A 72,089-nucleotide genomic window follows, 5' to 3' on the forward strand; every position below is an offset into this window, starting at 1 on the left:
AACTGTTGTGAATCGTTTATAATCGATATGGACTTCGTCCGGATGGATTAGGACGGGTCTTCACAGTTGGTATTAGAGCGGTGGTCGTAGCGAACTAGGTCTTACATTAGTGTGTCTAACTAGTAGTCGTTAGGATGCATTAGTAAGTCTGGACTTCGACCTGGTCTGCATGTCAAAAAGTTTTGCTTATCCTTTTGTGTCGAAAATTATCTGCTTATCATTCTTAGTCTAGACACGTCTTGCTGCATTGATTGCATGAATAGTGTATGGACAAGATTCATATCTTAGCATATCTGTTACTGTAAACCTTACCTGGCGTATCCTGTAAATTCCTCCGTAACTTATGGGATTTTAGTATTATATATGCATATGTAAATTATGTATTGCAGGGTACTAATCTACATCCTATAATCTATTTCTTATCGAAAATCCTTCATCTGATCGTACGAGATGAATCCCTCAACCAGTTCGAGTCCTTCAGATTCCGATAACTATTTAGATAGTTATTCCGACAGTTATTTCGATACGGAAACACACTTGAGCTCCGAAAGTAGTATAAACGGAATGGATCAACCAATCAGCCATCATCAATTCATCTGATGGGTTCGTAGTCTACTTAATCATTGGAGACAAGAAGAAGGTGATCCTTTTCATCAACCGAATTCACCTCTTAGTGAAGAACCTGAAGCACTTGCCGGCGAATCTATTCGAAATACCATATTCACCCCCATTGCCAGGATATCCCACAACGATTATATCCTATCTAAAATTCTAAACCTTATTCATTCGCTCATTTCAACAGACAACCATTCTGGAATAATAGAAGGAGTCAACAAACTTCGCGCTCGAAAAATAAATTTGGAGAATATGGTGCAAAATTTACCAGCTTCAGCAAATCACCGGCACCAACAGTACCACCAACACCAATACCAGTACCATCAACAATCCATGCCTCAACATCTCATTTTGTACCTCGAGTATAATCATCGTTCTACGTATCGTTCTACATCAATTATCTTCGTTCTTCATGGCAATTATGTAATCTCTAATGTTTTAGAGATTATGTATTCTAGTTCTAACCATAAACCAAATGAGTTTAATATCATATTAACTCATTGAATCCATGATTACATCTGAAGAAAATATATATGTATATATGTTTTCATAAAGGTTGTAATTAAAAATTCTTTTGTACAAACGGTTAATGGTGAAAATATTTTAACGGGTAGGTAATACCCGAGGAATATTTAGAATTCGCATTAATATGTTACACTGTACATTCTTCGAATCTGATTCAACAGTCATTTGCTATCCTATTTGCAACCACAGCTATACGAATCCGTTCATCACAGAATAACCATTTTTATTCAATTTCATAGTTGGATTTTGACCTATCAGAATCCGACAAGTGGCATAATGAAGAAAACATTGGACAAAATAAAATTTGTTAGAAACAAACAAATTAACTATGAGAAATTTTGTTAAGAATCCACGCTAACAAAATCCTAGCTAACTGTTCCTAGCTAACTGATTACATTTTATTTATCGCAATTTATTTTATCGCAATTTACATTCTCGCAATTTTATTTACCGTCATTAAATTTCTGTTATTTACTTTACGCACTTTATTTATCGTTATTTAATTTTCTGTTATTTATTTTGCGCACTTTAAATATCGGGACACGTATACAAGGTTTTGACATATCTTATCCACGCATCTATATATATTATTTGGAATAACCATAGACACTCTATATGCAGTAATGATCGAGTTCTCTATACAGGGTTGAGGTTGATTCTACAATAATATATATAGTTTGAGTTGTGATCGAGTCTGAGACGAATACGGGTCACGATACGTATTAATTAATTTGAATATTATATATTAAATTATATATGAATTGTTGAACTGCTAACTGTGGACTATCAATCGAGGACTACCAACATTGGACAATTAAAATGAATTAAAATATTGATTATAATATATGAAACTAAATAATTCTTCAAGTTTGCCACTTGATTTCATTCTAAACTTCATTAGTATCTTGACGATTACAATCTGCGTTCAAACCTTTCATGATTCTTGAAAACACCTCAATCGATAGGATGAATCAACCGCACTTCATCTACGGAAGAAAAGATTTATGCATATAGTTATGCACCTAAGAAACTCTCGGCAATTGAGTAAAAGTTTAACATGTAGCCGCGTCAGATCCTTTGGCATTTATTAGCAAAAATAACTTTGCGATCCCTTTTTAAAGTAGCCAATTTTGTCACAGCTCCAGCAGGTCAACTTCGACTTTTCATTCGAAGTAGCCTTACTATAAATCCTGATATATACGATTACCCTTATGATACCGGAGAATTCTTTTATATTCCACCATATTACCAGCAGACGTACCAGCAACCTCGTTGCTTCTTGGCGTAAATCTCTCTGACAAATCATTATATTTATTCATTGAAACCCTATCATATACTCATCCGCATCTTGTAACGAGAACTGCCATACCAATTACCGGGAATCAGCAATTAGTACTTTGAAAACTCACAGCATCAACAGTTATATGTATGACATTTATCTCTTAGAATTATGATCTCTCATTCTGAAATTCTGAAAAGCACTCAGTCACAAATCAATACTCTGAATGTTGAAAAAGCTGAATGAAGCAGCAGAAACCATAGACAACCGTAAACGACCTTAGTCGTCGAAAGTTTGATGATAAAGAATAATATGTTGGAAAAGCTCAGAGACGTTGGAACTGGAAAACGGATAAAGTTAACCATGAAGGAGACCAAGGACAAATACAAGGACCATACCCTATATTCAAAGAATCCAGATAATTCTGGATCCGTTGAAATCTTTAGAGAATATCTTGCTCCGAAGTCATGTTAAAATCTTGCGGAAAAATCTTTCTCCATCAACCATCAAACTTAGAAATTCCCAAACTATCATCATCAATATCTTCGATATTTCTGAGGATATTTTCATAAATATTCTCGTCCGAAATTATATACCTCTTCGTGCTTCCTGTGTATCATTATATTGGAAACATTCAATAGAAAATTTAGTACCGAAAAGAAGATTATGCGAAACTATGAAGAAAGCCGTGGACAAATCACAAAGAATGAGTTTGATTTCAAAGGATCCAAATGATTCAATGTCTGCTAAAGTCTTTAGTGAATATCTTGCTCCTTATCTAAACCCTTGCAGACAATAGTTTCTATCATCTATCGATATTAGAAATTCCAAGATATCATCGTATCTTTCATTATAAATATCCTCCATATTTCTGAAGATATTTTCATAACTATTCTTATCTGAAATCATTAATCTCTTCGTGCTATCAGTGTTACATCATATAGAAACTGTTAGTTTCTATATTCTGTAAACTTTCGAGCTTAAAATATGAATGTTATTGAAGTAATCTGGGAACTGATGCATGAATTAGTATAATATAATGACACTTGATCAACGTGATTATATTACAGTAAGTCATGCTGAGTTTCTAAATGGAACATGATGATTCACAGATTATAAAGTCATCATGTGCCATGTTACATAACTCTTTCATTCTGCTTAACTTCTGAACATATCAAGAAAATATATTCTGGATAGTTCTATTCTCAGTGATTCTGGTAATTTGACAAATCAAATCGTGCTAATACGTTCTTTCCTATTTAGAACATTAGGATCATTCGAAACCTCCATACTTACGAATTCTGGACCATTACTCGCTTTACTAGAAGTCGAGAGGAGAATAAAAAGGCAAAGAACTCCAAAATGTAAGAGAAGATATAAAACTCAATCACAAACCGGAGGTTACAAACTGTGGATATTAATACGAATAACAATATAAAGACACGGTATAATTAAGAATAGTATCACCCCAAGGTTATATTAAAGTAAACAGATTTTTCTGATGGAAGATTGAAAAGAAGGATGACAGAAATGATAATTAGAAAAATATCAAGGATTAGAACTGGATTAAGCATTTTCACAATCTATTGGATGTATGAACTAAGAAAGAAAGTATAGGAATGGTGAGAATAATGGAACGGAAGTGCTTAATTTGTAATGGAAATATCAGACAGAGTAATCAAGGCAGATTACCGTATTTAATTATAGAGATCTTAATTTCCTTACTCGCCGAAGAATCAAATCTCTTAGATTTCGAAGATTTTCTTTAAATCCCTTGAATTCCGGAATTCAACCAAGTCAACGTCAAAAGCTAAGACGCACTTTATTTTCTAAATTCAACCCTCCACGTCAAAAGTCAAGACGCACCTTATTTTCTAAATTCAATCAAGACGACATCAAAAGTTAAGACGAACCTTATTTTTCTAAAGATCAAACCAGGCTACGTCAAAAGTTAAAACAAATCTTTATTTCTCATTTCATTCTTTTATGATAGCTTCATTCGTACTTTTCGAATCGAATTGTTTTATCCATATTACTCAATGATGATAAAACTCTATTTATCAACGCATATTCGTCATGAAAACATTTTTATTGTTAGCCATGACCACCTCACTCAAATTTCGGGAAGAATTTTCTTTAACGGGTAGGTACAGTGATGACCCGATAATTTCCGACCAAATTTAAACGTGAATCTTATTTGATTTCGATACGATAAGCAAAGTCTATAATGTTGAATCTCGAAAACTTTGAACTGTGTTCATATAATCATTTGACCTTTGACTATGCCCGACGATTCACGAACAATTATTTGTAAATAAAAATGCATATATAAATATATACAAAAGCTATAGATATTATATGTCGAAACTTATATTTATAAAATGTAGTGACCCGAAAATTTCCGACTAAATTTAAACTTAATCTTCATATGATTTCGATACGATGAGCAAAGTATGTAGAATTGAGTCTAGAAAATTTTGAAACAATGTTCATATATTAAATTGACCTTCGACCATTACCGACGATTCACGAACAACTATTTGTAAATAGATGCATGTATATATATATATATATACATATATATATATATATATATATATATATATATATATATATATATATATATATATATATATATCTAATAATTTGAATTATAAATTAGAATAACATAAAGTATAATAGAAGTTATTAGGAATATATTACTTAATATGTAATTGTTACTGTTATTGTTTTGTATATGAAATGAGTGCTCAATTTGTTAAATAATACTCCATTAAGTTGTTATGAAAGATCACACCATTTGTCCGATTATCCTTTCATCCTAATATAATATCAAACCTTTATTCATTAATATAGAAGTAGATAGTTAAAAACAACCAGTGATTTATCTTCATGATATATAATCCAATCATTTTAGTTCAATAAAACATTCAAGTGATAAATTCATTATCACAGTTCACTCATGCATTTCATTTTCATAATCGATCAATTCATATGATTAAACTTTACTGTTCTTGATTTCAATCACTTAATACATACAAATATAGATATTAACCAAAAATCCAAAACACTTTTCTTCTTTCTGTTTCCTATCTCAATCATCACCATTATTTTCAACCAACCCCACGATTGAAATTGTGTTACGTATTCTTTACTATCAACTTTTTCTGATTGGTGTCTAATCCATCAATTCTTATATTTTTATATATCTTCTTATATGAAAATAGATATAAGAATATACATCATTGCATATGGAAACCAATGACCTATCTCTCTATCTCTTTCTCCTATTTTTTCAACCGTTTCCCATTTGATCTCTATGTTTCACTTAATCAAACCACCACTATCTTCGCGTTTTATGATTTCAATCCCCAACATAACCATAAACCATCAACTAGTTCATCCCTTGCTCCACTAATATTACTACCTTTGAACTCTTGTTATTAACATTATCGATCATCATACACCGTATAAAATCGAATGCTAAGAATCAAACACCATCATCATGCTATTTTTCTCTTCATCAAACAAACATTCTATACGCTTGCTACGTGGCTCCTTGTTTTGTTGGAAGACCACATTACATAAACCCACAAACCACTTCCATGATTGACCCATGTTATTTTTCTGTTACTAATTCGAACCAAAGCCAAAGAACCACCCACGACAGCATCACTTCTCTCTCTCTCTCTCTCTATTCACTCTTCCTTGCTTTTCTATTATTGTTGCACGTTGCTGCAACCTTCTTTTGTTTCTGTTTTTAGATGAGCAAAATGAATCACCAATTAAACCGCCTGCTACTGCAACAGCATCAATTTTTTTTCGGATTCAGCTCGTTGTTCACCTTAACCCGTCTTCCTGTTGTAACGCGTTTTTTTTTCTCCTGTTTCAGTTTCAACCGGATAGTGATAATAAACAAACTTAGATGTGAGCTGTAAAGTGAAAAAATATGTGCTGGTTGTTTCCATTATAAAGCTGAACCCCACACCCACTTGTTAAAGTGATAGGGTGTTACACTGCACGATATTTTTTTTTCTCCAACAAACTATGCAGAAAATTTAGGCCAACTGGATTTCTAGTTGGGCTTAAATAAACTCGTTGGGCCATGTTCCTATTGGTGTAATAGGGCCGCCATCAGTTGTGCTATTACTTCTACTTCTACTTCGTTTCATTTTTTTTTTGATACATTATGGGGGATTAAGTAAGGGGTGATGACGATATGGGATGATGATAATGTTAATGATGATGAGTGTGTTAGATAATAATGATAACGAACGATTATTATGTTGATGAAAATCGAGTAAACGAAGGTGATGATGGGAAGATAGACGATTAAGAAGATGTTGATGATTAAGAAAATTATGATGATGAATGACGAAAAAGGTAACAGTGATGATGTTGGTATTATGATGATGATGATAACGGTTATGATACGATTATGATAGTGGCCGTCGTATTGTGATGATAGTTATGAAAATTAAGAATTGATGATAATATAAATGATAATGATATTATGTACATGAAAATTGATATGATGATGAAGTTGAGGATGATTATGATGTACGCGTATGATATTGATGATGTTTTAGATGATGAAGATAACGGATTATTAAGAAGATGGAAGAGACAAATAGACATGTAGGATAAGTAGATTCGGTTTAGAAGTTATTCAGAAATGTTCAGCTAGAGGGATGGTTTATGGGTGTGGTCAGGGAACAAGAGGTTCTGAGTTCGAACCTCGGCTACTGCAAATCATTTAATCCTTTTTATTTTTTGGGCCGTGAGCATATTAGGTTGGGTTTGTAAATTGGGCCATTGTATTAGACCAAGCCCAATAGGTAACAAGCCTCGTGAACTGAATGATGGAAGAGTTAAATAAATTTCAATCCGAATGTTAATAGATAAAACAAAACAGAGTAATGGTTAGGCGAATTGTGGGTGAGCGGGAGGTCATGGGTTCAAGTCCGGGCAGCTGTGTTTATTTTCTTTTTAAGAGATCATTTCTTGGAGGTAGTTTTATTATCCTTATTATTATTATTAACATTATTATTATTAATACAAATAAAATGACAAACATTAAAAACAAAATTATTATTTTCAATATGATTACTAAATATAATTATTACTATTAATATTATTAAATTAGTACTATTATAGTTATTAATATTACAAACAAAAGATTTATATAAAAACATAGTTATTACATAACAACTCTATTAGTATTTTTATAATTATTTATGTAAAATATATAAAATAAATATATTTAAGTTATTAATGAAACCTATAATTTATCAAGATAATATTTATATCACTAATAATATATAAATGTGTTCGAATTCCATTATATGTGTTAATATATACATAAATGATATAGGTTCGTGAATCCAAGGCCAACCCTGCATTGTTCAATATAGTCATATTTATTTTTACTACAAAATACATTAGGTGAGTTTCATTTGATTCCCTTTTTATTTTTTACGTTTTTGGGCTGAGAATACATGCAAATGCTTTATTAACTGTTTTACAATATTTATATGCGTGAGTTTCATTTGCTCCCTTTTTAAATGCTTTTGCAATATACATATTCTTGGGACTGAGAATACATGCGCTGCTTTTATAATTGTTTTACGAAATAAACACAAATAATCGAAACTACATTCTATGGCTGGATTATTAAACCAAATATGCCCCTTTTTATTAAGTCTGGTAATCTAAGAATTAGGGAACAGACACCCTAATTGACGCGAATCCTAAAGATAGATCTATCGGGCCCAACAAGCCCCATCCAAAGTACCGGATGCTTTAGTACTTCGAAATTTATATCATGTCCGAAGGAGGATCCCGGAATGATGGGGATATTCTTATATGCATATTGTTAATGTCGGTTACCAGGTGTTCAATCCATATGAATGATATTTTTGTCTCTATGCATGGGACGTATGTTTATGAGAAATGGAAATATGAAATCTTGTGGTCTATTAAAATTATGAAATGATTACTTATGTTAAACTAATGAACTCACCAACCTTTTGGTTGACACTTTAAAGCATGTTTATTCTCAGGTATGAAAGAAATCTTTCGATGTGCATTAGCTCATTTTAAACACATTACTTGGAGTCATTCATGATATTCATTTCTAAAGACGTTACGTTCGAGTCATTGAGTTCATCAAGATTATTATTAAGTCAATTATAGTAAGATATATTATGAAATGGTATGCATGTTGTCAACTTAAGATGTAATGAAAGATTGTCTTTTCAAAAACGAATGCAATGTTTGTAAAATGTATCATATAGAGGTCAAGTACCTCGCGATGTAATCAACTGTTGTGAATCGTTTATAATCGATATGGACCTCGTCCGAATGGATTAGGACGGGTCCTTTCAGTTGGTATCAGAGCGATGGTCTTAGCGAACCAAGTCTTGCATTAGTGTGTCAAACTGATAGTTGTTTAGATGCATTAGTGGGTCTGGACTTCGACCGTGTATGCATGTCAAAAGTTTTGCTTATCATTTCGTGTCGAAAATTACCTGCTTATCATTCTTAGAGAATCACTTGCTTATCATCCTTAGTCTAGACACATCTTATTGCATTGATTGCATGATTAGTGTATAGACAAAATTCATATCTTAGCATATCTGCTAATTCATATCCTAGCGTATCTGTTATTGTAAACTTTGCCTGTCATTTTCCGTAGATTCCTCCGAAACTTATGGGATTTTATTATTATATATGCATATGTAAATTATGTATTGCAGGGTACTAATCTACATCCTATTCTATTCCTTATCAAAAATCCTTCATCTGATCGTACAAGATGAGTCCCTCAACCAATTCGAGTCCCTTAGATTCCGATAACTATTCCGATAGTTATTCCGACATCTATTCCGACATAGAGTTTCACTCAAGCTCCGAAAGCAGTGTCACCGAAATGAATCAACCAATTAGCCATCCCCAATTCATCTGATAGGTTCGTAGTCGACTTAATCGATGGAGACGCGAATAAGGCGATCCTTTCCACCACCAAATTACCCTCTTGACGATGAACCTGAAGCACTTACCAGTGAACTAGTCTGAAACACCATTTTCACCCTCATTTCCCAAATATCTTGCCATGATTATTTTCTATCTAAAATTTTAAACCTCATTCATCCGCTCGTCCAAACCGACAATCATCCCGGCGTAATATAAGAAGTCAATGAGCTTTGCGCTCGAGTAGTGACTCTGGAGAATATGGTGCAAAATGTACCAGCTTCATCAACCTCACCGGCACCAACAGTACCACCAGTAACAGCACCAGTACCATCAACAATCCATGCCTCAACATCTCATCCTATATCTCGAGCATAATCATCGTTCTACATGACGTTCTATAACATTTATCTTCGTTATATATGACGATTATGTAATCTCTAATATTTTAGAGATTATATATTCTTGTTCTAACGATAAATCAAATGAGTTTAATATCATATTGACTCATTAAATCCATGATTACATCTGAAGAAAATATATATGTATGTATATTTTAATAAAGATTGTAATTAAAAATTCTTTCGTACAAACTGTTAATGATGAAAATATTTTAACGGGTAGGTAATATCCGAGGAATATTTAGATTTCACATTAATAAGTTACACTATACATTCTTCGAATTTGCTTCAACAATCATTTACAATCCTATTTACAACCACCGATATACGTATCCGTTCACCGCAGAATAACCATTTTCATTCAATTTCATATTTAGATTTTGACCTATCAGAATCCAACAAGTGGCATAATGAAGAAAACATATGACAAAATAAAATTTGTTAGAAACAGACAAATTAACTATGATAAATTTTGTTAAGAATCCACGCTAACTGTTCCTAGCTAACTGTTAATCCCGTATTACCTTTTATTTATCGCAATTTATTTATCGCATTTATTTTATCGCAATTTACATTCTCGCAATTTTTTTTATCGTCATTTAATTTCTTTTATTTACTTTACACACTTTATTTATCGTCATTTAATTTCTGTTATTTATTTTACGCACTTTAAATATCGGGACACGTATACAAGGTTTTGACATATCATATCGACGCATCTATATATATTATTTGGAATAACCATAGACACTCTATATGCAGTAATGATCGAGTTCTCTATACAGGGTTGAGGTTAATTCTACAATAATATATATAGTTTGAGTTGTGATCGAGTCTGAGACGTATACGGGTCACGACACGTATTAATTAATTCAAATTTTATATATATTAAACTATATATGAATTAATGGAATGTCGACTGTGGACTATCAACTGAGGACTACCAACTTTGGACAATTAAAATGAATTAAAACATTGATTATAACATATGAAACTAAACAACTCTTCAAGTTTGCCACTTGATTTCATCTTAAACCTCATTTGTATCTTGACGATTACGATCCGCATTCAAACCTTTCGTAATTCTTGAAAACACCTCAATCGATAGGATGAACCAACAGTACTTCCTCTACGTAACAATAGACTAATGCATATAGTTATGCACTTGAAAACTCTCGAAACCTGAGTAAACGTTTAACAAGTATCTGTGCTAGCTCCGTTGACATTGTTATTATCGAAAATTACTTTACAATCCCTCTTCAAAGTAGCCAATTTTGTCACAGCTTCAGCAAATCAACTTCGACTTTCATTCGGATTAGCCTTATTATAATCTTGATTATATAAGTTACCTTTCGTCGTCGTTACCGGAGAATCGTTTATATTTCACCACCTTAGCAGTAAATTTACCAGCAATTTCATTGATCTCTGACCTTCCGAAGAATCATTATGTTCATTGAAACCCTATCATATACTCATCCATATCTTGTAACAAAAATTGCATTAACAATTACCAGGAATCAGCAATCAGTACTTTGAAAACTCACAGCATATCTACATCAACAGTTATATGTATGACATTGATCTCTTAGAATTATGATCTCTCATTTTGAAATTCTAAAAAGCACTCAGTCACAAATCAATACTCTAAATGTTGAAAAAGCTGAATGAAGCAGCAGAAACCATAGACAACCGTAAATGACCTTAATCATCGAAAGTTTGATGATAAAGAATAGTATGTTGGAAAAGCTCAGAAAAGTTAGAAATGGAAAACGGATTGAGCTAACCACGAAGGAGACCAAGGAAAAATACAAGTACCATACCATATATTCAAAGAATTCAGGTAATTCTGAATCCGATGAAACCTTCAACGAATATCTTGCTCTGTACTCATGTTAAAATCTTGCGGAAAATCTTCCTCATCAACCATCGAACTTAGAAATTCTAAAATATCATCATCAATATCTTAGATATTTCTGAGGATATTTTCATAAATATTCTCGTCCGAAAGTATATAACTCTTCGTGCTTCCTGTGTATCATTATGTTGGAAACATTCAAAAAAAAAAAAATTAGTACCGAAAAGCGGATTATGCGAAACTATGAAGGAAGCCGTGGGCAAATCACAAAGAATAAGTTTGACTTCAAAGAATCCAAAAGATTCAAGGCCTACTGAAGTCTTTAGCGAATATCTTGCTCCTTACTCTAAACCCTTGCGGACAATAGTTTCCATCATCCTCTGATCTTAGATATTCAAAGATATTATCATATCTTTCATTACAAATATCCTCCATATTTCTGAAGATATTTTCATAACTATTCTTATCTGAAATCAATAATCTCTTCGTGCTATCAGTGTTACATCATATAGAAACTATTAGTTTCTATATTCTGTAAATTTTCGAGCTTAAAATATGAATGTTATTGAAGTAATGTTGGCAACTGATGCATGAGATAGTATAATATAATGACACTTGATCAATGTGATTATATTACAGTAAGTCATGCTGAATTTCTAAATGGAACATGATGATTCACAGATTATAACGTCATCATGTGTCATGTTACATAACTCTTTCATTCTGATTAACTTCTGAACATATCAAGAAAATATATTCTTGATAGTTCTATTCTCAGTGATTCTGGTAATTTGACAAATCAAATCGTGCTAATACGTTCTTTCTTGTTTAGAACATTAAGCTCATTCGAAACTCCACACCTATGAATTCTGGACCGTTACTTGCAAAAAGAAAACCAAAGCAAGAAACTCCGAACTAGAAAGGGGGTATATATCGCAGCAAATAAGAGAGCGCATTAACTGTGGATGACAATAATTATAGGAGACAGAAGCAAGGACATTGAAATATAAGGGAAGATATAAAATCCAATAACAACACAGAAGTTACAAACCGTGGATATTAATACGAATAACAATATAAAGACACGGTATAATTAAGAATAGTATCCCCCCAAGGCAATAGTAGAAGTAAATATATTTTCTGGTGGAAGATTGAAAATAAGGATGACAGATACATAGATAGGAAAATATCAAGAATCAGAACTGGAAGGAGCGTTTCCCCAATATTTTAGAAGTAGGAATAGAGGAAGAAAGTATAGAAATGGTGAAAGTAATGGAACGTAAGAAGTTCATTTATAGTGAAAATACCAGACAAAGAAATCAAGGCAGATTTCCGCATTAATTATAGAAATCTTTATTTCCTTATTCGCCGAAGAATCAAATCTTTTTGATTTCGAAGATTTTCTATAAATCCCATGAATTCCGGAATTCAACCCTAACTCTGTCAACAGTTAAGATGAATCTTTACTTTCCTATTTCACTCTTTGGTGATAACTTCATTCGTACTCTTTGAATAATCGAATTATTTTTATCCATATTACTCAATGATGATAAAACTCTATTCATCAAGTCATATTCGTCAGGAAAACATTTTTTATTGTTAGCCATGACCACCTCACTCAAATTTCGGGACGAAATTTCTTTAACGGGTAGGTACTGTAGTGACCCGGAAATTTCCGACTAAATTTAAACTTAATCTTCATATGATTTCGATACGATGAGCAAAGTATGTAGAATTGAGTCTAGAAAATTTTGAAACAATGTTCATATATTCAATTGACCTTCGACCATTACCGACGATTCACGAACAACTATTTTTAAATAGATGCATGTATATATATATATATATATATATATATATATATATATATATATATATATATATATATATATATATATATATATATATATATATATATATATATATATATATATATATATATATATCTAATAATTTGAATTGTAAATTAGAATAATATAAAGTATAATAGAAGTTATTAGGAATATATTACTTAATATGTAATTGTTACTGTTATTGTTTTGTATATGAAATGAGTGCTCAATTTGTTAAATAATACTCCATTAAGTTGTTATGAAAGATCACACCATTTGTCCGATTACCCTTTCATCCTAATATAATATCAAACCTTTATTCATTAATATAGAAGTAGATAGTTAAAAACAACCAGTGATTTATCTTCATGATATATAATCCAATCATTTTAGTTCAATAAAACATTCAAGTGATAAATTCATTATCACAGTTCACTCATCCATTTCATTTTCATAATCGATCAATTCATATAATTAAACTTTACTGTTCTTGATTTCAATCACTTAATACATACAAATATAGATATTAACCAAAAATCCAAAACACTTTTCTTCTTTCTGTTTCCTATCTCAATCATCACCATTATTTTCAACCAACCCCACGATTGAAATTGTGTTACGTATTCTTTAATATCAACTTTTTCTGATTGGTGTCTAATCCATCAATTCTTATATTTTTATATATCTTCTTATATGAAAATAGATATAAGAATATACATCATTGCATATGGAAACCAATCACCTATCTCTCTATCTCTTTCTCCTATTTTTCAACCGTTTCCCATTTGATCTCTATGTTTCACTTAATCAAACCACCACTATCTTCGCGTTTTATGATTTCAATCCCCAACATAACCATAAACCATCAACTAGTTCATCCCTTACTCCACTAATATTACTACCTTTGAACTCTTGTTATTAACATTATCGATCATCATACACCGTATAAAATCGAATGCTAAAAATCAAACACCATCATCATGCTATTTTTCTCTTCATCAAACAAACATTCTGTACGCTTGCTACGTGGCTCCTTGTTTTGTTGGAAGACCACATTACATAAACCCACAAACCACTTCCATGATTGACCCATGTTATTTTTCTGTTCTAATTTGAACCAAAGCCAAAGAACCACCCACGACACCATCACTTCTCTCTCTCTCTCTCTCTCTCTCTCTCTCTATTCACTCTTCCTTGCTTTTCTATTATTGTTGCACGCTGCTGTAACCTTCTTTTGTTTCTGTTTTTAGACGAGCAAAATGAATCACCAATTAAACCGCCTGCTACTGCAACAGCATCAATTTTTTTTCTGATTCAGCTCGTTGTTCACCTTAACCCGTCTTCCTGTTGTAACGCGTTTTTTTTTCTCCTGTTTCAGTTTCAACTAGATAGTGATAATAAACAAACTTAGATGTGAGCTGTAAAGTGAAAAAATATGTGCTGGTTGTTTCCATTATAAAGCTGAACCCCACACCCACTTGTTAAAGTGATAGGGTGTTACACTGCACGATATTTTTTTTTCTCCAACAAACTATGCAGAAAATTTAGGCCAACTGGATTTCTAGTTGGGCTTAAATAAACTCGTTGGGCCATGTTCCTATTGGTGTAATCGGGCCGCCATCAGTTGTGCTATTACTTCTACTTCTACTTCGTTTCATTTTTTTTTTTTTTTTGTGATACATTATGGGGGATTAAGTAAGGGGTGATGACGATATGGGATGATGATAATGTTAATGATGATGAGTGTGTTAGATAATAATGATAACGAACGATTATTATGTTGATGAAAATCGAGTAAACGAAGGTGATGATGATGGGAAGATAGACGATTAAGAAGATGTTGATGATTAAGAAAATTATGATGATGAATGACGAAAAAGGTAACAGTGATGATGTTGGTATTATGATGATGATGATAACGGTTATGATACGATTATGATAGTGGCCGTCGTATTGTGATGATAGTTATGAAAATTAAGAATTGATGATAATATAGATGATAATGATATTATGTACATGAAAATTGATATGATGATGAAGTTGAGGATGATTATGATGTACGCGTATGATATTGATGATGTTTTAGATGATGAAGATAACGGATTATTAGAAGATGGAAGAGACAAATAGACATGTAGGATAAGTAGATTCGGTTTAGAAGTTATTCAGAAATGTTCAGCTAGAGGGATGGTTTATGGGTGTGGTCAGGGAACAAGAGGTTCTGAGTTCGAACCTCGGCTACTGCAAATCATTTAATCCTTTTTATGTTTTGGGCCGTGAGCATATTAGGTTGGGTTTGTAAATTGGGCCATTGTATTAGACCAAGCCCAATAGGTAACAAGCCTCGTGAACTGATTGATGGAAGAGTTAAATAAATTTCAATCCGAATGTTAAAAGATAAAACAAAATAGAGTAATGGTTAGGCGAATTGTGGGTGAGCGGGAGGTCATGGGTTCAAGTCCGGGAAGCTGTGTTTATTTTCTTTTTAAGAGATCATTTCTTGGAGGTAGTTTTATTATCCTTATTATTATTATTATTAACATTATTATTATTAATACAAATAAAATGACAAACATTAAAAACAAAATTATTATTTTCAATATGATTACTAAATATAATTATTACTATTAATATTATTAAATTAGTACTATTATAGTTATTAATATTACAAACAAAAGATTCATATAAAAACATAGTTATTACATAACAACTCTATTAGTATTTTTATAATTATTTATGTAAAATATATAAAACAAATATATTTAAGTTATTAATGAAACCTATAATTTATCAAGATAATATTTATATCACTAATAATATATAAATGTGTTCGAATTCCATTATATGTGTTAATATATACATAAATGATATAGGTTCGTGAATCCAAGGCCAACCCTGCATTGTTCAATATAGTCATATGTATTTTTACTACAAAATACATTAGGTGAGTTTCATTTGATTCCCTTTTTACTCTTTACGTTTTTGGGCTGAGAATACATGCAAATGCTTTATTAACTGTTTTACAATATTTATATGCGTGAGTTTCATTTGCTCCCTTTTTAAATGCTTTTGCAATATACATATTCTTGGGACTGAGAATACATGCGCTGCTTTTATAATTGTTTTACGAAATAGACACAAGTAATCGAAACTATATTCTATGGCTGGATTATTAAACCGAATATGCCCCTTTTTATTAAGTCTGGTAATCTAAGAATTAGGGAACAAACACCCTAATTGACGCGAATCCTAAAGATAGATCTATCGGGCCCAACAAGCCCCATCCAAAGTACCGGATGCTTTAGTACTTCGAAATTTATATCATGTCCGAAGGAGGATCCCGAAATGATGGGGATATTCTTATATGCATATTGTTAATGTCAGTTACCAGGTGTTCAATCCATATGAATGATATTTTTGTCTCTATGCATGGGACGTATGTTTATGAGAAATGAAAATATGAAATCTTGTGGTCTATTAAAATTATGAAATAATTACTTATGTTAAACTAATGAACTCACCAACCTTTTGGTTTGAAATGTCCCGTTCTTATTGATTAAAAACGTTCCATATTAATTGATTTCGTTGCGAGGTTTTGACCTCTATATGAGACGTTTTTCAAAGACTGCATTCATTTTAAAACAAACCATAACCTTTATTTCATCAATAAAGGTTTAAAAGGCTTTACGTAGATTATCAAATAATGATAATCTAAAATATCCTGTTTACACACGACCATTACATAATGGTTTACAATACAAATATGTTACAACAAAATAAGTTTCTTGAATGCAGTTTTTACACAATATCATACAAGCATGGACTCCAAATCTCGTCCTTATTTAAGTATGCGACAGCGGAAGCTCTTAATAATCACCTGAGAATAAACATGCTTAAAACGTCAACAAAAATGTTGGTGAGTTATAGGTTTAACCTATATATATCAAATCATAATAATAGACCACAAGATTTCATATTTCAATACACATCCCATACATAGAGATAAAAATCATTCATATGGTGAACACCTGGTAATCGACATTAACAAGATGCATATATAAGAATATCCCCATCATTCCGGGACACCCTTCGGATATGATATAAATTTCGAAGTACTAAAGCATCCAGTACTTTGGATGGGGCTTGTTGGGCCCGATAGATCTATCTTTAGGATTCGCGTCAATTAGGGTGTCTGTTCCCTAATTCTTAGATTACCAGACTTAATAAAAAGGGGCATATTCGATTTCGATAATTCAACCATAGAATGTAGTTTCACGTACTTGTGTCTATTTTGTAAATTATTTATAAAACCTGCATGTATTCTCATCCCAAAAATATTAGATTTTAAAAGTGGGACTATAACTCACTTTCACATATTTTTACTTCGCCGGGAAGTAAGACTTGGCCACTGGTTGATTCACGAACCTATAACAATATATACATATATATCAAAGTATGTTCAAAATACATTTATAACACTTTTAATATATTTTGATGTTTTAAGTTTATTAAGTCAGCTGTCCTCGTTAGTAACCTACAACTAGTTGTCCACAGTTAGATGTACAGAAATAAATCGATAAATATTATCTTGAATCAATCCACGACCCAGTGTATACGTATCTCAGTATTGATCACAACTCAAACTATATATATTTTGGAATCAACCTCAACCCTGTATAGCTAACTCCAACATTCACATATAGAGTGTCTATGGTTGTTCCGAAATATATATAGATGTGTCGACATGATAGGTCGAAACATTGTATACGTGTCTATGGTATCTCAAGATTACATAATATACAATACAAGTTGATTGAGTTATGGTTGGAATAGATTTGTTACCAATTTTCACGTAGCTAAAATGAGAAAAATTATCCAATCTTGTTTTACCCATAACTTCTTCATTTTAAATCCGTTTTGAGTGAATCAAATTGCTATGGTTTCATATTGAACTCTATTTTATGAATCTAAACAGAAAAAGTATAGGTTTATAGTCGGAAAAATAAGTTACAAGTCGTTTTTGTAAAGGTAGTCATTTCAGTCGAAAGAACGACGTCTAGATGACCATTTTAGAAAACATACTTCCACTTTGAGTTTAACCATAATTTTTGGATATAGTTTCATGTTCATAATAAAAATCATTTTCTCAGAATAACAACTTTTAAATCAAAGTTTATCATAGTTTTTAATTAACTAACCCAAAACAGCCCGCGGTGTTGCTACGACGGCGTAAATCCGGTTTTACGGTGTTTTTCGTGTTTTCAGGTTTTAAATCATTAAGTTAGCATATCATATAGATATAGAACATGTGTTTAGTTAATTTTAAAAGTCAAGTTAGAAGGATTAACTTTTGTTTACGAACAAGTTTAGAATTAACTAAACTATGTTCTAGTGATTACGAGTTTAAACCTTCGAATAAGATAGTTTTATATATATGAATCAAATGATGTTATGAACATCATTACTATCTCAAGTTTAGTAGGTAAACCTACTGGAAGTGATAAGAAATGATCTAGCTTCAAAGGATCTTGGATGGCTTGAAAGTTCTTGAAGTAGGATCATGACACAAAAACAAGTTCAAGTAAGATTTTTACTCGAATTAAGATAGTTTATAGTTATAGAAATTGAATCAAAGTTTGAATATGAATATTACCTTGAATAAGAAAGATAACCTACTGTATATAACAAAGGTTTCTTGATCTTATATGATTACTTGGAATGGATTAGAAAGCTTGGAAGTAAATTAGTAAACTTGAAGGGATTTTTGAAGTGTTCTTGAAGTGTTCTTCCTATGATGATTATAGCTTGATTCTTGAAGTGATTTTTGATGAAGATGATGATTAACTACTGGAAAAATACGTTCATAATAGTGTGGGTGTGTTGAGAGAGAATTAGAAAGAGAATTGGAAGTGAAATGGAGTGAATGATGAGTGGTAATTGGTGAGTGGTGAGTGGGGTTAAAAGGAGTTCTAGTTAGTTGACTAGCTCATGGTAGAAGTTAAAATTGATTAGTCATACATGACATAATCAAGAGTGGAATCCCATGCTAGTTCCTATTGGTATATACCCATAGTAAGTACGTTTTGAAGCTGTGTATAATACGGGTAAAAATACGACTAGAATTCTTGATGAAAGAAAAGAATGGGAAAGTAACTGTAACCATTTTCGTTAAGTATGAGTGTTTTGATATATGTCTTGAAGTCTTCCAAAAGTATTTTAATACATCTAAATACACTACATGTATATACATTTTAACTGAGTCGTTAAGTCATCGTTAGTCGTTACATGTAAGTGTTGTTTTGAAACCTTTAAGTTAACGATCTCAATTAATGTTGTTAACCCATTGTTTATTATATCTAATGAGATGTTAAATTATTATATTATCATGATATTATGATATATTAATATATCTTAATATGATATATATACATTTAAATGTCGTTACAACGATAATCGTTACATATATGTCTCGTTTCGAAATCCTTAAGTTAGTAGTCTTGTTTATATGTATATAACTCATTGTTAATATACTTATGGAGATACTTACTTATCATAATCTCATGTTAACCATATGTATATCCATATATATATCGTCATGTCGTTTTTACAAGTTTTAACGTTCGTGAATCGCCGGTCAACTTGGGTGGTCAATTGTCTATATGAAACATATTTCAATTAATCAAGTCTTAACAAGTTTGATTGCTTAACATGTTGGAAACATTTAATCATGTAAATATCAATCTCAATTAATATATATAAACATGGAAAAGTTCGGGTCACTACAGTACCTACCCGTTAATTAAATTTCGTCCCGAAATTTTAAGCTGTTGAAGGTGTTGACGAATCTTCTGGAAATAGATGCGGGTATTTCTTCTTCATCTGATCTTCACGCTCCCAGGTGAACTCGGGTCCTCTACGAGCATTCCATCTAACCTTAACAATTGGTATCTTGTTTTGCTTAAGTCTTTTAACCTCACGATCCATTATTTCGACGGGTTCTTCGATGAATTGGAGTTTTTCGTTGATTTGGATTTCATCTAACGGAATAGTGAGATCTTCTTTAGCAAAACATTTCTTCAAATTCGAGACGTGGAAAGTGTTATGTACAGCCGCGAGTTGTTGAGGTAACTCAAGTCGGTAAGCTACTGGTCCGACACGATCAATAATCTTGAATGGTCCAATATACCTTGGATTTAATTTCCCTCATTTACCAAATCGAACAACGCCTTTCCAAGGTGCAACTTTAAGCATGACCATCTCTCCAATTTCAAATTCTATATCTTTTCTTTTAATGTCAGCGTAGCTCTTTTGTCGACTTTGGGCGGTTTTCAACCGTTGTTGAATTTGGATGATCTTCTCGGTAGTTTCTTGTATAATCTCCGGACCCGTAATCTGTCTATCCCCCACTTCACTCCAACAAATCGGAGACCTGCACTTTCTACCATAAAGTGCTTCAAACGGTGCCATCTCAATGCTTGAATGGTAGCCGTTGTTGTAGGAAAATTCTGCTAATGGTAGATGTCGATCCCAACTGTTTCTGAAATCAATAACACATGCTCGTAGCATGTCTTCAAGCGTTTGTATCGTCCTTTCGCTCTGCCCATCTGTTTGTGGATGATAGGCAGTACTCATGTCTAGACGAGTTCCTAATGCTTGCTGTAAAGTCTGCCAGAATCTTGAAATAAATCTGCCATCCCTATCAGAGATAATAGAGATTGGTATTCCATGTCTGGAGACGACTTCCTTCAGATACAGTCGTGCTAACTTCTCCATCTTGTCATCTTCTCTTATTGGCAGGAAGTGTGCTGATTTGGTGAGACGATCAACTATTACCCAAATAGTATCAAAACCACTTGCAGTCCTTGGCAATTTAGTGATGAAATCTATGGTAATGTTTTCCCATTTCCATTCTGGGATTTCGGGTTGTTGAAGTAGACCTGATGGTTTCTGATGCTCAGCTTTGACCTTAGAACACGTCAAACATTCTCCTACGTATTTAGCAACATCGGCTTTCATACCCGGCCACCAAAAATGTTTCTTGAGATCCTTGTACATCTTCCCCGTTCCAGGATGTATTGAGTATCGGGTTTTATGAGCTTCTCTAAGTACCATTTCTCTCATATCCCCAAATTTTGGTACCCAAATCCTTTCAGCCCTATACCGGGTTCCGTCTTCCCGAATATTAAGATGCTTCTCCGATCCTTTGGGTATTTCATCCTTTAAATTTCCCTCTTTTAAAACTCCTTGTTGTGCCTCCTTTATTTGAGTAGTAATGTTATTATGAATCATTATATTCATAGATTTTACTCGAATGGGTTCTCTGTCCTTCCTGCTCAAGGCATCGGCTACCACATTTGCCTTCTCCGGGTGGTAACGAATCTCAAAGTCATAATCATTCAATAATTCAATCCACCTACGCTGCCTCATATTCAGTTGTTTCTGATTAAATATGTGTTGAAGACTTTTGTGGTCGGTATATATAATACTTTTGACCCCATATAAGTAGTGCCTCCAAGTCTTTAATGCAAAAACAACCGCGCCTAATTCCAAATCATGCGTCGTATAATTTTGTTCGTGAATCTTCAATTGTCTAGACGCATAAGCAATCACCTTCGTTCGTTGCATTAATACACAACCAAGACCTTGCTTTGATGCGTCACAATAAATCACAAAATCATCATTCCCTTCAGGCAATGACAATATAGGTGCCGTAGTTAGCTTTTTCTTCAATAACTGAAACGCTTTCTCTTGTTCATCATTCCATTCAAATTTCTTCCCTTTATGCGTTAATGCAGTCAAGGGTTTTGCTATTCTGGAAAAGTCTTGGATGAACCTTCTGTAGTAACCAGCTAGTCCTAAAAATTGGCTTATGTGTTTCGGAGTTTTCGGGGTTTCCCACTTTTCAACAGTTTCTATCTTTGCCGGATCCACCTCAATACCTTCTTTGTTCACTATGTGACCGAGGAATTGAACTTCTTCCAACCAAAATGCACACTTTGAAAACTTAGCGTACAATTCTTCCTTCCTCAATACTTCTAACACCTTTCTCAAATGTTCACCGTGTTCTTGGTCATTCTTTGAGTAAATAAGTATGTCATCAATGAAAACAATGACAAACTTGTCAAGGTATGGTCCACACACTCGGTTCATAAGGTCCATGAACACAGCTGGTGCATTAGTTAAACCAAACGGCATGACCATAAACTCGTAATGACCGTAACGTGTTCTGAAAGCAGTCTTTGGAATATCATCTTCTTTCACCCGCATTTGATGATACCCGGAACGTAAGTCAATCTTTGAATAAACAGACGAGCCTTGTAGTTGATCAAATAAGTCGTCGATTCTCGGTAGTGGGTAGCGGTTCTTGATGGTAAGTTTGTTCAACTCTCGGTAGTCGATACACAACCTGAATGTACCATCTTTCTTCTTGACAAACAAAACAGGAGCTCCCCACGGTGATGTGCTTGGTCGAATGAAACCACGCTCTAAAAGTTCTTGTAATTGGCTTTGCAGTTCTTTCATCTCGCTGGGTGCGAGTCTGTAAGGAGCACGAGCTATTGGTGCAGCTCCTGGTACAAGATCTATTTGAAATTCAACGGATCGATGTGGGGGTAATCCCGGTAATTCTTTCGGAAATACATCGGGAAATTCTTTTGCAATGGGAACATCATTGATGCTCTTTTCTTCAGTTTGTACTTTCTCGACGTGTGCTAGAACAGCATAGCAACCTTTTCTTATTAGTTTTTGTGCCTTCAAATTACTAATAAGATGTAGCTTCGTGTTGCCTTTTTCTCCGTACACCATTAAGGGTTTTCCTTTTTCTCGTATAATGCGAATTGCATTTTTGTAACAAACGATCTCTGCATTCACTTCTTTCAACCAGTCCATACCGATTATCACATCAAAACTCCCTAACTCTACTGGTATCAAATCAATCTTAAATGTTTCGCTAACCAGTTTAATTTCTCGATTCTGACATATATTATCTGCTGAAATTAATTTACCATTTGCTAATTCGAGTAAAAATTTACTATCCAAAGGCGTCAATGGACAACTTAATTTAGCACAAAAATCTCTACTCATATAGCTTCTATCCGCACCCGAATCAAATAAAACGTAAGCAGATTTATTGTCAATAAGAAACGTACCCGTAACAAGCTCCGGGTCTTCCTGTGCCTCTGCCGCATTAATATTGAAAACTCTTCCGCGGCCTTGTCCATTCGTGTTCTCCTGGTTCGGGCAATTTCTAATAATGTGGCCCGGTTTTCCACATTTATAACAAACTACATTGGCATAACTTGCTCCGACACTACTTGCTCCGCCATTACTCGTTCCGACACCATTTGTTCCTTTCATTCTGTTAACCCCTGGTCCGTAGACATCACACTTCGCCGCGCTATGACCATTTCTTTTACACTTATTGCAAAATTTGGTGCAGAACCCCGAGTGATACTTTTCACACCTTTGGCATAGCTGCTTCTGATTGTTGTTGTTGTTGCGGTTATTATTGTTGTTGGGATGATTGTTGTAGTTGCTGTTGTTGTTGTTGTTGTTGTTGTTGGGCCGTTTGTTGTAGTTGCGATTGATGTTGCGATTGTTGGGATAATTGTTGCGATTATTGTTGTAATTGCTGTTGTTGTTGTATTGGTGATTCTTATCACCGTTTTCCTCCCACTTTCTTTTGACTTGCTTCACATTGGCCTCTTCAGCAGTCTGTTCTTTAATTCTTTCTTCAATCTGATTCACTAGTTTGTGAGCCATTCTACATGCCTGTTGTATGGAGGCGGGCTCGTGTGAACTTATATCTTCTTGGATTCTTTCCGGTAATCCTTTCACAAACGCGTCGATCTTCTCTTCCTCATCTTCGAATGCTCCCGGACACAATAGGCACAATTCTGTGAATCGTCTTTCGTACGTGGTAATATCAAATCCTTGGGTTCGTAACCCTCTAAGTTCTGTCTTGAGCTTATTGACCTCGGTTCTGGGACGGTACTTCTCATTCATCAAGTGCTTGAATGCTGACCACGGTAGTGCGTACGCATCGTCTTGTCCCACTTGCTCTAGATAGGTATTCCACCATGTTAACGCAGAACCTGTGAAGGTATGCGTAGCGTACTTCACTTTGTCCTCTTCAGTACACTTACTTATGGCAAACACCGATTCGACCTTCTCGGTCCACCGTTTCAATCCGATCGGTCCTTCGGTTCCATCAAATTCCAAAGGTTTGCAGGCAGTGAATTCTTTGTAGGTGCATCCTACACGATTTCCTGTACTGCTAGATCCAAGGTTATTGTTGGTATGTAGCGCAGCCTGTACTGCGGCTATGTTTGAAGCTAGAAAAGTACGGAATTCCTCTTCATTCATATTCACGGTGTGTCGAGTAGTCGGTGCCATTTCCTTCAAAATAGTCAAATGGAACAAGTTAATCATACAGAATATTAAGAGTAGTTAATAGTATTTCGTAGCATAATATGAACTCATTTATAAAAGCTTTTTCTTCATATTAGCGTTTTATAAGTTTAAATTCGGGTAGTACCTACCCGTTAAGTTCATACTTAGTAGCTAATATACAATTCAACTACTACAATTCTATATGAAAAACTGATTATAATAATATTTCGCGTTCAAACTTTTATACAATATTTTACAAACTTACAATACCGCTTATTTTACATAAAGCATGAAATATAGCACACAATATGAAACGCCCCGTCATAATAATCCATGACGACCAACGTTTACTCGGTCCCATAACCTTGATCGAAAACTCTATATGAATATTTTAAACAACCATTGCATTCATTTATTTAAATGGATTACCCGAAAAGGAAAATCCAACTTTTTAAAAGTTTTAAAGACAACCAAAGGAAATAAATGTTTGCTCAAACGTCAACCAACAACCATAATAACTGAATGTATGAAAACAGAATGCAATATTATACATGTTTAAATAAAAATCTGCGACACAATATGCAGACTCTCTAGCCAGTGGAAGCAAATAATCAATCATCACCTGAGAATAAAACATGCGAGTAAAAGTCAACAAAAATGTTGAGTGAATTATAGGTTTAGTATAACAACAGTATAAAATTAGACCACAAGATTTAATGTTGAGAAACGTCTTAAAAATATTATTACATCTTCCGTGAGCACTTGGTAACTTAACTTGTCTCATTTTATTTACCCTTGCAATATATAATATACACAGAAACATGTGTATCTTCTAACGAAGTACTAAACATTCCGTTAAACACTAGCGCGACTAGCACAGAATGGGGCGGCCAGGCCCGATAGATCTATCCATAGGATTCGCGTTTACTAGCAAGAACCAGTAATTAAAAGTTACCAAATTAGGGAATATTTGTGTTTCAACTCACAATGAATAATTTACCATGATTTGCCACTTGTGTCTAATAGGTAAAACAAAAAAAGCATGTATTCTCATCCCAAAATATTTAAAACATTAGAAAAAGGTGGGACTATAACTCACCTTAAAGTGCGCAGCAAAATACACAAGAGCAACAAAATGCGTAAGAACGTCTCGAAGCGTTTAACCTAGAGTAATAAGGTTGGTCAGTTGTCATACAACACCTTTATAAGTTATCTTCATATTCCTTATATTTTTATTCTATTCTTTTAATTTAGTATTGCAACAACATATAAGCCTTAGATTTGGATAGTGTAGATGATTTGGATAGTTATTTTAATGTTTGTAACTCTAGTGATAGTTCAAGGGTGAAAATCGAAAATTTCAAAAATCATCATCTTTATTCTCGATTCTGCATGTGCCTTTTTTATAGATATATTAAAATAATACTTTCAAGAACTAAAATTGAAATTCATATAAATTATCACCTAGTCTTCCATGTTCGTTTGATTCTTCCATATTATTTATTTTCTTTCATGAATTCAAATAAGTATTTAAAAAAAATGATTCTAAATACGGTAAAATTCTAAGATTTATTTACTACTAGTTTAAGCCACAAAACTATATGATATCGTTACCGGAAAAAAAAAACAGAGCATTCATATATTTTCATTCTTTTGATTGTAAATATGTAATCGAACTAAGTCTACACCGTATTACAAGTACTATAACTTTTGGATTTGTATTTGTCAATAAGAATAGATAAATTTTTAGTCACAAAGCTCTTCAATATTGTTATCGAAACGATGAGTACGAGTTAATCTTGGTTACTTTTAGAGATATCAAAACAAGATAATGAATATGGCTGCATAGCATGTTAATTAATATTCAGTTTAAGAATGAGAAATACCTTGGGAGTAACCGATTTAGTACCGAATTAAATGCGTAGATTAATCTCTCGATCTCGTTTAAGCTTTCTCACTTGCTCTATGTTTCTTTTATTTTCTCTGGTTGTGTGTTTTTTTTTTTTTTTATTTGTTTACGTGAGTGTGTGATGTTTAATCTGGTGGATGTATATATATAACGTTGGGTCTATCCATAAAACTCATGGTGGGCAATTAAATTGGGATTTGAGCACTAGTTTGTTGACTTTATTATTCTTTTCATTTGCTTGAATTATTAAGAACTTATTCTATATTTATATTATAATCATGTCGTTGATGTTTAAATGGATCAGGTGAGAGATAATAACAATATTATCTTTGACCAAGTTATAGCCAAACTCAGTGTATGTTAGTCAACTAGATGGAGGCTTGTAAATTTTAAATGTTTAACTACAAATTTAGAGAATAGATATATTTTGAGTTTTATATCTTTGAAAGATTAGAGAATATATATCTTTTGATTTAAACGTCTGTTGCAACAATTACGATATTATTCTCGATTAACAAAAGTGAAAATTTAAAACCCACTCCATATCTACTATGTAGTATTATTATATAATAATAGTTGTTATTGTTATATTTACTTATTTATATCATTTCTCATACGTACACCTTAGTACAATTGTATTATTATTATTATTACTATTATTATTATTATTATTATTATTATTATTATTTTACTTGGACTTACAAATTAGCCAAGTTTGTTATTTTAAAGAGCAAGGTCCATGTTAGTTGAGTGGTTGCATTCACTATTACAACTAATTTCTTTTTGTTTTTTTTTTTTATATAAACTAGTGGTATGGCCATGGTCCTTTGCCCAATTTATATGCATATGCAAGTCTGCTTTAGCCAATACTTTTTGACTAAATGTATAAAACGACATGTTTGGGTTTTTGTTCAACAACTACCAATAATTGGTACACTTTTAATTATTTGTCTGTTACAATAACTAATCTTGTTTTCTTAATTATTTTAATTGTTTGTTCAATTAATTTTTCTTTCTTTCTCATCACATGTGTATTTTTATATAAAAATTTAGATTTAACAACTAATCATTTGGACTTAATATGACGTGATGATACATTGATGTCAAACTAAATCATTCAACAGTGTGTGCTTAAATTGACTTCAAACATATAAATTATAGACTCTAAACAAAATAAATATAAAATATTAAACCACAAGTTTTTAGGAAGTTTCAAGATTAATTATAAAGACTGTCCATCGTCTTCAAGATTATAAAGATTATAAAGATCGTCTTTCGTCACTATATATACCATTTATCCTCTAATTCTTTAGATACATTATGAGATTGTGAATTAACGATCATAATTATACTAGTCTTTTATTTAGGACAATTATGAACATATATGTATTAAGTAAAAATTTAAATTACATTTATAACTAATCGCGGAAGCAATACTACCATTAATGTTGTTATTATTATTATTATTTTTATATATAATCATAATAAATAACAATAATATCTTAAATGTAATTATTTAATTATTTAAGTTTGGTAGTGGGCAAAATCTATTAGAAGGAATAGATGGACAACTCATAGGGCTCCCAAAAATATTCGATCATATTGCTAAAATGGCCTAATTCATTAATTTGGCCTTTTGACCTTGGCCTGAAAGATAAACGAACTTGATCCGAGATAAATAACATTACGCGATTAAATTACGCGAGAAGGATAAAAATTCATGAAATAAAATATAGAAATATTTTATTAAATCCATATGACATTGGAATGTCTTATAAAGATAATTCGGATTTGGAAATCACAAAATATGATCGTTGGTTTAGAAACTTTAACGAGACGATTCTTCGAATAAAAATGTTATACGTAGGAACGTACTAACACATAAATACACATTTCCATTCAATAAATAATATTGGAATATTATTTAAATTATTTAGAATGTAATAAATCATATAGAAATGACATGGCAAAGCTATCAGTTAACAAAAGTTAAATATTTAATAGAAAAAAAATAACGGAAAAATTAGGGTCATGACAGTACCTGCCTGTTAAAGAAATTTCGTCCCGAAATTTAAGCAGGTGTAGGGGTTGACTCGTCATTTGGGAACAAATGCGGGTATTTCTGCTTCATCTGATCTTCACGTTCCCAAGTGAACTCGGGTCCGCGTCTAGCGTTCCATCTAACTCGGACAATAGGAATTCTGCTCTGTTTAAGAGTCTTAACCTCTCGGTCCATGATTTCAATAGGCTCCTCAATAAAATGCAATTGCTTATCAACTTGAAGTTCCTCCAGAGGAATAGTCTGATCGGCCTCGGCCAAACACTTCTTTAAATTCGATATATGGAAAACATCGTGAACAGCACTGAGCTCTTGTGGCAATCTCAAACGATAAGCCACTGGTCCAACTCTTTCAATGATCTCAAATGGTCCCACGAAACGAGGACTCAACTTTCCCCTTTTACCAAAACGGATCACACCCTTCCAAGGCGAAACCTTTAACATAACACGATCACCAACTTGAAATTCAACATCTTTCCTTCCCTTATCGGCATAACTCTTTTGCCGACTTCTAGCGGTTCTCAATCTTTCTTTAATCTGCACAATCTTCTCAGTAGTCTCGTGAATAATTTCTGGACCTGTGAGTTGAGCATCCCCAACCTCATTCCAACAAATAGGAGACCTACACTTCCTACCATACAAAGCTTCAAACGGTGCGGCTTTAATACTTGCATGATAACTGTTGTTATAAGAAAACTCAGCCAGCGGCAAATATTTATCCCACCCATTTCCAAATTCAATAACACACGCCCGCAACATATCTTCTAACGTTTGAATGGTCCTTTCACTTTGACCATCCGTTTGAGGATGATAAGCGGTGCTCATATCCAATCTAGTACCCAAGGCTTCCTGTAAAGATCGCCAAAACCTTGATACAAATCGACTGTCTCGGTCGGAGATAATGGATATAGGAACACCATGCCTACAAACAATCTCCTTCAAATACAAACGAGTGAGTTTCTCCATCGAATCTGTTTCCCTAATCGGCAAAAAGTGAGCCGACTTAGTAAGTCGATCTATAATTACCCAAATGGCATCATAGCCACCCGAAACTCTTGGTAACTTCGTAATAAAATCCATAGTAATACCTTCCCACTTCCACTCGGGAATTTCAGGTTGCACCAAAAGTCCAGACGGCTTTTGATGTTCAGCTTTGACCTTAGCACAGGTCAAACACTTAGCCACATACTTGGCCACATCACCTTTTAAATTATGCCACCAATACAGCTCCTTAAGATCCTGGTACATCTTTCCTGAACCAGGATGAATAGAGTACCTAGTCTTATGAGCCTCATCTAACACAAGTTGTCGGAGGCCTCCAAATTTTGGAACCCAAAGACGTCCCGCAAAGTACCTAGTACCATCAGCTCGTACCTCAAACTTCTTAGCCACGCTTTTTATATTCTCCTTCACGAAATTCTCCTCCTTTAAGGCTTCTTGTTGTGCCTCAAGAATCTGCCTAGCGAGGTTAGTTCGGATTGTCATATTCAAGGCCCTAAACCTGCGAGGTTCAGCCCTCTCTTTACGACTTAACGCATCGGCAACAACATTGGCTTTACCCGGATGATATAAGAGCTCGCAATTATAATCGTTTAACGTCTCAATCCACCTTCGTTGTCTCATGTTCAAATGTTTCTGATCGAGGATATGTTGAAGACTTTTGTGATCTGTGTACACTGTACTCTTAACCCCATACAAATAATGTCTCCAAATCTTAAGCGCAAAAACAACGGCCCCCAACTCTAAATCATGAGTTGTGTAGTTCTGCTCGTGAATCTTCAACTGACGTGACGCGTACGCAATAACTTTCTTTCGTTGCATCAAAACACAACCAAAGCCCTGTCGCGACGCATCACAATAAACAACAAAGTCATCATTACCCTCCGGTAGTGACAATATCGGAGCGGTAGTCAACTTCTTCTTCAAAATCTGAAAAGCATTCTCTTGTTCATCCTTCCACTCATACTTCTTCCCCTTGTGCGTTAAAGCAGTTAGAGGTTTCGCTATACGAGAGAAATCTTGAATGAATCTTCTATAGTAGCCTGCCAACCCTAGAAACTGACGAATCTGTGTAGGAGTCTTCGGAATTTCCCACTTCTCAATTGCCTCAATCTTGGCAGGATCAACTTGTATTCCCTGTTTACTAATAACATGTCCAAGGAATTGAACTTCTCTTAACCAGAAATCACACTTAGAGAATTTAGCGTACAACTCTTCTTTCCTCAACAAATCAAGTACCAACTTCAAATGTTCTTCGTGTTCTTCATCACTCTTGGAATAAATAAGAATGTCGTCGATGAAAACAATAACGAATTTATCCAGATAGGGTCTACACACACGGTTCATGAGGTCCATGAACACAGCAGGTGCATTTGTCAATCCGAACGGCATAACAAGGAATTCGTAGTGACCATAACGGGTGCGAAAAGCAGTTTTCGGAATATCAGATTCTTTAACACGCAGTTGATGATAACCGGAACGAAGATCGATCTTAGAATAAACAGACGAACCTTGTAGCTGATCGAACAGATCATCAATTCTAGGAAGAGGGTAACGGTTTTTAATAGTAAGCTTGTTCAATTCACGATAATCAATACACAAACGAAACGAACCATCTTTCTTTTTGACGAACAGAACAGGAGCTCCCCACGGGGAAGAGCTGGGACGAATGAAACCTTTCTCTAATAAATCTTGAAGTTGACTTGCAAGTTCTTGGAGTTCGGATGGAGCAAGTCTATAAGGCGCACGGGCTACAGGAGCAGCACCCGGTGCTAGATCAATTTGAAACTCGACCGCTCGGTGCGGTGGAAGTCCGGGTAAATCTTCAGGAAACACTTCGGGAAAGTCACGGACGATTGCTACGTCACTCAGCTGTCTTTCTTTTGGATCGGGTTTTCTTACGTGAGCAAGAATAGCATGACACCCTTTCCTGAGATACTTCTGAACTTTCAAACAGCTAATGAGGTTCAACTGCTTGCACTTCCTATCACCATAGATCATTAACGGTTCTCCATCTACTTGAAGAATACGAATAGCCTTCTCATAGCAAACGATCTCAGCTCGATTCTTGGATAGCCAATCCATACCAATGATTACATCAAAACTTCCTAACTCAATAGGTATCAAGTCTAAATCAAAACTTCTATCACCCAAAGTTATACTACAATTACGATACACTTTTTCAGCCTTAAGTAATTTACCATTAGCTACCTCTACAGTATACTTTCCGTCTAAGGTCGATAATGGAGTGATGATTTTAGGACTTAGTTTGCTAGACACGAAACATGAATCCGCACCAGAATCAAATAGAACATGAAGCAGTAAATTATTGACTGAAAACGTACCAGTAACCAACTCAGGATCCTCTTTCGCATCTTTGACATTAATGTTGAACGCTCTACCACGCGCGTTCCCACCATTTTTCTTCTTATCCGGGCACGAATCGATAAAATGTCCTGGTTTTCCGCACCCATAACAAACCCTCGGTGCAACAACTTTATCCTTCCCATTAATAGGTTCCTTTGCAGCAGTATTAGAAATAGAGCTTTTACAATCTTGAGCTATGTGTCCCTGTTTGTTGCACTTAGAACACACAGCTGTACAGAACCCAGTATGGTTCTTGTAGCATCTTGGGCACCTTTGACGCTGATTACCCTGCTTTGAACCCGAGTTATTATGCTTCTTATGCTGATTGTGATTTGAGTTGCGGTTACTTTCCCATTTCCGCTTCCCGCTCTCATCTTTCTTAGCAACCTCATTGCCAGTTTCTCCAGATGAAATCTTCTTTGCCTTACGCAAAATCTTGTCGTTCAGCTTGTGTGCCATAGCTATGGCAGCTTCAATAGTTTGAGGTTCACTGGATTCAACCCCAACTTCAATCAAGTCAGACAATCCTTCAATATAAGCCTCGATCTTGAGGTCTTCGGTAGGAAAAACATTTGGACACAAAAGAGTCAACTCAAAGAATCGCTGGTCATAAGCATCAATATCATTTCCCTTCATTTTTAGATTTTTCAGCTCAGTCTCTAGTTTCTTAAGTTCACCTCTTGGACAGTAGCGGGTGATCATTTTTTGCTTGAAAGCTTCCCAACTAAGGCCATATGCCACATCATTCCCAATAGCACTAACATGATTATTCCACCAGGTCAATGCACTATTTTTCAAAGTGCAACTGGCGAAGTTCACCTTATCCTCTTCTCGGACCCTGCTAGCTCGGAATATAGATTCCAACTTCTCAAACCAACGTGAAAGACCAACTGGTCCTTCAGTACCACAAAACTCTTGAGGTTTACTCCCCATGAAGGTCTTGTGAGAACAACCATCATGGTTCCCATTTCCATTCCCATTATTGCCATTGTTGTTGATATTATTCTGAAGAGTTGTGGCCATAGCAGCAGTGGCAGCAGCGATACCCTCTGCTAACAATCGCTGAAAGCGAGCTTCGGTAGATTCACGAGGAGGCATGATCTTAGCACGAGAATAAAGAAAGATAAGATAAGAAGAAATCACGGTTAGTCACGTAAATCACATGCATATATATAGTAGAAATAACATTAAAATCTAACTTATAATAAATCAGATAATGTTCATTTAACGCATAATAATGCTATAATCATAAAAAGGTCAGGCTGTAGACTAGACTCTAATGCACCCTATTGACCCAGGGTTGACCACATTACGACCACCTAGTTCCCTACAACCAAAGCTCTGATACCAAAAGAAACGCCCCGTCATAATAATCCATGACGACCAACGTTTACTCGGTCCCATAACCTTGATCGAAAACTCTATATGAATATTTTAAACAACCATTGCATTCATTTATTTAAATGGATTACCCGAAAAGGAAAATCCAACTTTTTAAAAGTTTTAAAGACAACCAAAGGAAATAAATGTTTGCTCAAACGTCAACCAACAACCATAATAACTGAATGTATGAAAACAGAATGCAATATTATACATGTTTAAATAAAAATCTGCGACACAATATGCAGACTCTCTAGCCAGTGGAAGCAAATAATCAATCATCACCTGAGAATAAAACATGCGAGTAAAAGTCAACAAAAATGTTGAGTGAATTATAGGTTTAGTATAACAACAGTATAAAATTAGACTACAAGATTTAATGTTGAGAAACGTCTTAAAAATATTATTACATCTTCCGTGAGCACTTGGTAACTTAACTTGTCTCATTTTATTTACCCTTGCAATATATAATATACACAGAAACATGTGTATCTTCTAACGAAGTACTAAACATTCCGTTAAACACTAGCGCGACTAGCACAGAATGGGGCGGCCAGGCCCGATAGATCTATCCATAGGATTCGCGTTTACTAGCAAGAACCAGTAATTAAAAGTTACCAAATTAGGGAATATTTGTGTTTCAACTCACAATGAATAATTTACCATGATTTGCCACTTGTGTCTAATAGGTAAAACAAAAAAAGCATGTATTCTCATCCCAAAATATTTAAAACATTAGAAAAAGGTGGGACTATAACTCACCTTAAAGTGCGCAGCAAAATACACAAGAGCAACAAAATGCGTAAGAACGTCTCGAAGCGTTTAACCTAGAGTAATAAGGTTGGTCAGTTGTCATACAACACCTTTATAAGTTATCTTCATATTCCTTATATTTTTATTCTATTCTTTTAATTTAGTATTGCAACAACATATAAGCCTTAGATTTGGATAGTGTAGATGATTTGGATAGTTATTTTAATGTTTGTAACTCTAGTGATAGTTCAAGGGTGAAAATCGAAAATTTCAAAAATCATCATCTTTATTCTCGATTCTGCATGTGCCTTTTTTATAGATATATTAAAATAATACTTTCAAGAACTAAAATTGAAATTCATATAAATTATCACCTAGTCTTCCATGTTCGTTTGATTCTTCCATATTATTTATTTTCTTTCATGAATTCAAATAAGTATTTAAAAAAAATGATTCTAAATACGGTAAAATTCTAAGATTTATTTACTACTAGTTTAAGCCACAAAACTATATGATATCGTTACCGGAAAAAAAAAAACAGAGCATTCATATATTTTCATTCTTTTGATTGTAAATATGTAATCGAACTAAGTCTACACCGTATTACAAGTACTATAACTTTTGGATTTGTATTTGTCAATAAGAATAGATAAATTTTTAGTCACAAAGCTCTTCAATATTGTTATCGAAACGATGAGTACGAGTTAATCTTGGTTACTTTTAGAGATATCAAAACAAGATAATGAATATGGCTGCATAGCATGTTAATTAATATTCAGTTTAAGAATGAGAAATACCTTGGGAGTAACCGATTTAGTACCGAATTAAATGCGTAGATTAATCTCTCGATCTCGTTTAAGCTTTCTCACTTGCTCTATGTTTCTTTTATTTTCTCTGGTTGTGTGTTTTTTTTTTTTTTATTTGTTTACGTGAGTGTGTGATGTTTAATCTGGTGGATGTATATATATAACGTTGGGTCTATCCATAAAACTCATGGTGGGCAATTAAATTGGGATTTGAGCACTAGTTTGTTGACTTTATTATTCTTTTCATTTGCTTGAATTATTAAGAACTTATTCTATATTTATATTATAATCATGTCGTTGATGTTTAAATGGATCAGGTGAGAGATAATAACAATATTATCTTTGACCAAGTTATAGCCAAACTCAGTGTATGTTAGTCAACTAGATGGAGGCTTGTAAATTTTAAATGTTTAACTACAAATTTAGAGAATAGATATATTTTGAGTTTTATATCTTTGAAAGATTAGAGAATATATATCTTTTGATTTAAACGTCTGTTGCAACAATTACGATATTATTCTCGATTAACAAAAGTGAAAATTTAAAACCCACTCCATATCTACTATGTAGTATTATTATATAATAATAGTTGTTATTGTTATATTTACTTATTTATATCATTTCTCATACGTACACCTTAGTACAATTGTATTATTATTATTATTACTATTATTATTATTATTATTATTATTATTATTATTATTTTACTTGGACTTACAAATTAGCCAAGTTTGTTATTTTAAAGAGCAAGGTCCATGTTAGTTGAGTGGTTGCATTCACTATTACAACTAATTTCTTTTTGTTTTTTTTTTTTATATAAACTAGTGGTATGGCCATGGTCCTTTGCCCAATTTATATGCATATGCAAGTCTGCTTTAGCCAATACTTTTTGACTAAATGTATAAAACGACATGTTTGGGTTTTTGTTCAACAACTACCAATAATTGGTACACTTTTAATTATTTGTCTGTTACAATAACTAATCTTGTTTTCTTAATTATTTTAATTGTTTGTTCAATTAATTTTTCTTTCTTTCTCATCACATGTGTATTTTTATATAAAAATTTAGATTTAACAACTAATCATTTGGACTTAATATGACGTGATGATACATTGATGTCAAACTAAATCATTCAACAGTGTGTGCTTAAATTGACTTCAAACATATAAATTATAGACTCTAAACAAAATAAATATAAAATATTAAACCACAAGTTTTTAGGAAGTTTCAAGATTAATTATAAAGACTGTCCATCGTCTTCAAGATTATAAAGATCGTCTTTCGTCACTATATATACCATTTATCCTCTAATTCTTTAGATACATTATGAGATTGTGAATTAACGATCATAATTATACTAGTCTTTTATTTAGGACAATTATGAACATATATGTATTAAGTAAAAATTTAAATTACATTTATAACTAATCGCGGAAGCAATACTACCATTAATGTTGTTATTATTATTATTATTTTTATATATAATCATAATAAATAACAATAATATCTTAAATGTAATTATTTAATTATTTAAGTTTGGTAGTGGGCAAAATCTATTAGAAGGAATAGATGGACAACTCATAGGGCTCCCAAAAATATTCGATCATATTGCTAAAATGGCCTAATTCATTAATTTGGCCTTTTGACCTTGGCCTGAAAGATAAACGAACTTGATCCGAGATAAATAACATTACGCGATTAAATTACGCGAGAAGGATAAAAATTCATGAAATAAAATATAGAAATATTTTATTAAATCCATATGACATTGGAATGTCTTATAAAGATAATTCGGATTTGGAAATCACAAAATATGATCGTTGGTTTAGAAACTTTAACGAGACGATTCTTCGAATAAAAATGTTATACGTAGGAACGTACTAACACATAAATACACATTTCCATTCAATAAATAATATTGGAATATTATTTAAATTATTTAGAATGTAATAAATCATATAGAAATGACATGGCAAAGCTATCAGTTAACAAAAGTTAAATATTTAATAGAAAAAAAATAACGGAAAAATTAGGGTCATGACAGTACCTGCCTGTTAAAGAAATTTCGTCCCGAAATTTAAGCAGGTGTAGGGGTTGACTCGTCATTTGGGAACAAATGCGGGTATTTCTGCTTCATCTGATCTTCACGTTCCCAAGTGAACTCGGGTCCGCGTCTAGCGTTCCATCTAACTCGGACAATAGGAATTCTGCTCTGTTTAAGAGTCTTAACCTCTCGGTCCATGATTTCAATAGGCTCCTCAATAAAATGCAATTGCTTATCAACTTGAAGTTCCTCCAGAGGAATAGTCTGATCGGCCTCGGCCAAACACTTCTTTAAATTCGATATATGGAAAACATCGTGAACAGCACTGAGCTCTTGTGGCAATCTCAAACGATAAGCCACTGGTCCAACTCTTTCAATGATCTCAAATGGTCCCACGAAACGAGGACTCAACTTTCCCCTTTTACCAAAACGGATCACACCCTTCCAAGGCGAAACCTTTAACATAACACGATCACCAACTTGAAATTCAACATCTTTCCTTCCCTTATCGGCATAACTCTTTTGCCGACTTCTAGCGGTTCTCAATCTTTCTTTAATCTGCACAATCTTCTCAGTAGTCTCGTGAATAATTTCTGGACCTGTGAGTTGAGCATCCCCAACCTCATTCCAACAAATAGGAGACCTACACTTCCTACCATACAAAGCTTCAAACGGTGCGGCTTTAATACTTGCATGATAACTGTTGTTATAAGAAAACTCAGCCAGCGGCAAATATTTATCCCACCCATTTCCAAATTCAATAACACACGCCCGCAACATATCTTCTAACGTTTGAATGGTCCTTTCACTTTGACCATCCGTTTGAGGATGATAAGCGGTGCTCATATCCAATCTAGTACCCAAGGCTTCCTATAAAGATCGCCAAAACCTTGATACAAATCGACTGTCTCGGTCGGAGATAATGGATATAGGAACACCATGCCTACAAACAATCTCCTTCAAATACAAACGAGTGAGTTTCTCCATCGAATCTGTTTCCCTAATCGGCAAAAAGTGAGCCGACTTAGTAAGTCGATCTATAATTACCCAAATGGTATCAGAGCCACTCATGTGCCGTTGGGGGTGGTGGGGCAAACCTCATCGAGGACGATGAGTCCCTAAGGGGGGGTGAATGTAACACCCTAGGCAAATCCCACATCGCCCACGAACATGAGTGATCATGGGATTATAAGGTAATACTCACGCTTAAATGACACAACGCGTTTTGGGATCACAGGCTGAGTAAAAGTGCGAGTACGTTATGGTTAAGCGTGCTCGGGCGAGAGCACTACCAGGATGGGTGACTTCCTGGGAAAGTGCTTCTCGTGTGTGGTCGCCAAGAAAAAGCCGTGCGCCTGCGGGCAAAGCGGACAATATTGTGGTCATGTTAAGCTGGGGTGTTACACAATAACTTTGATACAAGATAGTTGTGAAGATAATTCTAGCTAGTACACAAGTCGTTCAGCAAAGGCAATAAAGACACGTAATTCATACGTCCAGAAACAAGTCATGCATTCTGGTTTTACTAGGACTACTTCCCATCCTTGGTCTTGTGGAACATAACCGTTATGGCCGTTGATAAGACAGCGTGTTGTAACGTCGTCAAAGGGACGAAGGTTACGTAATGTCCAACAGTCTCGTAATAACCTAAAAACCTCATTTCTTACCCCAATTACCGACTCCGTCACTTGTGGGAACGTTTTGTTTAATAGTTGTAGTCCGATGTTCTTGTTCTCACTTTGGTGAGAAGCGAACATTACTAATCTGTAAGCATAACATGCTTCTTTATGTTGCATGTTAGCCGCTTTATCTAAATCACGAAGTCCAATATTCGGATATATTGAGTCAAAATAATTTCTTAACCCATTGCGTAAAATAGCATTTGGGTTCCCCGCAATATATGCGTCAAAGTAAACACATCGTAACTTATGGATTTCCCAATGTGATATCCCCCATCTTTCGAACGAAAGCCTTTTATAAACCAAGGCATTCTTGGAACGTTCTTCGAATGTCTTACAAACTGATCTCGCCTTAAATAGTTGTGCCGAAAAATTCTGACCGACTTTAGACAAGATTTCATCAATCATGTCTCCGGGTAGGTCTCTTAAAATATTGGATTATCTATCCATTTTGTGTTTTTATACTGTAAAATAGACAAGAGTTAGATTCATAAAAAAAATACTTATTAGTACAAGCAATTTTTACATATATCATAAAGCATAAGCACACTATATTACATATATTACACCACACGAATACAACTATCTTATTCCGACTCGCTTGTTTCTTCTTCTTCGGTTTTGGTTCGTTTTGCCAAGTTTCTAGGGATATATGATGTTCCCCTAATACGAGCCGTAATTTTCCACATTGGTTTAGAAAAACCTGGTGGTTTAGAGGTTCCCGGGTCATTGTTACAACTTAAGGACTTCGGGGGTTGACGATACATATAAAGTTCATCGGGGTTGGAATTAGATTTCTCTATTTTTATGCCCTTTCCCTTATTATTTTCTTTTGCCTTTTTAAATTCAGTTGGGGTAATTTCTATAACATCATCGGAATTCTCGTCGGAATCCGATTCATCGGAGAATTGGTAATCCTCCCAATATTTTGCTTCCTTGTCGGAAACACCATTGACCATAATTAACCTTGGTCGGTTGGTTGAGGATTTTCTTTTACTTAACCGTTTTATTATTTCCCCCACCGGTTCTATTTCTTCTTCCGGTTCCGATTCTTCTTCCGGTTCCGACTCTTCTTCCGGTTCCTCTTCGGGAACTTGTGAATCAGTCCACGAATCATTCCAATTTACATTTGACTCTTCATTATTATTAGGTGAGTCAATGGGACTTGTTCTAGAGGTAGACATCTATCACATAATATCAAACACGTTAAGAGATTATTATATCACATAATATTCATATGTTAAAAATATATAGTTTCCAACAAAAATGTTAAGCAATCATTTTTAAAGAAAACACGGTCGAAGTCCAGACTCACTAATGCATCCTAACAAACTCGATAAGACACACTAATGCAAATTTTCTGGTTCTCTAAGACCAACGCTCGGATACCAACTGAAATGTCCCGTTCTTATTGATTAAAAATGTTCCATATTAATTGATTTCGTTGCGAGGTTTTGACCTCTATATGAGACGTTTTTCAAAGACTGCATTCATTTTAAAACAAACCATAACCTTTATTTCATCAATAAAGGTTTAAAAAGCTTTACGTAGATTATCAAATAATGATAATCTAAAATATCCTGTTTACACACGACCATTACATAATGGTTTACAATACAAATATGTTACAACAAAATAAGTTTCTTGAATGCAGTTTTTACACAATATCATACAAGCATGGACTCCAAATCTCGTCCTTATTTAAGTATGCGACAGCGGAAGCTCTTAATAATCACCTGAGAATAAACATGCTTAAAACGTCAACAAAAATGTTGGTGAGTTATAGGTTTAACCTATATATATCAAATCATAATAATAGACCACAAGATTTCATATTTCAATACACATCCCATACATAGAGATAAAAATCATTCATATGGTGAACACCTGGTAATCGACATTAACAAGATGTATATATAAGAATATCCCCATCATTCCGGGACACCCTTCGGATATGATATAAATTTCGAAGTACTAAAGCATCCAGTACTTTGGATGGGGCTTGTTGGGCCCGATAGATCTATCTTTAGGATTCGCGTCAATTAGGGTGTCTGTTCCCTAATTCTTAGATTACCAGACTTAATAAAAAGGGGCATATTCGATTTCGATAATTCAACCATAGAATGTAGTTTCACGTACTTGTGTCTATTTTGTAAATCATTTATAAAACCTGCATGTATTCTCATCCCAAAAATATTAGATTTTAAAAGTGGGACTATAACTCACTTTCACAGATTTTTACTTCGCCGGGAAGTAAGACTTGGCCACTGGTTGATTCACGAACCTATAACAATATATACATATATATCAAAGTATGTTCAAAATACATTTATAACACTTTTAATATATTTTGATGTTTTAAGTTTATTAAGTCAGCTGTCCTCGTTAGTAACCTACAACTAGTTGTCCACAGTTAGATGTACAGAAATAAATCGATAAATATTATCTTGAATCAATCCACGACCCAGTGTATACGTATCTCAGTATTGATCACAACTCAAACTATATATATTTTGGAATCAACCTCAACCCTGTATAGCTAACTCCAACATTCACATATAGAGTGTCTATGGTTGTTCCGAAATATATATAGATGTGTCGACATGATAGGTCGAAACATTGTATACGTGTCTATGGTATCTCAAGATTACATAATATACAATACAAGTTGATTGAGTTATGGTTGGAATAGATTTGTTACCAATTTTCACGTAGCTAAAATGGGAAAAATTATCCAATCTTGTTTTACCCATAACTTCTTCATTTTAAATCCGTTTTGAGTGAATCAAATTGCTATGGTTTCATATTGAACTCTATTTTATGAATCTAAACAGAAAAAGTATAGGTTTATAGTCGGAAAAATAAGTTACAAGTCGTTTTTGTAAAGGTAGTCATTTCAGTCGAAAGAACGACGTCTAGATGACCATTTTAGAAAACATACTTCCACTTTGAGTTTAACCATAATTTTTGGATATAGTTTCATGTTCATAATAAAAATCATTTTCTCAGAATAAAAACTTTTAAATCAAAGTTTATCATAGTTTTTAATTAACTAACCCAAAACAGCCCGCGGTGTTGCTACGACGGCGTAAATCCGGTTTTACGGTGTTTTTCGTGTTTCCAGGTTTTAAATCATTAAGTTAGCATATCATATAGATATAGAACATGTGTTTAGTTAATTTTAAAAGTCAAGTTAGAAGGATTAACTTTTGTTTACGAACAAGTTTAGAATTAACTAAACTATGTTCTAGTGATTACGAGTTTAAACCTTCGAATAAGACAGTTTTATATATATGAATCAAATGATGTTATGAACATCATTACTACCTCAAGTTTAGTAGGTAAACCTACTGGAAGTGATAAGAAATGATCTAGCTTCAAAGGATCTTGGATGGCTTGAAAGTTCTTGAAGTAGGATCATGACACAAAAACAAGTTCAAGTAAGATTTTTACTCGAATTAAGATAGTTTATAGTTATAGAAATTGAATCAAAGTTTGAATATGAATATTACCTTGAATAAGAAAGATAACCTACTGTATATAACAAAGGTTTCTTGATCTTAGATGATTACTTGGAATGGATTAGAAAGCTTGGAAGTAAATTAGTAAACTTGAAGGGATTTTTGAAGTGTTCTTCCTATGATGATTATAGCTTGATTCTTGAAGTGATTTTTGATGAAGATGATGATTAACTACTGGAAAAATATGTTCATAATAGTGTGGGTGTGTTGAGAGAGAATTAGAAAGAGAATTGGAAGTGAAATGGAGTGAATGATGAGTGGTAATTGGTGAGTGGTGAGTGGGGTTAAAAGGAGTTCTAGTTAGTTGACTAGCTCATGGTAGAAGTTAAAATTGATTAGTCATACATGACATAATCAAGAGTGGAATCCCATGCTAGTTCCTCTTGGTATATACCCATAGTAAGTACGTTTTGAAGCTGTGTATAATACGGTTAAAAATACGACTAGAATTCTTGATGAAAGAAAAGAATGGGAAAGTAACTGTAACCATTTTCGTTAAGTATGAGTGTTTTGATATATGTCTTGAAGTCTTCCAAAAGTATTTTAATACATCTAAATACACTACATGTATATACATTTTAACTGAGTCGTTAAGTCATCGTTAGTCGTTACATGTAAGTGTTGTTTTGAAACCTTTAAGTTAACGATCTCAATTAATGTTGTTAACCCATTGTTTATTATATCTAATGAGATGTTAAATTATTATATTATCATGATATTATGATATATTAATATATCTTAATATGATATATATACATTTAAATGTCGTTACAACGATAATCGTTACATATATGTCTCGTTTCGAAATCCTTAAGTTAGTAGTCATGTTTATATGTATATAACTCATTGTTAATATACTTATGGAGATACTTACTTATCATAATCTCATGTTAACCATATGTATATCCATATATATATCGTCATGTCGTTTTTACAAGTTTTAACGTTCGTGAATCGCCGGTCAACTTGGGTGGTCAATTGTCTATATGAAACATATTTCAATTAATCAAGTCTTAACAAGTTTGATTGCTTAACATGTTGGAAACATTTAATCATGTAAATATCAATCTCAATTAATATATATAAACATGGAAAAGTTCGGGTCACTACATGGTTGACACTTTAAAGCATGTTTATTCTCAGGTATGAAAGAAATCTTCCGCTGTGCATTAGCTCATTTTAAAGACATTACTTGGAGTCATTCATGATATTCATTTCTAAAGACGTTACGTTCGAGTCATTGAGTTCATCAAGATTATTATTAAGTCAATTATAGTAAGATATATTATGAAATGGTATGCATGTCGTCAACTTAAGATGTAATGAAAGATTATCTTTTCAAAAACGAATGCAATGTTTGTAAAATGTATCATATAGAGGTCAAGTACCTCGCGATGTAATCAACTGTTGTGAATCGTTTATAATCGATATGGACCTCGTCCGGATGGATTAGGACGGGTCCTTTCATAAAAGAAAATAACATGTCAAGTAAATATATATATAATACTTATAAATACATAAGACAATCACATTTATTATACAAATACAAATTTGTATAATGTTTTTGTATTAAGATAAATAAATAATGTTCAACATATATTATATATGGTGCAACTATAATATATACTGTTAATAGGTTAAATATAGTTATACATTAAAAATATGAATTGATATTTTAATAGCACTATTATTGTTTTCATTATTATTAATGTTAATATTACTATTAATATTTGCATCATTAATATTATTACGTCTAATACAAGATTTAAATATATACATATATATGGAATTGGGTATGAATAAGTTGGTATATATAAATTGTAAATATTATATAATTAATAATATGCAAAGTTAATATATTAAAAGTAATTACAAATTAGAAATATAAGTGTTATACAAATAGTATTATTACTTTCTTTATTGTTATTAATATTAATATTAATATTGAAATCGGTATTAGTCATATTATTATTTAAAATAGAGATATGGAATTTGATATACATAAATTGATATGTTATTATTAGTACTAATATTATTATTATTAATATTATTAATAATATCAATTATATTATAATTAGTATTATTATCATTAATAATCATTTTTATCATTATTAACAAAAATTACCATTGTTTTTATTTAAAAAGTATTACTACCATTATTATTTTTATCCTTATTCGTATATTATGATTAATATTATTTCTAATATTATTATGTTTATGAATAATATTAAAAGTATTGTCACTAAATAAAATTTGCATTTATATTTATACATATCAATTATAGCAGTTAGATAAATATGCAATCTTGCTTTATCACAATCAACTATACCAAATTTTGTTTCCTATCTATTGTTGTTACATATCTCCATCAAAAATCGTACGAATCAGATTATATACTACCTGCTATATATATTTTATTATTCTATTGATTCTTCCTGTCTGAGGTTTTGTTACCCGTCTGAATCAAGTTTCAATACAGCCAAAAATTGATCACTTCATGGCACTGCATCATATATTCGATTACTACCCTTATATACAGCTATCCACATCTTTAAATGAAGAATTAAAACAGAATACTGATAGAACTCAGAAAACTTATACCCTGTTCTTGAACGATTTCAACAATAGATCAAATTAGGATCCCATTTCAAAATCCATAAATGCAGATATGTTAGGAACTATCCAACAAAACTACCTGTAAGTTTTCAGATCCCAATTTAAACTATTGAATACGAATTTTTGGAGTCAAACATTATTTCAAAAAGTCAACAGTTTTGTTTATCATAAAAATTTGAATTGATTTCGATGTTTATGGATCAATTGATGATCCATAAAGGTTAGAGGAGGGATTTGAAACAAAATTCATGTTGTAATCGTTGTCTAAAACAGTTCCAATCTCATAATCAATTATAGAGTCAATGTTCTTGGACTGTGAAGAAACATTTAATCAATTCTGAATAAATTTTCAAATTCTAAAAACGCAATTCTGTTAGGAATCTTTTATTGAATCTGTACACAAAATTTCAGCTTTCAACTCTTTAAATTGAGAATGAATTGTGAGGTCAAAGTTTAATGAGAAAAAGTCAAACGAACTTTCAAGGATCAAATTAAAGTCGTAGGTGTTGTATCTGTTGAAATTGATGATGGATAAAGTTACTAGGAGTGATTTGGGACACAATTCATGTTTTAATATTCGTCTAAAACGTTCGAGATGTTGGTTTTGAAATTTGGATTTTTTTTATTCAGCGACAACAGCAGGTCGTGTGTTTTTATTTTTATTTTTTTTTTCCTTTTCTATCAATACAAATAAATATCAGTGATTATTATACTCCTAAAGAACAATATAAATAAGTTTAATAACTGATTTTCGATGAGATGAATCGTGGGTCGACTGAATGAATTGGGAAGAAGAGGAAGTAATGAATAAACATGTTATATTAATTCGGTTGGGGTTTAAATCAGAATAACAGTTATGGAGCCGTCGTTAGAGAGTGTTGTGTGCGAACGAGAGGTCGCGGGTTCGAACCTGGGCGTGGGCAGTCCTAATCTTTTTGGGGAAATATTGGAGAGGTAGCTTTTCTCACTATCATTTATTATTATTATCATTGTTATTATTATTATTATTAAGTAAATTATTATTATTGTTAACACTAGTATAACTTGTGTCACTAACATTATTAGTACTAATATTGTTCTTAAGGTAGTATTATTGATACTATTATTATTATTATGATTATGAACATGTTAATAAATGTCTATATTATAAAATTAATAATAAAAATTGTTATGGTAAAAATTATAGAAAATAATTATAAATTATATGAATACATATACAGTTATAAATATGACTAAGAAATTAAGTTAAAGGAACCGTATTTATAAGTTTTGAAATTAATCGCAAAGTTATGATAAATATGATTCTTACTATTATCACTGTTATTATCATTAGATTATTAAAGTAAAGTAACACGTTATTATTATTATTATTATTATTAATAATATTATAATTATGATCATTATTATCATTATTATGAACATCATACAAATTATTATAAATATTATTATTAGTATCATATTACAAATTTTTAATATTATTATTGTTATTATCGACAAAAGTATTAATAATTGAATATTATGATAACTTAATATTATAGTATATAAAATAAATATATTTAATATACATATATAATATATGAAATAAGTAGGTAATAAGTAAATAATGTACATATTGGAATTTAACATAAAACTTTTATAAATATTATATAATTAATATTTAATACGTTTATGATATTATCTGATATATAATACTAATATAGGTTCGTGAATCCGAGGCTAACCCTGCATTGTTCAGTTATTCAATATAGTCGTATGTATTTTTACTACAAAATACAGTAGGGTGAGTTTCATTTGCCTTTTTACCCTTTATATTTTTGGGCTGAGAATACATGCGCAACTTTTATAAATGTTTTACGAAATAGACACAAGTAATCGAAACTACATTATATGGTTGAATTATCGAAGTCGAATATGCCCCATTTTATTAAGTCTGGTAATCTAAGAATTAGGGAACAGACACCCTAATTGACGCGAACTCTAAAGATAGATCTATCGGGCCCAACAAGCCCCATCCAAAGTACCGGATGCTTTAGTACTTTGAAATATATATCATGTCCGAAGGAGGATCCCGGAATGATGGGGATATTCTTATATACATTTTGTGAATGTCAGTTACCAGGTGTTCAATCCATATGAATGATTATTTTTGTCTATATGTACGGGACGTATGTTTATGAGAAATGGAAATATGAAATCTTGTGGTCTATTAAAATTATGAAATGATTATTTATGTTAAACTAATGAACTCACCAACCTTTTGGTTGACACTTGAAAGCATGTTTATTCTCAGGTACGAAAGAAGTCTTCCGCTGTGCATTTTGCTCATTTTAGAGATATTACTTGGAGTCATTAATGGCATATTTCAAAAGACATTGCATTCGAGTCGTTGAGTTCATCAAGATTATTATTAAGTCAATTATAGTTAGATATATTATGAAATGGTATGCATGACGTCAATTTCCGATGTAATGAAAGATTGTCTTTTCAAAAACGAATGCAATGTTTGTAAAATGTATCATATAGAGGTCAAGTACCTCGCGATGTAATCAACTGTTGTGAATCGTTTATAATCGATATGGACTTCGTCCGGATGGATTAGGACGGGTCTTCACAATATGGTCACAGTATCAATCTTAAGAATCGGATAACTTTGTTGTTGGGTTTAGATTGTTAACGGATATTAGACGTAGACAATATCTTATGTAATATCTATCATTAAATGCAGTCATATCTATTCATATCTCATATTAAATGTAGGATCCCTAAAATCAAGGGATATGAGATCAGATCATGTACTATATATTTGGCCTCTTTGATCAATAAGAATCATGGGTGAATTATAACATTTTAACATGGTATCAGAGGGTTTGATCCAAACCTAGTCGGCCGCCAGTGTGCCGCTTCTGCTCTACCACCCATCAAATCTTCCTAACCCCATCAGAGCCGAAACTCTACTTCGGTCTTCTATCTTTCTTTTTTAATTTCTTGCAAAAACTCACAAAAACCCAAATCACGGTTAAAATATACACCGTTTCCACCACCAATACCGAAAACCTTCTAGTCGGTCTTCTATCTTTCTTCTGTTTCTTGCAAAACTCACGGTTGAAATATACACCGTTGCAAATCTTCGAATCCACCATCAATATCGAACCTCTTCGGTCTTCTATCTATATTTTCTTTTGCATTCCAATTTCCTGCAAAATTCGTCAAAAAAAAAAACCCCCAAATCAGGGTTGAAATATACACCGTAGCATCACCACCGCAGCAGCTACATCACGGTTGAAATCTACACCGTGACAGCTCTAAAATCTCTAAATCTGTCACCCTTTCTAAAAAAAAGAAAAAAGAAGAGTGTACCTCTGCTCTTTCACTTCCGCTTCCTCTTCTACTGATAATTCCAAAATCTTCATGCTCTTCAAACGAGCCATCTTCCTCTCTATCTTTCAAAAAAAAATAAAAATTTATGTATTCCGTATCCTCAACAAATCACCATCTCTATTCTTTCACTTCTTCTTTTCTCTCTAAAAATAAAAATGTACATGTACCGGGTATAATAATCACTCCATACACGGATGTGGAGGACATTATTCATTGGGAGCCCACATGTTTACATCACAAAACATTTAACAATATTTTCCTTGTCCTCACCTTTTGACCCATTCCATATGCCTGTTCCCACTATCATTTTTCTTTTAATTAAAAAAATAAAAAATCTTATCATTCTTGGTCTACCTTTATCGGTCCCACAATTTTTTTCTTAAAAAAAAAAATATATATTGTAATAATACTTTTGCATTTATTTAATCGCGCGTGAGGATGACCCGCCTAACTAGACTACGTTTCAAACCACGAAAAAAAAATAATAAGAATAATAATCTCTTCCGATAAAGACTGGTTATCGTCGAAAAAGTTCAAATGCCCAAGTCCTGCTCAATCCTTAGGCAAAGCAAGCCACGACGTAAAAAAAAACGTTACGGAAAAGGAAACGTAGTCAAGCAATACGCAACCACATCAACGAATATCAGTCTGCTCGGAAAGAATAATGTTATTTAATTTTTAGCATTTTAATCCAGTTTGACCGTTCATTCCTTTCCCGCTCAAACTGCGGGGGGATGTTAACGGATATTAGACGTAGACAATATCTTATGTAATATTTAGCATTAAATGTAAGCATATATATCCATATCTCATATTAAATGTAGGATCCCTAAAATCAAGGGATATGAGATCAGATCATGTACTATATATTTGGCCTCTTTAATCAATAAGAATCATGGGTAAATTATAACATTCTAACACATAGAATGTCCAAAAGTTGCAATTCTAATGCTCTAATCTCCATTAGCTGAGTAGGCGAAGTGAAGAGGTTAAGATCAAGTGTAGTTTATTTTTTATTTTATTTTTTGAAAAGCCAATTAATTTCATTAATATATAACAAGAGTACAGGAGCAGCGACATGCATGAGGCTTTGCATTTGCTTCAAAAACAGGAAATTTACAACAAGCTGGAGACTAATACTAAAAAACAGGACAACCCGAAGGAAATGAAAAACTATGGGAATTGCGAGGATTTAACCGTGGTCATCGAAAACATTTGGATTAAGCACCCATTGGTTCCAATCAATATTAAATTTCTTGGCTCTCGACGATACCCAAAGGAAGCATTTCGTTTGAATTTCGTTGACAACCGAAGGTCCAGTTCAATCCTTATTCTCAAAAGCTTTCAAGTTAAGAAATCTCCAAATTGTATAACCCGTGACCCACTCTATCGTTTGCTATACGGTGTTTTAGTTTGAAGACGGAATTATACCTTGGAGCATGACTTCTAGCCCCCTGTACGTGACATTGCCCAAGTTGCACCATCTAAATATTTGAACCCAAATATCCTTTACTTTTGGTCAATTTAGTAACATATGTTCTACCGTTTCGGGATCGTTGTTGCAATTTGGACACCGAACCGAGTCAAGATCTATACCACGTTTGTCCAACTCTACCCGTACCGGGAGTCTCCCAATTTTCGCTCTCCAAATGAAGATGTCGAGTTTTTGTGGGACCAAACTATTACGCATAGTAACATTCGCCAAAGCATGAATATGAAGCATTAAATCATTCAGAATGTTAGAAAAAACCTTCGTTGAGTATACCCAGCTGTTGTGCATCGACCATGACCAAGTATCTCGTTGATTATTTGCAAAGTTGAAGGATTGAAGCAGGTTGTTAAGCTGCAACAACTCTTCATTTGTTCTTCCTGAAGGTGCTCGATTCCATTGCCAATAAGTAGACCAAGAGGAATCCTCTGTCCTGACCCTATCCGAAACGAGCGCATTTTGGTTTGATTCTAATCTGAAAATCCTACTAAACTTTTCACACGACAACACGTTATCGAGCCACAGATCCTTCTAAAATAAAGTGTCCTCTCCATTGCTCACCGTTTTGACAAAAGCATAAGAGAAGTTGATGTTCCATTTTTTAAGGACTTGAATCAATTTGAATTATGTTCTGCCACATTGACATTCTCACTGCACGAACCTGAGTATTACATGGAACCAACCCCCGCCCTCCCCATATATGCTTTTGATTATTTGAACCCAAAAAGCATTATTTTCTAGATGAAAACGCCACCACCATTTTCCTAATAAAGCTAGGTTCTTAGCTCTAAGGGAACCAATATTAAACCCGCCCCGTTCATAAGACGAAAGAATGGTATCCTAACTTACCCATGATAATTTATTGTTATCACCCGACCCGCCCCAAAAGAATTTTCGACGCATACCTTCCAACAAGTTGATGACCCCTGTTGGAGCATAGAATAGGGAGAAGCGTACAACGGACGGAAGACTACTAAGCACCGACTTAACGAGCGTGAGGCGACCCCCAAATGATATCATTTTTTATTTCCATTCCGATAATCTACCCCGAACTTTCTCGATGTATGGTTCCCATTCTTTAATTTTTTTTTCTTCATATTTTTCCCGATTGGTAACCCGAGGTTAGACATAGGAAAGCTACCCGCATTGCAACCGATTAATGAAGCTAAATCTTCAACAGTCTGCTTAGAGACGCCAACTCTGAAAAGACAACTTTTTTTAAGATTAACTCTTAAACCGGAGATTTTCTCAAAGCATTTTAGCGTTTTCATGAGGTTTAAGATGTTCCGTCTATTCCATTCCCCAAAGAGTATATTGTCGTCGGAATACTGAAGATGTGACACCACAGTTTTGGCCATTCCAATCTTGACTCCCCTAAACAGGCCATTAGATAAAGCATTTTCATTAGCGAACTTAGGCCTTCGGTGGCTAGGATGAAGAGGTAGGGGATAAAGGATCCCCCTGCCTAACCCCCTACGTAGCATAAATTCCTCGGTCGGGGACCCATTCACTAGAATTGAGACAGGCGCAGATTCAAGACACGAAGCAATCCAACTAATCCATCTATTACCAAAGCCCATTAACTTTAAGATTTCAAGAAGGTAATTCCGATCTAGACTATCAAAGGCTTTTTCGAAATTTACTTTAAAAACGATACTTTTTAACTTACGCACTTTTAAATCATCCACAACCTCGTTGGCAATTAGATCACTATCCAATATGTATCGCCCTTTGTTCATAACCAATGAGATTAGGAATTAGTTTTTTGAGACTATTTGCGAGGAGCTTGAAAATTATCTTGTAGAAACTACCAATCAAACTGATGGGTCGATAATCTCCTAATCCCATCGGGCATTTCTTCTTCGGGATGAGTGTGAGGAAGGATGCATTGCATCCTTTAGATATCGACTTTTTCTCCCAAAACCATTCGACAGCTTTAAAAAGATCTTCTTTAATTAGCCACCAAATTTTTTTGAAGAAATTAAGGTTGAAACCATCCGGACCGGGAGCTTTTGCATCACCACAATCTTTTAACGTAAGCCATATTTTCGACTCTGAAAAAGGAAGCTCTAACATGTTAGCCTCAAAAGTGCTGATCGTTTTGAGATTGAGTCCATGAAGACCATCCTGTACCATCTGATTCGAGTTATGCTTGTCAAAAAGGTTTTTATAAAAATTGACGATCTCTTGTTTTATTTTGGTAGGGTTCTCCTGCCAAACTCCCTCGATGTACAATCCACGAATTTTTGTCTTGCTGAGATTTCTTCGAATGGAAGAATGAAATAACAGCGTGTTATCATCTCCCTCCGCTGCCCATTTTGCCCTCGCTTTTTGTCTAAGCATTTGAGATTTTGTTCTTTCCTTTTTCATCCAGTTAAATCGGGCACTCAACCAAGCTTCCCTCTCGATACTGCTCAGCCTACACTCCTCAGCCTTTTTTTTTTTTTTCCTATTCCAGTACTTATTTCTGAGCGTTATCGATCTCCTCATCAAGTATCCCATACTTGTGTTTGCTCAATTTTCTCAAAGCCTCCTTAACATTCTTTAAATTGTCTCTGAAAATACAATCTTTTCTATAACCCGAGACAGGAACGTTCCAAGCTTCAACTATCAGATTTTTAACCTCTTTTTCTTCTAACCACACATCGAACATTTTGAAAGGTTTTGGGCCGAAATCCTCATTTTTATCGCTGAGGATGATAGGGAAATGGTCAGAGGAGTTTCGGTCCAAAGCGAATGCTGACATATCATCCCACATATGGAGGAAATTATCCGAAACCAAGAAGCGGTCTATTTTACTCATTTTTGACCCATCATCGCTTATTCTAGTAAACTTTTTACCGGACATAGGTTTTCGAGGAGACCCATTTGTTCTATAAAATCGTTAAACAACACAGCCCTTCTGTCATGGAATATGGAATTCTGTCTTTCTGAAGGATCCCTTACCTAGCTGAAGTCGCACATAATACCCACGCCGCTCCAGGATACCCCATTAGATCTTCCAAATTTTTCCACATCATCTTCTTGCGTTGATTGCTATGCGGACCATACACATTGACTATAACCGTTTCCTCATTTCTTCCGATCCAATATCCTTTAATGGCAAGGAAGAAATCCTTGACCACCGCTTGATTTACCACGAAAATATGGATCCCAAATCACTAAGAGTCCCCCGGATTTGTCTATTTTTGGCTTTTATACAAATTTGAAATCTGGACCATCCCATATGAACTCTATGAAACTGTCATTTACTTCATCACACATGGACTCCTGAATTACAACTATACTAGGCTGCTCCTTAAGTCGTAATTTCCTAAAACTATTGGATGAATTATCTTGGTGGCTATTGGATGTGGTTTTGTGTTCTGCCATCTTGGAATCAGCATTCAAGGCTCTAGTACCCTTTCCAGCTGTTTTTTATTATCATTCCTCTTCAATCTGTCTTCACTAGGGATAGGGGATTGTGATTTGTTTTTTGGATTTGGTTTCTTACCCGTAGGTTTTGGGGGAAAGATGACAGGGGATTGTTAGGATTGGTCGAGATAGGGTTCGTGGGTAATTGACGGTTAATTGTAACAGAATTAGGGGAATTAAGAGGCGAGGAAGATATATTGCGATTGTTAGGGTTCGTGGATATATTGTTTTCAACAGAGTTCACATGATCAAAAAGAACCACGATTTCTAGTCCTACTAAATATTTTAAGGAGTAATTGTTGAGTCCACCTTCCTCGCAGATTTGTTGGATACTTTGGAGCAGTGTTGTAAAAAACGGAAAAAACGGGGGTGTAGACGGGGTGTAGACGGATTTTGGAGTGCTCCATCCCGTTTATACATAAAACGTTTGAAAAAACGGAAATCGGCCAAAAAACGGTCAAAAGACGGTCAAACACGGTCCGAGACGGGAAAAAACGGGTTTTCTGATTTTTTTCAAGTTTTTTTTTTTTTAATATTAAACGTTGTGCTATTACTTAGGGTTTCTTTTTTTATGTTTGAAATGTTGAAGTATTTAAACATGTGTAAAATGCTTATGTTTGGAATAATGTAATGTACAATATATATATATATATATATATATATATATATATATATATATATATATATATATATAATATATAACATTTTTATTTAAAAGTCAACGTTAGTCAACATCCGTCTAGACCTCCGTCTCGACCCCGTCTCAACCGTCTCGACCCTTTTAGGACCCGACCGTCTCGACCCCGTCTCGCGTCTTTTGCAACCTTGCTTTGGAGAGTATTGAAATATTTTGCTTCTCCAATGAGGCATCTTTTTAGAATAGCTAGATTTATATTATTGCCTTTGATATGAACAACTCGATCTTCACTCATTTTATTAATCTCGATCTATCATTAGGAAGTTTCTTTGTGGCACTGTTAACAACCTCATTGAATCCTCTACCGTCCCTAAACGAGTCATTCCAAAATCTCTGCTCATGTTTATGACCACTCATCCTTCCAGTGCTACGCTAGCTATAAGTTTGGTTCCTACCTCTCTGTTGGTTAAGATTCCAATCATAATATTATTCAAAATTTAATCATTTTTTTTATGATGACACACAAAGATAAGTGTTTAATCATATGTAAGACGATATGAGTTCATAAGCCTACACTATCTCTAGCAAAAGACCAATGCATAAATAATTAACTTGGTAAAAGTGGTGTGCGGCTGCACTACGATCGACCGTGAAACTGACCGTGGATGCCCTGTACCAATGAAATTAAGTTTTTCTAAAACTGTCAATCTACGGCTAACCTCACGGTCAATCGCAGTTCGATGGCAGTTTTCTATGTCACCAAATTCATCCACTTTAAGTTAGACCACTTTGAGGCATCTATAATTTACAAAACCCGTTTAAACATACTTATAATAGTTGCCCTCTTTGATCTCAAAAGAGTTTTGAACCAAAAGATGTTAATTCCTACTAATCACACCTAATGAAATCTTAATGATATTTTAAGCCCAATTAAGGTTAAACACAAAAGTGTTTTATTTTTCACTTATTACTAAATGTCATTCAAATACATACTAATGATGGTCATTAAAAGTCCCAACAAAAGAGATGTTCTCTCATGATTCCTGTGTATCATTTTTATGTATTTATTATTGTGTATTAGTAAGTTGTTATGATCTCCAATTATGTTCCAACTAGATTCAAACTAGTTCATTTGAGATCTAACAATGTTTCAAAAGACAATATACTTCCATTAGCAAAATGACAAGTGATTAAGAAAGTTTGATGAATTTTTTGGAAGATAATGGTTTTGTCAAGAGACAAAAAATCTGCATTTGCCTCATTAAGTAATCAATGACAAATGGTCAAAGCTTAAAGACTTTCTTCTTTTATAGACAAGTCAACTTCCACAGTTATGTCCAAAACAAAAGGGGTAATGTGAATGTTTTTAGAGTTAATTAGCCTTTAGTTGCAGCTATTCAACAAGGGAAATGACAATTTTTAAAGGACAAAAACGGCTATAAGAATCAGGTGTCAGAGGTACATGGTTGAACTACGGTGGACCGTGCAGCGAGCCGTATAGGTTCCAGGCAGATTTATCTTTCCTATTTAAGACAAGCCTTGAAGCATTTGAAGACTCACCTCTTGCACTAGTATTTTCTCATACTTACTGATATCATTCTTATAATTAATTGTAATCTTTTTAGAGTGATTCTAGCAAGAGTACTTGGAAGCTTAAGTTGTAAGTTTACTTGTAAACTATCTTCTTAAAGGGATCTAGAAGGTAGTTGTGTTTTCACTAGGATAGTGCATTAGGATCTTGTTGTAAGAGCTATAGGTGTTTGTGAAGTCTTCAAAGGGACGTAAGGGTTCACAAGTTGCAGCTTATCGAAGTACTAGTGTTGTATCCAGACACTCCACCGAGTTTGGAGTATCATAGTGAAGAAAAATTTCAATTCGTATAATTGAGGAGTGGATTAAGGAAGATTAGTTAACATCTTCCCGAACCACTATAAATCGTTGTGTTTGTTCTCTCTTCCCTTATCTTTTAATTATATTTACATATATATATATTTTATAAGTATTGTTTGAGAACAAACATTTCAAGTTACACTATATCTGTGATGACCCGTAAATTTCTGACCAAATTTAAACTTAATCTTTGTATAATTAACGTTTCCGACACGATAAGCAAAGTCTGTAAAATTGAATCTCAATAATTTTAAACTACTTTCATATGTTCAACGACCCATCGACTTTTCTCGACGATTCGCGAACAATTATATGTAAATAGATACATATATATACTATAACTTGATAACCTAACAAAGTATTAAGTATATGATACTGTGCATTAACCTTATTGGTTTAAATATCTATTTGAATATTTATGATAAGTTAGAATATTAATTGTTAAGAATTAATATGAATAACTTGCGATGTGTATTTAAAATGTGGTTATGAATATTGAAAATATATATTAACTTGGTTACAAAACGTTTTGATTTAAAACGATATTATTAAATATACTTTGTTAGATAACGAGCCATTGATTTATAGAAGTAAATGCCTAAACACTCAAATGTATAAGTTATATCTCGAGTGGTATATTTTATGGATAATTTAAGACTATATTTTGACAAAAGTAAGATTCGCGAAACGAAAAGTATTAGTTTTCTAAGCGTACGAAAATGCGTTCGAGAAACCGAAAGTGGGACATAAGTCGAACGTAAACGTACAAGACATCGGAACAAAAATTACAAGACAACTAGACAAGAGAATATAATATATTATATAATTAATTAATTTAAATTATATATATTATATATATTGTATATTTAATTATGTCGACAAGTGAAAAAAACAAAAGTTTGTGAGCTGTCAGGGCATCCCATGCGATCGCAAGGGAATTGCACTGAGAATCCATGCGATCGCATGGCAGTCTGGTTTCAGAAACATTCTATAAATTGGCCAGTTTGCTCGACGTACACACACACACATATATTCTATATCTTACTCCCTCTGTTATATTTATTATTTATATTATTATTATTATTATTATTATTATTATTATTATTATTATTATTATTATTATTATTATTATTATTAAGATTAATATTATTATTAATCTTAATATTATTAGTATTATTATTATTAATTATTAATTAGTATTATACATAAAATACTACGACGAGGTCATGAGCGTGTCACTTTCAAAACGAGTTCTTAAATTGGTTATAGCTATGGAGGTTATGGGTAATGTTCGTGGGTATTGTTCGCAAGTCAAACCTAGTGTTTATCATCTCTGTTGCGTCTACGTACTTTCCTGCAATATTGAATCACAATATTGATACGTGAGCATTCATATCTTATCTTTTATATATTAATATTGTATCCATGTCTAGTGCTCGAGTATATATGTTTATGCATGCTGGTATGCTTTAATTTTGTAATTTGATAGTTTATGATGAAACACGAATTTGATACATATGCTATAAAAAAAGTATATGATAGGCATGTTTTTGGAAAGCTGGCGAAAAATCAATAACTTTTCATTTAGAAATCGCGTAATTTCGATGAACGAATTTAAAGATATGGTCAACTGAATTATGATTGACGTTAATTGAAATTGCTTTTGAATCTGAAATTGACATTTAAACAACTTGTTTATGAGATTGATAAATTGGATTTTAAATATTACCAGCCGAGTAAATGAATTCTTATATAAGGCACGTCTCGTTTTGTTGAACAATTGTCAAAACTGATTATTTTATCATATTTTAAAGCCTTATAAAAACTATAGTTTAATTTTACAAGAATTGGGAAACTATGTGAAATGTTAAAATGTTTCGATTGCCATGATCATTCAACTATTGTATTGAGTCAGATTGACTTTTTGAAATGACTTTTGATAACTTTTGTATGTCGATCTCGAGCATTAGGATTGTGATACACTATGACCTGACCTAGCTTGATAGACATTTATTGACCAACATATGTTCTCTAGGTTGAGATCTACGGTTATTTGGTATTCCGAGTTTCGGTCACATTTCGGTGAACGACTTTATGTGCTGCTAAGGTGAGTTTCATTTACTCCCTTTTTAATTGCTTTTGCAATCTATATTTTTGGGCTGAGAATACATGTACTTTATTTTATACGCAATGGATACAAGTACATACTAAATTCTACACAGAGTTTGAACCAAAAATTCCTTTGCTTTGGTAACTAGTAACTGCCGGTTATAAGAACTGGTGGGCGCGAGTAGTAGTATATGGATCCATAGGGCTTGACATCCCCGTCTGTTCCAGGTATAGAAACCCTAGCCCGAACTATAAAACATACGTATGCTATTTGAGTTTAGTACACGTTGGATTGCGTGTATTGTACATGTTGGTTGCATGTATGTTAAAACAGGGGTACTTAGTATATATACGTTAAAGTTTAGTTACCAGATTGCTTAATCTTGTTGAATATTTTGATAAACGTTTCTAGATGAAGCAACTGAAATCTTGTGATCCACCTTTATATACAGATAATGCCAAACATTAAAACTATGAACTCACCAACATCTGTGTTGACACTTGTTAGCATGTTTATTCTCTGGTTCCTAGAAGTCTTCCGCTGTTTGCTTATATGTTAGACAAGCTATGTGCATGGAGTCTTACATGGTATATTTTTCAAGGAAACGTTACATTCACCAAATCATCACCATGTATCTTATTTTGACTGCATTATCAACAGAAGTACTATTGTAAACTATTATTTACAATGATTGTCTATATGTAGAAATCATCAGATGTCGAAAACCTTTGATTTAAATATTCATTTATGGTGGGCCTTTTCAAAAGAATGCAATGTTTACAAAACGTATCATATAGAGGTCAAATACCTCACAATGAAATCGATGAATGACGTGTTCGTCCATATAGATTTGGAGCGATCGTCACAGTTAGTATCAGAGCGTTGGTCCTAGCGAACCAGGTCTTGCATGAGTGTGTCTAACTGATAGTTGTTAGGATGCATTAGTAAGTCTGGACTTCGACTGTGTCTGTATGTCAAAAGTTTTGCTTATCATTTATTGTCGGAAATTACCTGTCTATCATCTTAAGTCTAAATGCGTCTTATTGCATTGATTGCATAGATATTGTATAGACAAAATTCATATCTTGGCATATTTATTATAGTAAACTTTGCCTGACATCTTCCGTAAAATCCTTCGTAACTTATGGAATTCTGGTATTATAAATACATATGTAAACTATGTATTGAGGAGTACCAAATTAGTCCTATAATCTATTTCATTCCAAAAATCTTTTCCGTAATCATACAAGATGGATCCCGTATCTAGTTCAAATTCCTTAAACTACGACAGCTATTCCGATATGAATATTCACCTGAATTCTGAAGACAGTGTAATCGGAATGGATCAACCAATCAGCCATCACCTATTCTGGATAAATTGGGATGGGTTCGTAGCCTGCTTAGTCATTGGAAACAAGAAGAAGGTGATCCCTTCCATCCACCACATTTCCCTCTTGGCGAAGAACCTAAAGCACTTACCGGCGAACCTATTCGAGACACCATTTTCTCTCTCATTTCCAGAGTATCTCATCACGATAATATACTATCTCAAATTCTAAATCTTATTCATCCGCTCGTCCGAACCAACAATCATTCCGGTGTAATAGAAGAAGTTAACGAGCTTCGCGCTCGGGTAGTGGCTTTGGAGAATATGGTACAAAGGTTACAAGCACCAACAGCATCACCGGCATCAACAGTACCACTGAAAACAACACCAACAGTACCATTACCACCACCAACAACAACCGCATCGTAAACCTCAACTTTACAATCTGTCCCACGAGCATCAACATCATACGCCATATAGATACCAAGGAATATCAACAACAACAAACGATGAAGTATTGATTCATAACTTCATCGAGGAAATATTCTGCAGAGAATATGTAGCGTCTAAAAGTCTTAAAGATTATATATTCTAATACATATTGTAAATTAGAAGTAGGCGGATAGAAATAATAAAGTGAAACCCTGACAGGAATAGTGCTCGATTTACAAGATAGACTTGTTATACAAGCAGCATCAACAGTACCATCAGAATCACCAGCACGTCAGTACTATCAGTATCGTCAGCACTAGCAGCACCTATAACATCACAATTTCCACCAGTTACATAATCACCAACATCATCACAAATCAACAACGCATATATTGTATCAACGAGTTATGAAGTATTAACTCATTTCCCCTGAAGAAATTATATATATATATATATATATATATATATATATATATATATATATATATGTGTGTGTGTGTGTGTGTGTGTGTGTGTGTGAAATTTGAAATCAAAATAAATCTTTTCGTACTAAGCTATTACATGTGAATCATAACTGGTAGGTACTACTCGGTTAGTTCATGTTACTAATATGCTATACATCCTTCGTTAATGACTTAACAATCGTTAACTATAATCTCTGCTTCGACTTAATAGATTCCATTTCATAATAAATCAAGTGTATTATTCAAATACATGATTACACTTTCATTTTCGATGTACTTGAAACTTTCCAGAAAACATCATTCGTACCTTGCGAAGTTAGCAAGAGTTCCATAAGTACCAACATGATTCACTGAGGAAATATCAATAAAACTGAATAACGAAGTATTGATTACATTAGTGAAATACTCCACGAAGATTATGAAATCTTTAATGTTTTAGAGATTATTCATTTCTAATCCAGCCGAAAATTAAATGAGATTAATATGATAGTAACTCATTAAATCTGTATTAAATCTGAAGAAAATATACATACATATATTTTTATGAAGACGGTAGTAAAATTCTTCTGTACAAAATATTACTTGTGAAATTTTTAACGGGTAGGTAATACCTGGGAAATATATAAGTTCACAATTAATATGTTACACTGTACATTCTTCAATTTTGATTCAAAAATTATTCACTATACCCACTACTTTCACAACGCTATACATTCGTTCATAGAAATCTGAACAACCACTCTTATTCGAATTCAATTACATATTCTGACAGAACAGAATCCAAGTTAAGATTTAACAAGTGACATCATTCTTAGATCTCTACATCTTTCAAAGCTATACTTTGACTTCAAAACTGTGAAAGATCCTTTAGCATTGTTATTACCGAAAATAATCTTGCAATCCTTTTCAAAGTATCCAGTTTTATCACACTTTCAACCAGTCAACTTCGACTTTTCAGATTAGCCTTATTGTAACTTTGACATATACGTTCTTGTTACCGGGGAACCTTTCATGTTCCACCACATTAGCAGTAAACTTACCAACAACTTCATTACTCATTGGTTTAAATCTCTCCGAAAAACCATTGAAACCCTATCATGTACTCATCCACATCTTGTAACAATAATTGCCATACCAACTACCGGAAATTAGCAATCAATATTTTGAATTTCGCAGCAATTCTACGCCAACAGTTTTATATATACATATAATGTATATCTCCTAGAATTACTTCGAATGTGAAGTTTCTGAAAAACACCCCAAACTGCGAAACTAGTTCTTCGAATTTTGGAAAAATACTGATGAAGCAGCAAAAACCGTAAACAACTTTAACAGTCAAAAGTTTGATGATAAAGAGTAGTGTGTTGGAAAAGCACAGAAAAAGAGAAAATTTGGTACTGGAAAACGAATTAAGCAAACCATGAAGGAGGCTGTGGACAAATCACAAAGACTAAACCTTCCTTCAAAGAATCCAAATAATTTAGTGTCTGCTGAAGTCATTAACGAATACCTTGCTCCTGACTCTAAACCTTTACGAACAAATCTTCTTCATCATCATTCGATATTAGAAATTCTAAGATATCATCGTATCTTTCGTTATAAATATCTTCGATATTCCTAAAGATATTTTCACAACTATTCTTATCTGAAATCATTTATCTCTTTGCTCGATCTGTATTACATCATAAAAGAAACTATTTTAGTTTCTAAATCCTGAAAATTTCGAAAAATGGATGTTTTTGAAGTAGTGTTGGGAATTGAAGCATGAGTTAGTATAATATAATGACACTTGATCAACGTGAGTATATTACAGTAAGTCATGCTGAGTTTCTAATGGAAATTCTCATGAACCATGTTACATAACTCTTTCATTCTATTTAACCTCTAAACATATCAAGAAAATATTTTTCTTGATGATTCGGTCTTTTCCGGATATTCTGGTAATTTGACCAATCAAGATCATGCCATTACAATTTCTTTCTTAGAACATTAACTATGTTTATTCCGAAATGTATAGCTACGAATTCTGGACCATTATTCGCTTGACTTAAGGTCGGGAAGAGAAAATGAAAGCATGAAGCTCTGAAATATAATGGAAAATATAAAGCCCGATAACAACCCCGAAATTTACAAACCATGTATATCGATGCGTATAGCAATATAAATACACGGGAGAATGAAAAACACTATAACCCCAAGGTAATAGTAGAAGAAAATAACTTCCTCTGGTGGCAGATGAAAAAGAAGAATGAAGGATACGATAGCCAAGAAAATATCAAGAATCAGAACTGGATTAAGCATTTTCACAATCTTTTGGAAGTACGAAATAAGGAAGAAGATTATAGGAGTGGTGAAAATAAATGAAATGGAAGAAGTCACTTTATAGCGAAATATCAGACATAGCAATCGAGGCAGATTACACATTCAATCAAAGGAAATCTTAATTTCCTTAAATTTTGAAGAATCAAATCTTATTTAGATTATGAGGATCTTCTATTCCTTAAATTTCGGAAATCAGTCGTTACTATGTCAAGAGTTAAAACGAAGCTCTATTCTTCATTTCCCTCTATTACGATAACTTCTCTCATACGCTTCGAGTAATCGAATTGTTTTATCCATAATATTCAACGGTGATAAAATTCTATTTATCAACTCATGTTTGTCATAAAAACGTTTTTATTGTTAGCCATGACGACCTCACTCAAATTTCGGGACGAAATTTCTTTAACGGGTAGGTACTGTGATGACCCGGAAATTTCTGACCAAATTTAAACTTAATCTTTGTATAATTAACATTTCCGACACGATAAGCAAAGTCTGTAAAATTGAATCTCAATAATTTTAAACTACTTTCATATGTTCAATTACCCATCGACTTTTCTCGACGATTCGCGAACAATTATATGTAAATAGATACATATATATACTATAACTTGATAACGTAACAAAGTATTAAGTATATGATACTGTGCATTAACCTTATTGGTTTAAATATCTATTTGAATATTTATGATAAGTTAGAATATTAATTGTTAAGAATTAATATGAATAACTTGCGATGTGTATTTAAAACGTGGTTATGAATATTGAAAATATATATTAACTTGGTTACAAAACGTTTTGATTTAAAACAATATTATTAAATATACTTTGTTAGATAACGAGCCATTGATTTATAGAAGTAAATGACCTAAACACTCAAATGTATAAGTTATATCTCGAGTGATATATTTTATGGATAATTTAAGACTATATTTTGACAAAAGTACGATTTGCGAAACGAAAAGTATTAGTTTTCTAAGCGTACGAAAATGCGTTCGAGAAACCGAAAGCGGGACATAAGTCGAACGTAAACGTACAAGACATCGGAACAAAAATTACAAGTTAACTAGACAAGAGAATATAATATATTATATAATTAATTAATTTAAATTATATATATTATCTATATTATATTTAATTATGTCGACAAGCAAAACAACAAAAGTTTGTGAGCTGTCAGGGCATCCCATGCGATCGCATGGGAATTGCACTGAGAATCCATGCGATCGCATGGCAGTCAGATTTCAGAAACATTCTATAAATTGGCCAGTTAGCTAGACGTACACACACACACACACATATTCTATATCTTACTCCCTCTGTTATATTTATTATTTATATTATTATTATTATTATTATTATTATTATTATTATTATTATTATTATTATTATTATTATTATTATTATTATTATTATTAAGATTAATATTATTATTAATCTTAATATTATTAGTAGTATTATTATTAATTAGTATTATACATAAAATACTATGACTAGGTCATGAGCGTGTCACTTTCAAAACGAGTTCTTAAATTGGTTATAGCTATGGAGGTTATGGGTAATGTTCGTGGGTATTGTTCGCAAGTCAAACCTAGTGTTTATCATCTCTGTTGCGTCTACGTACTTTCCTGCAATATTGAATCACAATATTGATATGTGAGCATTCATATCTTATCTTTTATATATTAATATTGTATCCATGTCTAGTGCTCGAGTATATATGTTTATGCATGCTGGTAAGCTTTAATTTTGTCATTTGATAGTTTATGATGAAACACGAATTTGATACATATGCTACTGATAAAAAGTATATGATATGCATGTTTATGGAAAGCTGGCGAAAAATCAATAACTTTTCATTTAGAAATCGCGTAATTTCGATGAACGAATTTAAAGATATGGTCAACTAAATTATGATTGACGTTAATTGAAATTGATTTTGAATCTGCAATTGATATTTAAACAACTTGTTTATGAGATTGATAAATTGGATTTTAAATATTACCAGCCGAGTAAATGAATTCTTATATAAGGCACATCTCGTTTTGTTGAACAATTGTCAAAACTGATTATTTTATCATATTTTAAAGCCTTATAAAAACTATAGTTTAATTTTACAAGAATTGGGAAACTATGTGAAATGTTAAAATGTTTCGATTGCCATGATCATTCAACTATTGTATTGAGTCAGATTGACTTTTTGAAATGACTTTTGATAACTTTTGTATGTCGATCTCGAGCATTAGGATTGTGATACACTATGACCTGACCTAGCTTAATAGACATTTATTGACCAACATATGTTCTCTAGGTTGAGATCTACGGTTATTTGGTATTTCGAGTTTCGGTCACATTTCGGTGAACGAATTTATGTACTGCTAAGGTGAGTTTCATTTGCTCCCTTTTTAATTGCTTTTGCAATCTATATTTTTGGGCTGAGAATACATGCACTTTATTTTATACGCAATGGATACAAGTACATACTAAATTCTACACCGAGTTTGAACCGAAAATCCCTTAGCTTTGGTAACTAGTAACTGCCAGTTTTAAGAAATGATGGGCGCGAGTAGTAGTATATGGATCCATAGGGCTTGACATCCCCGTCTGTTCCAGGTATAGAAACCCTAGCCTGAACTATAAAACAGACGTATGCTATTTGAGTTTAGTACACATTGGATTGAGTGTATTGTACATGCTGGTTGCATGTATGTTAAAACAGGGGTACTTAGTGAAATGTCCCATTCATATTGATTATAAACATTCCATATTAATTGATTTCGTTGCGAGGTTTTGACCTCTATATGAGACGTTTTTCAAAGACTGCATTCGATTTTAAAACAAACCATAACCTTTAAAATATTACGACGATTATTAAATAATGATAATCTAAAATATAGTATTTTTCACACGACCATTACATAATGGTTTACAATAATATTACCCATCAACATAAGTCTTCGAATGTAGTTTTTAAACAATATTATACAAGCATGGACTCCAAATCTTGTCCTTAATTTAGTATCCAACAGCGGAAGCTCTTAATAATCACCTGAGAATAAACATGCTTAAAACGTCAACAAAATTGTTGGTGAGTTATAGGTTTAACCTACATATTATCAAATCATAATAATAGACCACAAGATTTCATTTTTATAACACATCTCATATCAGGCATTTCGCAAACTGCATAGAGATAAAAATCATTCATATGTTGAACACCTGGTAACCGACCTTAACAAGATGCATATAGAATATCCCCATCATTCCGAGACTCTCATCGGATATGATAAATCGAAGTACTAAAGCATCCGTAACTCGGATGAGGCTTGTTGGGCCAAATAGATCTATCTTTAGGATTCGCGTCAATTAGGGGCCATTTCCCTAATTCTTAGGCTACCAAGCTAAAAAGAGGCATATTCGGTTCGATAATCCAACATAGAAAGTATTTTCGATTACTTGTGTCTATTTTGTAAAACATTTATAAAATCGCATGTATTCTCATCCCAAAAAAAAATAATAGATTTTAAAAGTGGGACTATAACTCACTTTCACAGATTTTTACTTCGTCGGGAAGTAAGACTTGGTCACTGGTCGATTCAAGAACCTATAACAAATATGTACATATATATCAAAGTATGTTCAAAATATATTTACAACATTTTTAATACGTTTTAATGTTTTAAGTTTATTAAGTCAGCTGTCCTCGTTAGTAACCTACAACTAGTTGTCCACAATTAGATGTACAGAAATAAATCGATATATATTATCTTGAATCAATCTACGACCCAGTGTATACACGTCTCAGGCTAGATCACAACTCAAAGTATATATATATATTTTTGGAATCAACCTCAACCCTGTATAGCTAACTCAAACATTACAGCATATAGAGTGTCTATGGTTGTTCCAAATAATATATATACATGGGTCGATATGATATGTCAAAACATTTGTATACGTGTCTATGGTATCCAAAGATTACATAATATATTAGAATACATGTATAATACAATATAAGTTAGCTAGGATATGATTTGTATAGAATTGTTACAATATTTCCCGTAGCTACAACAATAAAAAAATATCCAATCTTGTTTTACCCATAACTTCTTCGTTTTAAAACCGTTTTTAGTGAATCAAATTGCTATGGATTCATATTGAACTCTATTTTATGAATCTAAACAGAAAAAGTATAGTTTTATAGTCAAAAATATAAGTTACAAGTCGTTTTTGTAAGAGGAAGTCATTTCAGTCGAAAGAACAACGTCTTGATGACCATTTTGAAAAAACATACTTCCACTTTGAGTTTAACCATGATTTTTGGATATAGTTTCATGTTCATAAGAAAAATCATTTTCCTAGAAGAACAACTTTTAAATCAAAGTTTATCATAGTTTTTAATTATCAAACCCAAAACAACCCGCGGTGTTACTACGACGGCGTATGTCCTGTTTTACGGTGTTTTTCGTGTTTCTAAATTTTAAATCATTAAGTTAGTATATCATATAGATATAAAACATGTATTTAGTTGATTTTAAAAGTCAAGTTAGAAGGATTAACTTTATTTGCGAACAAGTTTAGAATTAACTAAACTATGTTCTAGTGATTACAAGTTTAAATCTTCGAATAAGATAGTTTTATATGTATGAATTGAATGATGTTATGAACATAATTACTACCTTAATTTTAGTAGGTAAACCTACTGGAAATGAGAAAAATAGATCTAGCTTCAAAGGATCCTTTGATGGCTTGAAAGTTCTTGAAGCAGAATCATGACACGAAAACAAGTTCAAGTAAGATTTCCACTCAAAATAAGATTGTTATAGTTATAGAAATTGAATCAAAGTTTGAATATGAGTATTACCTTGTATTAGAAACATATCTTACTGTAAATAAGAAATATTTCTTGAGGTTGAATGATCACTTTACAAGATTGGAAGTAAGCTAGCAAACTTGGAAGTATTCTTGATTTTATGAAACTAGAACTTATAGAATTTATGAAGAACACTTAGAACTTGAAGATAGAACTTGAGAGAGATCAATTAGATAAAGAAAATTTAAGAACGAAAGTGTTTATAGGTGTTTTTGGTCGTTGGTATATGGATTAGATATAAAGGATGTGTAATTTTGTTTACTTGTAAATGAGTCATGAATGATTACTAATATTTTTGTAATTTTATGGGATATTTCATGCTAGTTTCCAAATGATGGTTCCCACATGTGTTAGGTTACTCACATGGGATGCTAAGAGCTGATCAATGGAGTGTATATACTAATAGTACATACATCTAAAAGCTGTGTATTGTACGAGTAGGAATACGAGTAGAATTGTTGATGAAACTGAACGAGGATGTAATTGAAGCATTTTTGTTAAGTAGAAGTATTTTGATAAGTGTCTTGAAGTCTTTCAAAAGTGTATGAATACATTTTAAAACACTACATGTCTATACATTTTAACTGAGTCGTTAAATCATTGTTAGTCGTTACATGTAAATATTGTTTTGAAACCTTTAGGTTAACGATCTTGTTAAATGTTGTTAACCCATTGTTGATTATATCTAATGAGATGTTAAATTATTACATTATCATGATATCATGATGTATGAATATATCTTAATATGATATATATACATTAAAATGTCATTACAACGATAATCGTTACATATATGCCTCGATTCAAAATTCTTAAGTTAGTAGTCTTGTTTTACATATGTAGTTCATTGTTAACATACTTAATGATATATATAATTATCATTTTATCATGTTAAATATAGTGTAACAATATCTTAATATGATACATATGTATTTAGTAAGACGTTGTAATAACGATAATAGTTTTATATATCGTTTCGAGTTTCTTAACTTAGTAGTCTCATTTTTATGTATATAACTCATTGTTAATATACATATGGAGATACTTACTTATCATAATCTCATGTTAACTATATGTATATCCATATATATATTGTCATGTCGTTTTTACAAGTTTTAACGTTCGTGAATCACCGGTCAACTTGGGTGGTCAATTGTCTACATGAAACTCATTTCAAATAATCAAGTCTTAATAAGTTTGATTGCTTAACATGTTGAAAACATTTAATCATGTAAATAACAATTTCATTTAATATATATAAACATGAAAAAGTTTGGGTTACTACACTTAGTATATATACGTTAAAGTTTAGTTACCAGGGTGCTCAATCTTGTAGAATATTTTGATAAACGTTTCTGGATGAAACAACTGAAATCTTGTGATCCACCTTTATATACAGATTATGCGAAACATTAAAACTATAAACTCACCAACCTTTGTGTTGACACTTGTTAGCATGTTTATTCTCAGGTTCCTAGAAGTCTTCCGCTGTTTGCTTATATGTTAGACAAGCTATGTGCATGGAGTCTTACATGGTATATTTTTCAAAGAAACGTTGCATTCACCAAATCATCACCATGTATCTTATCTTGACTGCATTATCAACAGAAGTACTATTGTAAACTATTATTTACGGTGATTGTCTATATGTAGAAATCATCAGATGTTGAAAACCTTTGATTTAAATATTCATTTATGGTGTGCCTTTTCAAAAGAATGCAATGTTTACAAAACGTATCATATAGAGGTCAAATACCTCGCAATGAAATCGATGAATGACGTGTTCGTCCATATGGATTTGGAGCGATCGTCACAATATCAAGTTCAAGTTCAAGAAAACGCAAAGAAAATTTTAAAAATCGACTAATTAACTATTCACTCCCCCTTCTAGTTACTTACAATTGGTATCAGAGCAGTTGCTCTAAAAGTTTTGTCAAAAATTACTAATTTGAAATTAAGACTAATTTTTGCAAACCTTAGAGTTTAAGATCATAGAACAAAAATTTTGAGAACTTGAACTATAGTGAAGGATGCTCCATGCAAAGGCCTCCACTTCTCGAAAGTGAAGGATTTTGCTATTGGAATCATCGATTTGAAACGTATGTCCGCTCCAAAGATATAGACTATTGGAACATTATTACTAAAGGTGATTATGTTCCATTTAAGTTTGGTGATGATACGAAAACTAAAATATACACTCCCGAGGAAGAATGGACTAAGGAACACAAAGTAGATGTAGGCAAAAACTATGAAGCTAAAATGACCATTTTTAATGCTTTGCCTAGGAAAGAATATGAGAGAGTTTTTATGATGGGTAGTGCTAAAGAAATTTGGGATAGTATTATGGTTACTCATCATGGAAACCCGCAAGTCATAGAAAATAAAGTAGAATTGCTTATAACTAAATATGAACAATTTTCCAATGAAGATTATGAAAAAATAGATAGTGCCTCTACTAGATTTAACAATATTTGTTCAAGTTTGAAAGCTCTAGGTACGATCTACATGGATAAGCAATATGTTCGAAAATTCTTAAGAGCTCTACCATCAAGATGGAGACCAAAGGTGACGGCAATTGACGAATCAAAGAATGCGGAAAAGTTAACTCTAGATGAACTCATTGGAAATCTCAAAGTACATGAAGTCATACTAGACAAAGATGATGAATTAAAGAAGGCCAAGAGAGAGAAGAACAACTCAATCGCTCTAAAAGCCAAGATTCATGATGAATATGACATTTATGATGATGATGATGACGATATCTTAAATGATGAAGAACAACTTGCATTTATTGTTCGCTCATTTAAGAAATTTTATCGAAGGCCGGGAAACCATGTTCGTCCTCCAGTGGAACCAAAGAAGACATCATTCGACTCCAAAAAAAGTTTGTACATAAGTGTTTTGGGTGTGGTGATCCAAATCACTTGATAAGTGAATGTCCTAAGAGAAAGAATGACAACGTTTTCCTTGGAGGTGCATGGGATGATGAAGAAAACGACACACAAGAAAAGGGAAAAGAAACGTGTCTCATTGCTATTGATAATCTAAATGACGATGACGAAGCATCACAAGTCGGACAAACCGACAATGAGGTACTTTCAAATACATTTGAGTTTAATGTTGACAACTTCGTTAAATTGTGTGTTTTGATTAATAGAGTAAGTAATAACAACACAAGTCAAAAGGAAGAAAATAACTTACTTAGGCTAGAAATCTTACAACTCAAAGAAAAAATCTCTAACTCACAAGAATGTCTCACATGTGATGATTTAAAACATGAAAACCTTGTTTTAAACAAAGCTAACAAACTACTCGAAATAGAATTAAATTTTCAAAATATGATGGAAGTAGTAAAGTGCTAGAAAACATTTTGAATGTTCAAAAACCAAAAAATAATAAACAAGGGTTAGGATATAAAGAGAACACTCTTGAGGTAGAAATATCTAAACATAAACCAATTATGTTTGTTAAACCCCAAGAGAAACCTAAAGTAGTAGAATAATTAAAACCAGAAGGAGAAAAATCAACAAAGGCTAACATGATTGATCAAGTTAAAATAAATAGGAAAGAAGTCAAGTCACTTATGAAAAATCCTTCAAGAAGAATGATTAATCAAAACTTTGGGAGAAGTAAGGTCGAAACTAAAACACTTCTTAAAAAGAATAACAACGTTAATCTTGTAAAAAGATGGGTTAGGGTAGGAGTCTTTAATGCTAATCATCCCGGACCCAACAAACATTGGGTACCAAAGTTATTGATTGATTAAATATAGGTTTGTCTCAATGATATTGTACAAAATGAAGAGTGGATAATTGATAGTGGATGTACAACACACATGATGGCAACAAAGAATTCTTCACAAAGTATACGGAGCACAATGGGGGTGGTGTAATCTTTGGTGGCGATGTGAAAGGAAAAATCGTCGGTAAAGGTAACATTACTAATCAAAAGATTACACTTGATAATGTGTTACACATTAAAAATCTAGGTTTTAGCTTGCTAAGTGTAGGAAGAATATGTGATAAAGGATATAACATGACATTTACTGAAAATTTCTCACACATAATAAAAGATGGTAAAAGTGTCATAAATGGAATTAGGAAGAAAGGTCTTTATACATGTAAATTAGATGATTTCAAACATGTAGATATTTGTCTCACATCTATACATGATACTACTACCTTGTGGTATAGGAGACTAGGGCATGCTAATATGAAACTAATTCATAACATATCTTCAAAAGACATAGTTAGAGACTTTCCAAAATTGAAATATGAAAGTCATTTTTGTGATGCATGCAAAGTAGGAAAGCAAGTTCATTCAACTCATAAACCTAAAAATTTTATCTCCACTAAAAGATGTCTAGAACTTTTACACATGGATTTATTTGGGTCATCGGCCGTTCAAAGTTATGGAGAAAATTTTTATACTTTAGTAATAGTAGATGACTTCTCAAGATATACAAGGACACTATTTCTAAAGTATAAGAATGAAGCGTGTGAAAGATTTATAATTTTTGCTACTAAGATACAAAATTTGCTTTGTTGTACTATAGTAACAATAAGAACAGATCATGGTAGAGAATTTGATAATGATGCTAAATTTGGATTCTTTTGTGATTTAAATGGTATTTCCCATAATTTCTCGGCTCCTCACACACCTCAATCTAATGGGGTTGTTGAAAGGAAAAATCGAACTCTTCAAGAAATGAGTCGAACAATGTTAAATGAACAATCGATACCTCAAAAG

At 33.0% G+C, this 72,089-nt stretch overlaps 2 protein-coding genes and 2 long non-coding RNA genes across 4 annotated transcripts; all 4 read right to left on the bottom strand.

The window, feature by feature from the left end:
• Window positions 1–25,359: 25,359 nt before the first annotated feature.
• On the bottom strand, window positions 25,360–26,820 carry LOC139872724 (uncharacterized). The gene is made up of 3 exons (XR_011767144.1): window positions 26,757–26,820; window positions 25,970–26,034; window positions 25,360–25,492 (listed from the first exon to the last, which is right to left on the bottom strand). It is a non-coding gene; the product is annotated as an uncharacterized lncRNA (long non-coding RNA).
• A 1,574-nt stretch (window positions 26,821–28,394) lies between these two features.
• Window positions 28,395–33,302, bottom strand: LOC139870683 (uncharacterized). The gene is made up of 2 exons (XM_071858466.1): window positions 31,514–33,302; window positions 28,395–28,426 (listed from the first exon to the last, which is right to left on the bottom strand). Exons 1-2 carry the CDS (start codon window positions 33,300–33,302, stop codon window positions 28,395–28,397), a joined length of 1,821 nt encoding a protein of 606 aa, XP_071714567.1.
• A 434-nt stretch (window positions 33,303–33,736) lies between these two features.
• On the bottom strand, window positions 33,737–35,198 carry LOC139872723 (uncharacterized). Its single transcript, XR_011767143.1, has 3 exons — window positions 35,135–35,198; window positions 34,347–34,411; window positions 33,737–33,869 (listed from the first exon to the last, which is right to left on the bottom strand). It is a non-coding gene; the product is annotated as an uncharacterized lncRNA (long non-coding RNA).
• Window positions 35,199–49,901: 14,703 nt separating this feature from the next.
• LOC139870684 (uncharacterized) lies at window positions 49,902–51,451 on the bottom strand. The gene is made up of 2 exons (XM_071858467.1): window positions 50,988–51,451; window positions 49,902–50,346 (listed from the first exon to the last, which is right to left on the bottom strand). Exons 1-2 carry the CDS (start codon window positions 51,449–51,451, stop codon window positions 49,902–49,904), a joined length of 909 nt encoding a protein of 302 aa, XP_071714568.1.
• Window positions 51,452–72,089: the final 20,638 nt, after the last annotated feature.

Source organism: Rutidosis leptorrhynchoides, chromosome 10 (genome assembly GCF_046630445.1).
Source record: "Rutidosis leptorrhynchoides isolate AG116_Rl617_1_P2 chromosome 10, CSIRO_AGI_Rlap_v1, whole genome shotgun sequence".
Classification (NCBI taxonomy): Eukaryota; Viridiplantae; Streptophyta; class Magnoliopsida; order Asterales; family Asteraceae; genus Rutidosis; species Rutidosis leptorrhynchoides.

What these genes read in the sequence shown, in the direction of transcription:
- LOC139870684 (XM_071858467.1), bottom strand. Translation starts at nt 51,451, where the DNA reads ATGGGCTTTGGTAATAGATGGATTAGTTGGATTGCTTCGTGTCTTGAA. An exon ending in TTTCCTATGTCTAACCTCGG is followed by an intron (nt 50,347 to 50,987) that starts GTTACCAATCGG and finishes TAGGATTTTCAG; the next exon opens with ATTAGAATCAAACCAAAATG.
- LOC139870683 (XM_071858466.1), bottom strand. Translation starts at nt 33,302, where the DNA reads ATGCCTCCTCGTGAATCTACCGAAGCTCGCTTTCAGCGATTGTTAGCA. An exon ending in TCAAGATTTATTAGAGAAAG is followed by an intron (nt 28,427 to 31,513) that starts GTTTCATTCGTC and finishes TTTATCTTTCAG; the next exon opens with GCCAAGGTCAAAAGGCCAAA.